The sequence below is a fragment of the Atractosteus spatula genome, chromosome 8 (assembly GCF_055471065.1).
Source record: "Atractosteus spatula isolate fAtrSpa1 chromosome 8, fAtrSpa1.hap1, whole genome shotgun sequence".
In the NCBI taxonomy this organism is placed as follows: Eukaryota; Metazoa; Chordata; class Actinopteri; order Semionotiformes; family Lepisosteidae; genus Atractosteus; species Atractosteus spatula.
The window spans coordinates 28,871,776-28,943,864 of NC_142713.1; the positions used below are offsets into that span (position 1 = coordinate 28,871,776).

The following is a 72,089-nucleotide window of genomic DNA, read 5'->3' on the forward strand; positions in this document are numbered from 1 at the left end:
ATAAAACCAAACAGCAGGGGATAGAATTTTTTTATTTTAACCCAAAAAAGGGGTTATCAGGCAATACAAATATGTGCTAAAGTGATTTCCAGTTATTTTTGTTCCTTTTATGTATCCTAAGTGCAACTTAAAGGATCGAAACTTTTTCTCAGCGATTATACACATCACTTTTCCATACTTTAAGACCAAAGTACTTGCTTGGGAACCTAATAAAACGAAAATATTTTTGCTAAGTGATAAAACACCCTTTCTAATAGCTCATCTAGGTTAAGTACCCATAACTGAAACTAATCTCACTAATGAGAATGGGGTACAGTTCCTGACAAATATTTATATCACCTGTAAGGCCAAGAAAAATGGTGGCCCTTGCCCCCCATTCCCCCAGGGGCCTTTATGGCCTGAAAAGGGACCTACCTAAGGTGATAGCTGAATATAGTTGGATATAGCTGAGACATAGCAGTGCACATTAATTAGTTCTCATTCATATTTTCTTCAAAAAGGCAGATGCAGGTGAATTGTAAATGCCTGGACCAGTATAAGTTCATTCCCTCCACATCTGCCTCTGTGCAGTAGCTGAAGCCAGTCCAATGTCCACAGTTCAGCAGGCAGTAATTCTAAAAGGAATGTCTGAAATGTTGCCACACAGGAGGGGGGAATTCTGAGAGTGTACAGGGTATCGGACTGCCAGTAATGACTAATGAACTTCTCAGAGAGTAAAAAACTGTGCTTGAAAGAAATCCTATCTGTAAACTCTTACTAAGTGCACAACAAACAACAGGCCATCAGTGCTGGATATACTCGGGCAATCATTTTAGATCACCGTGTTTCCGACTAGTGTTTACAGCCTCATGTTATTCTTTACTAACGGAAAAAAATCCGTAAGTGTGCAACACTATTTATCAAATATGTTTCTATTAGCACCCCTCGCATACAGTACATCTGTGGAACACAGTTTTTGAAAGGGAAAGGCAATTTTGACAGTTTACACCCATTTAGAAATGCACAGGACCCTACAGGATCGTCAGAGAGTTTTCACTATAAAAAGTTTTTTGTGTCTTCTTTTGCTGCCCAGGTGACCTTATCTGAATAGTACTTTCTGCCTTCCAATTCTGAGACAGCTACACTGTCCTGAACTCAACTTCACTAGTGAATATTGGGTGTTTTGTAGAGCGCAACAGAGGAGGTGTCTATTCTGTGTAAGCCCTGCCAGAGGAAGATTTACAAAAACTACGGGGAAGGAATAAATGTGGCTCCTGTGTTTTCTGGATTTAAAATACATTTATATGATAAATATGACTTTGCACTGCACAAAGATAAGATAAGTTAAGATTGCTGTCTAACATTTTTTTGAAAATGTTAAACAAGAAACATTTTCCAATCTGTAAATATATCTGTTATTTGATGTTTATTGTTTCTGTTTTGGCAGGGATAGGAATAAATCTAGATGATTCTGTATTTGTGTTCATATCCAGATGTCAGTTGAATACGGAAGATAATCTAAGGTGCTTGCCAAGCTTATGATATGTGTTAGAACAGAAATATGTGTAACTGATGGAATAAGAAATATGTTTATGTCTTGAATAAAGACCAAAATATAGTTGAATTAGCTACTTCTAAGTAACCTTGCCACATTCAACAAAATTGAAATTTTCTTTTCTATGTTAATATATCAATCTAGCATTCACCAAATCTGTGGTACTACATTGAAGCAATACATTAAATTGAAGAAATGGAAAAATTGCCCATGTCATTTCCATTAAGTTCAATAAACAGAAAAAAAATATTAAAGTAATGTTACCACGTACTCAGATAGAAACGTATATTAAAATAATAAGAATGTTACGCTTGACTGATAAGAAAAGGTATAAAATAAACATGGGGCTTAACTTCCAATTAATTTTCACATAAAAAATGACAGCAGCACTTTTGATATAAATTGCTTTTATTGAACTTTGCTTGAAATCACCAGCATTGAGGTCTTCAATAAACTGGAGAAATTCTGTACATTTTATGTGTGTTTGGGATGTTGCTGAAAGTCTAACAAACTATTCAGGTGCATTAATGTGGAGATGGCGAGACATCGCATGAAAAGGTGAGCATCCCCATTGAACACATGAACACTCTGTGTATTTGAAACTCAGGACTGCCACTTGATCGGTCAGTTGAGAGAAGGTGATGTTCTGGAAACTTAAATCTTCAGGATGACCACCTTGAACAAAGACTCCATACAAGGAGTTTTAGATTCGTCATGAGGCTGTAGCTAACCTCCCAAAAACACAGACATATATGAGTGCCTGACAATGTGTAACCATGCAGAACTAAGGTTGTTCTCGTCCACTGTGAGGCTGACACCTGATAGCACACTGTCTGGCTGACGCCTGGTTTGAAAGACATTATGCCACAACTGTGGGAAATGTCAGACACTACATCAAATCCCCTCGGGTGAACATGCATTCACAAATCCTATGTTTATTGCTGTTCAGTTTATGGATAGTGAGCACTGGTTAAGTTACTTGTTGAGTATATATTTTTACTTATACAAAAGAAGCTGGTTTCTACAACCTTTGTTAGAAATCAATCAGTAAACCTAGCACATAAAAAAAAGTATTTGGGATGTTAATCTGCAGCATTTCTTTGAATGCCTTAAGCCAATTGAATTATTTCAAATGCTGATTATTTATTCCATACTTTCATATTTAGGGAATGCAAAACATTTCTACCTTTAAAATGTTAATAAATAGTATTGATAGTAATAGATCATGGAATAGGAAATTGGAAAATCCATATACTTTAATGCTCCAAAATGGTGCATATGTCAAGTGAAAATAAACAAAGGTGTTACTTCATCGTCTGCATTTTTCAGACAGCCTCTTTATCTTACTGAATACATCATTTCTACTTTTTACTTTTTATAAGTATATGCATAACTGCAGGTAACATCCACATTACTTTAACAGAAATGTAGTTTTTTCACTGCCCTTACAAACAGTCAGTATATCAAAGGAATAGATTGAGGGAAATGCTTTGTCCAACACACTTTTATATGAGAAAAGTGACTTTGCCTTCATTCTGCACTAATGCAGTAAAGAAACAATATAGAGCAGTGTACTCAGAGAATAAGCTCCTTAACGTTCCGAAGTTAAGTTTTTTAGCAGAAGAAGCATTGTATATTATTACATGTGTTATGCTATGAAGCAGAAGCAGGAGTGATAAAGATTAATGCAGAATTGAAGTCGCATAGCGTGAAAGGCTGTGCTATAGAAAAACTAAATTTCACAGATGCTGTCAATCTACTCTTTATCTCCTTGTATACTGAGTTTAGAAGAGTATGGGTTTGGTTATCTGCTTCACCAGAACCGCTTCTAAAAAAACCTCAGTGAAGGAAAACTTAGACTAGTCAAAACTAGTGCTGCCCTTATTAGAAAAGCTGTTTTCAAAAACAGACCTCCATCTGAGGGAAGGTGTGACAGATTAAAATGTGTCAGCACATATAATAGACCCTTCTGATATTTGATATTTATAACCACCAAAGCTCTTTTGGTGGTTATAATTGACCCTTTCATTCAAATGTAACCTCTAGGCCCCGCCTATCCTTTGAAACTGCACCTTTTGTTGTCCTGGGGGATCAATCCTATTAGTGTGATTTGTGGATAAGGTACTCAGTCTGGCACTGAACTCTGATAACAACCCTTATATAAATTTCTCAATGTAACTCTGAATAGTATAATCATTTTCCTGTGATTTTTCCATGCTTCTATTATATATACATTCAATTTTCTTTCTAGTTTGTACGCTCCTTTACTGTACGTTTGGGCTTTTTTTACATCACCACGATTTGCATAATGTAATATTTTTTGTATACCACAGTAAATTCCTATAAAGTCACGCAGTCACCTTCCTTTGTAGCAAATGTGAAGGGAGAGGTAGGTTAACACTACATAAACTCACTGTAAGAACTGTTTCTTACCGTGCGGCTTCTGCAGTACATCTTTGCATATCCAGAAGGCGTAAACTCACAGTGATATATAATTACTCTTTGATCCCTTTCACATTCACTGCTGGGATACTAAGTTTGCATATGCTTTGTTTGTGCATTCACCCCAGTTCACCTTTGCTATAATAGAGAAAGCAAACTCTGTCTGAATCGACACAGCCAAAATAATATGGCAGCTGAGACAGACAAAAAATATCATTGCACTGACCTGAGTGACAAAGCTACCGCCAGCCAGAGAGATCAGGCACAGTTCTTGGATTTTGTTTTTGGGTTTTTTTTGGTGCGTTTAACCCCTCAGGGAGTGATTTTGCATGAGTTATCGAATTCCATAGTGAAAATAACAAAAGATACCGCTGTTATTCAATTCCATTCTTTTTCACTATGGTTGAACAAGAGAGGTCCAGACTATCTTTGTAAAGGGGGTTTGGGAGAGGGTGTGGGGCAGGTCATCGTGATTTTGGGCAGCATCCCTCCATGGGAACTGGAGAGCTCCACTGTGCGCTGTGACTGGGACAGAGGGCTCCGGGAAGTCAGCAGGTCTAGGGCAGGTGATGGCTGAAGCAGCTGTGTCTCAGCAGTGCTCAGATAGCTCTGGATGGGTACGTCACCAGGGCCAGTCAGGCCAGCCGCCATGTCCGCTCTCCCTGCTGGGGCCTGGCCAGTTCCATACACCTCTGGCGAACGGAGAAGCTGCCGCTGCAAGTATTGCCGAAATCCGGAGAATGGCTCCAGGAGGTTATTCGTCTGTGGTAACGGACAGCTTTTCTGGAAAAGCAGTCCGAGTCCTTGCTCTCTGCAGGAAGCAGTGCAGGTATTCTTTAAGCCACGGTCTCTGTGGAAATTGTCCGCTGATAAGGTCTCTGCTATACCGCCATCCTGCTCCCTGGCTTCACTGCACCTTATCTTCCGAGAATAGGCCTTCCAGTCAAACGATTTCTTCAGCGCAGACTTCATAGGGTGTTTCTGATTGCGGCATCTTAAATTGCTTTCTATTTTTGGAAAAGTAATTCCCAGCTCTATCATCAGGATTTCACTTTTCTCCAGAGCACTATCTGACAGCTTGTTTCCCTGGCTGGGCTGCAGCTTTGCACTGTTAACTGGATATGCAGGATTATTTTCTTTGGACGGCTTTGCACAGTACCTACCTGTTGAACTTCCCCCAGATTTGTTGGAGAACCAGCTGCTGGGAGAGCTGAGGTTGGAAGAGGTTATGGTGGACTTGGTGAATTTTGTGTGCCGAAGCATTTTCACTTCATCGGCCTTTCCTTCCTCTCGACTACCAGCAGGAGTGTCAGGGAAGACACCTTGTACCACCGGGCTTTGAAAGGTGATTCTAGCCTGGGGAACTGGGTGCAGAGTTTCTCCTCTCCCATTCCTGCTGCCTGATCCCTCACCACACTGTGCGTCTCGATTGACGGGTAGCTGGTCCTCTACCTTGTCAGTCGCAGCCCCTTCAGGGTGATGGATTTGCTCTATATCAGGCCTTTAAAAATGTTAAAAAGAATTGGACATAATACTTAGAACACATTTACAAAAGTAAAAAAAAAAGATAAATAACCTATAAAAAGGTGCGCCATTTTTGTTAAAACAAATTGGATTTCATTGTGGTATTTTATTCCACCCAAACCCACCCAGTTTGAAATTGCCAATTGTATGTTCATCACATTTTGATGCATGGATGCAAACTCTGTAGTCTCACATGGCGGGGGGGGGGCATCAAGGAAATGCACTTTGACCCACCCTCTCTGAGTCACAGGTGATGCATCCCAGCACAGGAAGAGGGGCACGTCCCTCAAAAACAGCGCCAAAAGTCGCCAGGAGAGGGAAGAGCCCTGGCTGACCAATCCCCATCCTTCCCTCAGCGGAAGTCAGCTAATCACATGTTGCCTCTTGGCAAATCCCAGTCACAGTCAGATAGTGACATCATCCAGGTTTGACCCGCACTGCCTGGAACATAGAGCTCAACCATCTCTCATGTAAGCAGTTTTTCTGGGTGAACCATTCAGGAGCTAAGGACTAAGTACTATTACATCAGATAGATGATGTCTAATAGCAATCACTGGATTTCTGCTGCACTCTTTGAAACAGTTATTATAACATTTAAAACAGGGTAGCAAACTATGACTCGTCAGATATAAAAGTCACTCAGGTGAGTCCCAGAAACCCAAAATTTAATATGCTTTTCACACCAGTGTCCTAGAAGACTGCTCCATTAACCTTGTAAATCAAATCTTGTCCAGTGCCACCCAATGGAAAAACCAGTAGAGATAAATATCAATCCTTTTAATTGCAACATCTGTTTTTAATTCATTCAGACATTAAAAATTGAGAGGTGTGTGTCAATATCCTTCTGTCAAAAGCTTCTATTACAGTTTTAATTTCATGCAATTAAGGTCTTTGATTACACGTCTGGTATGCATCCGACATCAAATTAACCTTGACTTTCACATCGTTCCCAATATTTCATTTAGCTGTTTATTCTATCTTTCTAGAGAAGGCATCCTTCCTGCTATACATTTCCAGCCTTATTATTAATACTGTTACCATTCATCTCACTTTAAGTATTATCGTTCCCAGATATGTACTGCACATGCTTCCAGCAACAGATAATAATTCCCTCCCCTTTCAAGCACTCACATAAAACTAGATAAATTACAGCTACTGAAAATGCATTCTGCTGTTCCAGAGTGAGAATGATAAGGCTTTTAATCATAAATAAGCAGAAAATTAGGCAGCACACATTGGAGGGAGATATTGACTACTTTTTTCTTAATTTAATGTGCAAGCCTCCTCACATATAGTTGTATTAAGTAAACAAAATAAAACTGCCATCATGAAGTTCTATGAATAATGTTTAAAATTGCCTTAAAGGGTTTAAAAGCTTAGCAAATGGATTTAAGTAAACTATCAATTTTTAAAGACATAAAAGAGCAAATCAGTAACTTAATAAAAGACATAAGTGAAACAAAAATGATTTCACTTACGCTACCACTAAAAGAACAATGCACATTATGGTTTGTTTTAAAATAAATTTGCCTGACCTGCAGAGGTTTTTTTTTAAATTAGAGGATTGTCACATTCTCTCTATCCTGTCTTGTTTGTTTTTTTTCATAAAAAAGTAATTAATGGGAGTAATTGCAGCATAACATTAAGGAGAGAATGCATTAAGTGAGGTGATGCAATAAGGGAAGTACTACAGGGATCTGTGCTATGATTACTACTCTTTCAAATTTCTATCAATAATATAGTTCCTGGGGTGGCATGGTCACACATTGGTTAGCATTGCAGTACCGCCACACTGGGCCTCTCACTCCTCTGTGTGGAGGTTGTCTGTTCTCCCTTTGTTTGCATGGGTTTTTGTCTGGTGTTCTGGTTTCCTACCACAGTTGAAAGACATACTGGTACGTTAATTAGCTACTGGGAAAACTAGCCCTGCTGCGAGTGTGTGTGTATGTCTGCGACAGTGTCTGCGTGTGCTCTGCAATGGAGTGGCATCCTGTCCAGGGTATACCCTGGCTTGCCAGGATAGGCTCCGGCACCCCTGAGACCCTGAATGAAAATTAGAAAATGGATGAATGGAATATAGATCCTAGTATAGTCAGTCAGCTACTGACTACTTTTGGCAGATTTTATCAAAATAGGAGGATCAGCAAACAGTGTACTCATTTTAAAGGAAATTCAAAAAGCTTAAGACTGGATTCAAGACTGGGCAAACACGTGGCAGGTGTTGTTTAAGACAAATGCAGAATATTATATGCGGGCTGTAAAGACAAACTAATGATACGAATGGGAAACACTGATCTTAAAGAAGCTAATCAAGAAAAAGTAGTTTATGTCGACACATCAGTTACATCTTCTAGTTCATGTGGGAATGATATCTAAAAGGGTAATATCTATTAGGATTTATACCTAAAAGTATATATTTTAAGTCAAGGAATTTTATGTTAAAATTGTTCAATTTACTATTAAGGCCTCATTTACAATATTGTGTGCAATTTTAGTTACCACATTACTAAATAGATATTGCTGCTCTAGAATCTGCAACACTTATACCAGGCTTAAAGAAATATCCTAAACTAACAGGCTAACAGAATTAAAACTTTTCAATCTGGAACAAAGAAGGCTACAGGGCGATCTATCTCCAGGAATCAAGATCCTTAAAGGCAATTGACTCCTTCCAAATCAGTAGTGAAACACACACCATACAACACAAATGAAAACTATGCTGAAGCACATTTAAAACTGGAGGCAGTCCTCCACGAAAAGGGCTGTGGGGGTCAGGAATAAGCTACTCAGCTATGCTGCCTCTGTTTCGATCAAGAAATGGTAGGGTAAGTTCCCATTATCCACTAACTACAAACTACCAAACAGGACAGATGAGCCCAATGGCCTCCTTCTGTTTGTAACTTTTCTTATCTTCTCATGAAATATGATGTCTGTGGCCTTAAGGTCATGGTTTTGCAATAGAGCTGGACTTATTTTTCTGTCTAATAACAATAATATGTTAGCCTATTGGATTCTAGTGTCCTGGTAGGAAGACTTTCTGGTACTATCATCCTCTGACCCCCACCTTGAAACCTGTGCTTTCAGGGCAGGCTTCGAGCTGCAGTGACCCTCACCAGTCCAAGCAACGTATTGATAATGGATCTAGAGATGGAAATTCTAGTTTCTAGCTGTTTTCTGAATGAATATGGAGAGACACAGTATGATAGGCACCCAGACAGTATATTGTAGTACCTGATGCCGCCTCTAGAGGGGGAATGTTCCTGTCCTTGCCTCTGGGCTAACGAGGTTTTGGAAATGGGTGGAAGTGTGCAGTATCTTGGGCAGCTAGCACCTGTAACCATTAAACAGCTCCTGAAAAAAATAGCAATAAAAGCTTGAAGATATTAAGAAACATTCCTGGTTTAAGATGCAAAAAGATGCAAAAGCACAACACAGCAAGTCAGTGTTCCAATACAAATGTGGTTAAAGATTTCTTCTTAATTTAGACATTTTTTGGTTTGGTCACTGCTGCCCAGTGCCTTCCCTCGGTTACTGAAATGCTTGGAAAATCTAGTGCCTTGATACATGTAATGTACTTTTCTGTACAATGAAACAAACTGTGATCTTTTATTAGGTTCATGGGTCTCCTCTGATTGCTCTCTGATTGCTGTGTGCAATCTTTCTGGTGGTCCCTTCAGATTTGAAGTTCCGGTTGTTGTATTGTAATATGTGGTAAATTGATCTCTGCCAATCATAGTCAAGAGGCTGTTAGCAGCACAGGTGCTGTCTAGTGATGGTCACATTACATTGTACTGCCAACAACATTCCCAGAATGCAGTTTCTTTCTCTTTCTCCGAGCCATGATGTAATTCGAACATGATTAAAACTGGCAAACCTGTGTGACATCTATGCTTGCACGTATCACCTTTGCAAAAGCACAAGCAAGCATTTCTAATTAGACAATTATTTACCCACTATTTGACATTTCATTCTCAAAATATAAAATGTTTAAAAAGTGGATGTAAGCTTGAGGACATTTTAGATGCACATTACAACCTCTTCTGATGTCACATAAATCAGATATCAGATTAATAAATTAATCTGAAAGACAAGGTTGCCATACCTTTGAAGGTCTTCTTCCACGGAGACAGAGGGGAGCCTGTGTTTAGCAGCCTGTCTTCTGGTTAAGCCTCTGTATCTCTTGACCATGGCTGTGAATCCCAAAGTGCTCCCCATACTCTGTACGCTCTTCAGGCTCATTACGTCATCATCATCCTCACCGTCTCGGACACCACAGAGCTGGGGTGTGGCCTTCATCGCGCCCTAGATGACAGGAAGGGAGAGGTGGTCTCAAAGCTATCTGTGTATGCATTCCCAGGCTATTTTGTGAAGAACTTCCACAGGACTGTTTTCTTTTTTAGAGACTTAAAGCGCTGGGGGCTTTTTCGTTTTATGTTCACGCAGACAGCAAGAACCATAACGATTTGGACTTTATAGACCACATCTCTGGGGCATACAGTACTTCGAAGGGCACTGTATACACTAATATATGTTCAAGCATGCCTTTATAATAGTCCAATGCAAACTCGACGTTTTGTTTAAAAGTGTACATCCTGGTTTATCCTGTTTTAAGAAAGATTAATCGGAACGAAACTTTGCTTTATTCAGAAAACATTCAAATGCTTAAGCAAAAGAGCACAGTTGATTTCTCTTCCGAGCTGAAAAAAGTTGCATGTTAGGTATACAAGTGCTTTTATCACCAGTTGCCATTGTTGTCTGCTTAATTTAAAAAACAGCTGTTCACTAATTTTGGCTGGCTTTCCTCTTAATATGGATAATTATGAAGTAACTACAACGTCAGAAAAAATGTGCTCGTTTTTCTTCCAGGTCGTTAATAATTTGGTTGGTTAATAAAAAAAAACAAGCACAATATAGTTAAACGCACATTATGTTACATAGTCTCCATGAACATACATCATCATTTGCTGTTTAATTATATATTCGTACATTTAACTGCACTCGTTTCTGACTAGAAGGCAAGCTCTATAGCCGCGCATCCTGAACGGATAAATACAAACATTATTGTGCAGCCGTACATACATTATTGAAATACTTAGACAAGCCGAATCTCAATGGAGAAAAGAACGAAGTCTAAATACGATTTCTAAAACCCGATTTGCGTCACCGAATTATGAATTTTCAGATCATTTCTACAAAATGCATTGATCATCGTTTTTAGAACATTTTAAAATATTGAAAAAAAGTGATTTTATTATTTTAATCATGTGTACAAAATCTCGCTCCTTTTGAAAACCAGGCTGTTCATATCTAAGTACATAGAACGTTAACAAAATCGTTTATATACCTAAATGTGGGATAAATTAACTCTAATATGATTTCTAATATACACACCACAGTACCAAATTATTTAATTATAATAACCCTTTTAAACCGAGACCATTACCAGGCTGTTAGTTACGGCACGTTTCCCATGTAAGCAATAGCGAAACGTTTTCGGAACTATGTCTTGTTAACAAAGAGGAAATATCGACTGTTACTGTGAAGTGCGCTCATTAAACAAATTATTACAGTTCAATCCCAATGGGCATTTGGGGTGAGAGAAATGGGCTGTGTTTGGGGAAAAAATGTGATCCATGCATGTAATTAAATCAACACTCTCAAGTATTCTAAAATGCGCTGTTGCGTTTACCTTGTAGGATCTCCGAAAAACAGGTTCTGAGTAATGAGAGGGCACAGGTGAGGTGTCTCTGAGGGGAGACTTCACTCTCTTCTTTCTGTAACAGTGCTCAAAGGAATTCGCCGTCCTGCCGTGCAGAAGCTCCATGGTTTTTTCCTTGATATAGAAGGGGCTTCTCCTGCGGATGAAAAAAAAAACATTTGTAAAAGAAAGGTCACAGCACCTTTTGCAGATATTGTAAAGTGTGAAGTTTAGCCTTTGCCTTTTGAACAGCGACAATCAAAAGCCACAGACTCTTACTCTGATATGGATCAAGATCGACCACCTACTGTAGCTTACGTACTGTAGATCTTGCAGTCTTTGAAAGATTGGTCTTCAGTGTCATTATTGTCAATATCATCACTGGTTTCCTTCTTTTGTCACAGTAAAAAAATCTATTTGAAGGGGCAGTTTGAGCCGCATAAACGTTATATACTGTATAATTTAAGATTCATTGGAAAACATGCAGATTAACACAATTTATGTGCTTTACAGAACTTTTATCCTTTTCAGAAGCACTGATTTGTGTGATTTTGTCTTTTTTTTAGTTTTGCACAAATACAAAGGGTAGATTTTGTCCTCTCAATATTTTTTCTCTTTTTACTATTTGTTGATTTTTTTCAGGAATGATAATTTGTTATATACATTTTAAAAAGATTCAAAAGGAAGAAAGGTATTTTTTTTTAATCAAAGATCTGCCCCTTGGGGTAGCATTGTAGTAAACCAACCTGTCTTCATTCTCATCCATAGTGGTTTCTGGTTCAGTTTTGATGAAAAACCAAGTACTCTGATATTCACAGCTCCTAAAATCATAAAAGAGTGTTCTAAGTATGCTGCGAAAGCAAAACACCTCTATACCATCAACCGTCAGAAAGATTTATCATCAATTAGTTATTCATCAATGTAGTGTCAGTCTTAGTAATGAGGTTCTCAAGCTAAAAAAAAAAAACACTGTCAGGGAAGAACATGAAATATTAAAAATTGCAAACGGCAATGTTCCTGAGAAACCAATGTACACTGTACATGGTGAGATCCACTATACAGGTCCACTAGACTACAGAAATCCTCCCTGCATATACAGTATGCACATTAAATGGATTTTATAACAAAAATGTTTGGGAGGAATGACAACTGCCGAGGTCTGACTCAGCTGTCAGTAATTCACAATCACTCCTGATGTCGTTACCTCACCCAGAACTTTATAAATACTATACGTTATCCCCTTCTCTCCCTTGCATATGTCTTTCAGTCTTGATCCACCCCATCTCCAGCTACCCCTTGGTTACTCCTTACTCTGCATGGGGGCCCTAGCCTCTTCGCCACATGGCCAAGAGGTTAGCCCTCAGCCGAGCGAACATTTGACTAAATTCAGTACACTGAATTCTTGGGGGTCCTTATTCCTAGTGAACATTCTGTTGAAAAAAATAAAAATACATAAAGAGGAAGAACAAAAAAGGACAATCTTACCTGAAAGTCAACAGGGATGTGAACTAACAACCCCTGGGTCACTGAAAACAAGTCTTAGAAAGGATCAGAAGTGAATCCTTTTTCCAAACAGTCCCTTTATTGCTATTCAAAACAGCAAACCAGGTCCTGGCCTGCAGTTTGATCACTGAATTTGTAGAAATGAGCATCAGTTAGCCTGAAGATTACAGATGATTTGCTGCAAGTATTCATGTAAAAACATTGGAAACAGCTGCTGTTTTCCTTCTTCTTATGTTGCTGAATAACCGTCCTTGTTTTTAGAACCTTACTGAGAAATATTTCCGCTTCTACCTCAGTCAAGTTCAAATAATACTGAAAAAGACAGATGTGTGCTGCCAGCCAACAGATTTCGTTTACTACTTTGCAGTCTGCTCTGAAATTTACATTCAGGGAAGAATCCTATTTTCTCAAGAATGCCATCTCATTACTATGGTGATTTATTTGTTAATGTATAAACAGTGGAGGATTGCAAAGCAATTAATAAATTACTACATCTTCGTAATATGTCTGCAGGTACTTCTCTGAGTTATTTATTAATTTTCTTAGGCTTTGTTGAGTCTCTTGTTGAGACTGATACACAATAAAATGATTGACAGAACAGCCTTTCTTCATTTTTCCATAAAAAATACCAAGTTCATGAAAAAACTATTTAATTCAAGGTGGTGAAAAAATGAAAAAAAAATAATGCTGAAGTAGGCAAGGGAATGTAAAATGATAGATATAAAACCTACCCACCTAAAGATGTATGGGGACGAAAGTAAAGTTTAAAAAAATGATTTCTTTTTGAAAATTATTATTCATATTTGTTTCTATTTAGACAGGAGAGCATATTACTGAAGCAAGCACCTCGTTCAAAGATATAACAGCAGTGACTTACCCAGGTTTTGAACTAGTACCCACTATTCCTAGCTTACAGTTTAGGGCAGAGTAGGTTATACTCTGTGAAGAGTACATTAAGTAGAAATAAAGTACAAGAAGCACTTTCTAAACAGCAGGTGCAACATTGGTGTTATTTATGAAGGACACTGAAATGGGTAAAGATACACAAATCATAGCCATAACAAATACTTAAATGTAGTAGTTGATTAATATGTACTCAATTGATTAATAAAATGTTTCTCACATGTGCTGAAACCTGTTTTCTTTCACAGAGCTGCAACCATTCCTCTGTTGTCAGGAAAGATTTTTTGTTGTTCTCAACAAAAGACTTCATAAAAACCACAGTTCTGGTGGCTGAAAATTAGGTTTTAACTTTGAGATGAAGCCGAGACTGTGGCAATGTTCAGCTAGCTGTGAATGTTCTTGTCAGCAGTAATGAGGTGCTGTTAATTTGAACTAGAGGGAGGGGGGGCAGGTTACCTCCTGCTGAGCCTGTCTTTTCAACCTCCCACTGGGAATTTCAGATTAACCCTCAAAAAAGGTCAGCTTTTCCCAAAATAAGTCATTTGGTGAGGTGAATTAATAATTCACTTTATTATGCACAGTTAGTCATCCCCTTCAATTATTAAATATTGTAGACGAGTTTGCCAGGAAATGCGATTTGAATTATGTATTCCCGAAACATTTTGCCACATGAGAAAATAACTAGTGACAACACCAGATATCCATATCTTTCATCACCTAGAAATAACAAAAATGACTGATGGCTTATAGCTAAATCCATTGGAGCTTTGCCTTTGGATTTAATTCCGAGACACCGATTTTAAGTATAGGATTGTACTCAATACAAGAACAAGGTTGCAAACGATAGGAGGCCTTTTGGCGAGTGTAGCCTCTTGAGCAATAGTTAATTGATCCAAGGATCTCATCCAGATGTTTGTCCGAAGAAGTCAGGGTATCGGCCTCAGCAACATTGCTTTGTTGCTTGTTCCATACTAATAGAAGATTGTGGGTAAAGACATGCCTCCTTTTCTGGTTTCTAAATACACCTCAACTTAGCTTACACTTGTGTCCTCTGGTTGGTGTTTCACTGTTAATTCAATAGCATAGTTCAATAGTAAAGGTTAAGTATGGCTTGTGATTATGAAGGTATACTACACTCATTAAGATTTTGGATGGTCCTCAAAGACCAGTGAATATACATCCTCAATGCTCTGTTACAGCACTGATACTGCAGAGTGACATGAAGCTAACAGAGCAAAGGGACACCTTACTGGCTCAGTCTGGAGAGGAAAGGGCACTAGAAGAATGTGCTTCAGGTAGTGATTACTACGACAGAGTCCTAAGGAGAGCATTACTTCATATAAATAGGAGTAGGTAAGTTGAATCCCCCAAGAGTTTAGTAGGACATGTCAGCACATGTGGGATGAACGAACAGCTAGAGGTATCGATGTAAATTGTTACTGGGACCTACTTCAGACTTTGGAGCAGGCAATTCCAAAACCACACCTGAGGGAGTTTCAAATAACTGGTCTCACCTGCCCTTTCATATTGTGGCACTGTCTGTTGTGGTCTGCCCTTTTATTATTTAGATCAAGTTAATCATTACAGAACGAAAGCAAAAGTGCATGCTGAGTTAGAGCTCTCTGTGTGGGATAAAAAAGATGTCCTTAAAGGCAGCAAGAGAATGAAAAGAACTCGGCTAACTGCATAACTAACCAGTTATTCAGAAATGGATGTCACAATGTACCTTGAAAGCTTAAAGATTGCTGTTGTTATCACCTTCATCTTGGGGAGACAGTATTTTATGTATGTTTTTTTTTTAATTACACAAGTGATACCTAATATAAACCTTTTCTTTTCACATACCTTTTACTGATGCATCATCTTTTGTTTCGGGCTCATACTTCTCAAATTTCACACAGGTTGAAAAATAAGATTGGTGGGGATCTCGAGCAGCTCAGACAGTGAAGACACTCAAGTGAAGTCCTATAAGTGAGGTATTATGGGTTGGAGCCTGGGCTTTGACCAGGATTTCCCCAGCAACAGGGCACACAGCAAGCAGAGTGCTGCCAGGGTAAGGTGGGCTGGAGTTAGGATTCTCTAGCAGTGACTCCTGGGATCTGGTAGGGGGCACCTGTGAGCAGACAGTGGAGCGAGAGATGTGCTGCTCCTCCTGGCAGCCACAGTTCTTCCTTACAGCTTGTCCAATGGCAGACAGAAGATGCAAATAGGGGTGAAAGTCAGAGGAGCGCCAGCACAGGTCCTCAATCTTCCCAAGCAATAGAGAGGTTATAGCCGAACTGGCAGTTCCAAAGCCAGGGGATACAAAAAAAATCCAGTCATGCAGTGACTGCAAGTATTTCGAACACATAAGAAAACCCCTTTTGAGCAGAAGCCAAGAGCTCGGTGCTGCACACTAATTAATGAATGATCCCATTCAACGTTATTCTTCACTCTTTGTATGAAATTATGAAGCGGCAAATTGGTGTTTAACACTATTAGTAAGAGTCATTAGTGTGGAAAATAGGATTGCATTTTTCATTAAACAGAAGAGGACTGAGCAATTAACCAGGTCTCAAATACATGCCTTTGCACTTATTAAACGGCATCGAAACTCCGTTCTTGTACATCTCAGGTATCTGTCTTTAACATAGACGTCAGTCGTGTCATCTGCATTTGAAAGTGCTTAAATGTGAAGTTTAGTACGTCCATGATACGTTTTTTAAATGATCCATTCATCTTATCTGGACAGTTGACCTTTAATTTATGGGCTGGCTTTTCCACAGCATTATTCAAATGTTTAAATGGTTATTTCTCTGAGGAACTGACAGGAACGTGACATGAGCACATCGATTTGCATTGTTAACAGGAGAAGAGCTGCCAATTCCCGTAAAATAATCCTGTCCTTTTAGGTAGAACACAGAGAAGAGGACCCCTATCACTGCCATGACCTACAGCAAACCGGACCTTGGACTTTAGTGGTAAAAGTGCGGCTCCCACCTGGAAAATGCACCATGGTGCACCAGTATGCTCACCACACACCAGCTATCTGTGGGGAAGAGAGCAGAGTGATGAGGCCAATTGTTAGATTATTAGGAGGACATGACTGGTAAATACCAGATGTAAATTTGGCCAGAGATGGATAATTTTTCAATTAATACATGTTTCTTTGTTGCATTTATAAGTGATGAGTTTCATTTGAAGGTTAGCATATAAAACATCTATACAGAGAAAAGAATGACTCTACTGTCAATGTTTTTATTGCCGAGGACAAAGCAAACTGATCTGATGCATCAGTCATCCTGTGGTTTTAAAATAACATTAATGGAGTTTCAAGTTTTTTGCAGATCGATGCAGACAGCATCCACCCCTAAGACACATTTATCTTCATTTGCAGTTCAATCATGATGCTGTGTCATAATTAATAGTGTACACTCCTGGCTGCAGTAAGAGTCACTAGAAAATAATTGTGTACATTCAGCCCTGTTCATTTACCCTTCTGTAAATATATTTGGTTTGCAAAATAAAAGCCCAATTCTAAGTGCTCCTAACCTCAAACTATATGATCGGTATTAGAAAAAACACTGGCAGATGTCACATGCACTTATAAGTACTCCGCCTAGAGATGTGACATTGAACTATATTTCCGAGTCTCATTTACTCACAATTGATGATAATTACTTAGCTGTAAGAACTGGGTATCAACACGGATCAGCTGAGGACATCCAAATTGTGTTAATTAGGGTTCAAAACAAGTAACGGACCACTCCGTTAGTCACAATACCTTAAATGGCTTTTCATCTGCACATTTCACGTTGGAGAGCTGGGGCATCTGTCATGTTTTTAAGTACTTCCCTGCTTTGGACAAATGACCATTTGACAAAAGTAGACATCCCTATGGCAAAAACATCAGTTCTCATATTTTTGGTTTGTAAAATTCCTATAACTTGGCATTTGGGCTCAGAAGACACCCACCTGCAGAAAAACTCCCAAGTCTCAGTGTGGCATTTGCTCAGATGCTGCTTGAGTTTTGGTAAGAGATACTGTCTCAATTTCAGCTCATAACTTATTTCTAAGTTAATTCTCCCCTCCTGTCTAAGTGCTTCAAGGAGGCATGCTTCGGCTGAACCTTTTTTTTCTGCAATGCTTCACTCAAAAACGTAGAAGATAAATCGGTGTTTATTGCATCATTTGGATTATCAAGTACACCAGTTATCTGTGGCCCTCTATACAGCACGAGAGTTTTAACAGACCCTTTTTAATCAAAGCATATGAAAAGGATTTTGAACAACTGGAATTAATGTCTCCACCAATATGCATGAAAACAATGGTGGTTTAGCATTTTGAGAGATGCAGGTATACTGTAGGATCTACAGGACAGGTTTCAAAGAAGTTTCTCCCACTGGAGAGAAAGCAAGTGCAGGTGCATTAACCAACAAAGCAAACTGTATTTCAGGAGAAAACGAACCAAGAGAAACCTACCTTTCAGACATTTTTAAAAAACTTTTTAGCCTTATCTTGATATCTTGAGGGCAAGAGCAAGAGACTTTCCCTCTTCACGAACAACGTATCTCATGACATAGCTGTGCAAAAGCGTCTGGCTTTTTAAACATTTGTTTGAACATGAAAAAATAATCCTAAGACTTTAATATCAAAAAAGAAATGCTGAGAGGACCAACGAAGGATTTAAAAGTAAAGAGGAGTATCCATTTTATTTTATTTTCTAGATTGCTGTCAGTGTCTATCACAGCTGTACTTAAAAAAAAACCTCAACAATACTCTGAAACTACTGAACTTTTCCAGTGACCTGATTTGTAACCAAAGTGTTAAGATGTTATGAACTTGGTTCACCTAACTGGTCCTGGACCTCAACTCAATTATCACACTGTCTTGACATGAATACTTCCACGAAGCCCAAGAGAAAGAATGTGATTTTCATCCAATTTCAATTCATCCTGCTGATTAACTTATTGAACAACAAGCTCTTAAAAAGATTGATTACAAGGTTCTAAAGATTTCCTATGACTATATTTGGCCCCAAAAAGGAAAGAGTTCCAAGCTACATTTGAAAGCCTACCTGCAGTAAATTGTGTCAAAGTGTATTTTTTCTCAAACTTAACTTTGGACATTGCTCTCGCTAAAACTGCCATTCACATTTTTGCTGATGTGCATTAGGTTACTCATATAGAGCAATTACTCCCCTGCCCCCCCCAAAAGTTCTGCAGCAAGGCCTATAATTAGGAATACCCTTGTATTTGACACCATTTCTCACCATTAACCACCAGCTGAAAAAGAAACGTAATGGTATATACTGAGAATGACAGGAAATGTATTGATTTTTAAACTTTTATATACTGTTAAAAGATGAACTGCACACTGGCTTGCTTCACTCATGCAAAAAAAAAGAAAGAATTCAAATTAGCATGACTCTCTACTTAACAGGAAGAAAAATCACAAAGATTTATCTTGTGTTTTTACCAACTGTGCCAAACCACTTTAATGTAGTAAACTTTTATAAAGCAGATTTTCCTTGCTGCCAACTGGAGACTGATACTCAACAGCTTAACTTAAAGATCAGGCAGAGATGATATTTCAAACAGTACAAAAACAATCTAGATATGAAAAGCATGGAAACTGAAGAAGGAAATAAAAAAAGGGATGGTCATGAAATTATATAAAGATTGAATCCTACCCCCCTCCCTTCCCAGGATATAACTCATGAGTTAATTGGATCCACATCCAAAAGACAATAACTATAAATCTCCCATCCTTAAAGCCAACAGCAGGTTTTATACAATTGGTTTTCAATTATTTCTTTTTTCTGCTACCAAATAATACTTGATAGCATATGAACGCTGCATGAGAAGTAACCTGTGCACTTTGCAGCTTTCTGGATTAAACACTAGACAAAAAAAGCAACAAGAACAAATAGCCAATCATACCGTTGTTTATGGTAAAAGAGGAACATAGTGATAAGCACTGGAGCTTAGACAATGTTTTCTTTATCATTTTTGCTGTTTTTCGGTTTTCTAAACTGTAGTTTCAGTGCAATGCATGGAACAATAAAAGGGTCCCCAAGTTTTCGGAAGCAGACATTTTAACTAGTGTCCATGGACTCCATGTTAGCAGATGACGAGTCCTTCTGGATGCTCTCAAAGATAGCGGCTAACTCGGGGTTGGAGCTGATCTGGGACTGGAATTCGCTCATGAGGGGGCTCTTCTCCGCTTCTGGAATGGTCAGAAGGGCTGCTACCGCCCTCATGGCTGATCGCTTAAGCTCATCCTGCTTCTCAAACTCCTGCTTGACCGAGTTGGCTTTGACCTGTGGAAACAAAGGAAAGTGGCCTCAACATGCATCCTCTCTGATTATTGACCACCTAGGAGATTCTAAATCTACTTGAGGCAAATTTTGGATACCGATTGAATTTTTGAAAATACGTTTTAGTTGCCTGCACTTTTAAGATGCCTGACATGAAATAATAATATAGAAAGCACAGCTAAAGCACCTAAAAATAAGCCAGTTAGCAGAGGGTCTTTTAAAATAAGGTGTTTGTATCATTTTGTAATTGTTAGTCCCAACACTGAATGTTGAGGTGATGTACAGAGTTTAAAGTCAAACAGCTAGCAGAACAAGTTTTGACTGTCCTATCTGCTCTTCTTTTGAGGGACATGTTTACCAAGAATTTGAAACAGTGCTTTGGCATTAAAAGGGACTCTCCAATCTCACTGTGTATCAACTCCAGAATGGTACATAAGCTACAATTCTTGAAAAGTTTCCAATTAAAAAAAAAAAACTGTAGCTTACAGCACCAACCAGAACAGATTTTTCCATTTACCTTTGTTGTGCATGTTGCACGCAGTGGCTCCACAAGTCTGTCCAACCTCTGCAGAACTGCACTCGGGCAAAGTGTGGATAGTCTCGCCAGCATCAAGAAAGTCAGCATCTACAAGAATAAAAGATTTCACACACTTGAGTTCTCTCCCTCTCTGCTAAATGAAAACTGTTTCAAAATACTCTTAAAAGTACAACTTAGTAAAAACCAAATAAAGCAATCTCACAGTGAACCAAAAACTGGGAAAGTACCTTGATATCGTAATGGTCCTTTAATCCATCTTCAACGTGATTGAGGAATTCAAAGATGTCTAGTCTGTCTAAGCAGCTGTCCAGCAGTGTGTACATGCACTCAAACGCTGCCTTTCGGATGTCCAAGCCATCATCCACTGTGTGCTTGAATGGTCCCATTTCCACCTGGCATATAAGGGAGAAGATGAGCAAAACTTATGAGGCAAATACTAAGGGTAAATCTGCCTTAACCGAGTCTTACGCCTGCAACGTGACTCTCATGCTTGCCCACTGAAAGAAAAGAAGGCTTGCTTTTATCATTTAGTTCTAGATGGCCATGGCTCAAGAAAATACCAAAGTCAAAAACAGATTTGTAGAGGAGAGTAAGGCTGATGAAGCCGAAGAAGCAATCTCGGACAATGGGTTCAGACTCTTCAGGAAGGTTTATTTTTATATCTTAAAATTGAATTTTCAGCCAATATTCAATAAGCCACAGGACACGTTGCTGAAACCAACACAGTTCAGCTCCTATCAATCACCCAGGAGGCTGTTTTACTTGGGAACGGCAGCAGAGGGGTGAACTGCTGACAAGAGCAGGCGTGGGGCTTTAAAACAAGCCCTGCTTTGCATGTTTCCATGATGAGCATGGCAGCCCATCACAGCAGAGCAACAGCTTTGCACAAATACGTTCCAATGTGGTTAAAACTAAGACATGAAATTTAAATATATATCCATGGCGATATATACAAAAAAAACTGAAGAAATGGCCACATCATTTTATACTCAAAGATTCACAAAGAAAAAAAAAACACGGGGAAACACATTTTAAAAAGAGCCAAATAATAGCTGTAGACCACACTTCTAATATGAGCCACACGCCTCCAGAGAATTACATGTAAATATAATAATAGCACATGATAATAGATATCATGATAATAGCACATTATATAGAGGTGATTTCTACTTATTATATACATTTACACATTAGCTGTGCTTTAATGCTCCTTCCATGTTCCAAACATATTAAATTTTGAATATAAAATAGATGAGTACGGTGTCATGTCATCGACAACAATACATATTTTACTATTTAAGAGTTCTAACTGTCTGTAGAAAAGATTCAATCGCACAGCATTTTGGTTTACAGCTGTTTAGGTACATCTTATTAGGCATAACGTGTGTAAATTTCACAAATCATAAGCACAAAACTCGCAATGGAGAAAAGCAGGTAAAAACTGCCTGGACCAAACAAGGCCGAGAAAGAGATGGGTCTCAGTTACCTCTCTGATGAGCTCCTTCCGCACTTTTGTCTCATTGTAAAGATGTGGAAGAACAGTGTCGAGGAGGTCCCTTATCAGGGAAGGTTTATTGTGCGCTGCCGAATTAAATGTCACCAGGGCCACCCTTCGCACATTCAGGTCTGGGTCTTCTAACGTTTTTAGGAAGTCACCTATTTAAAACATACAAAGTTCAGTTATCAGTTAAAGGATCCAATTTCAAGTTAAAAAAAGATGCGCCTACAGCTTATACAATAGAAAAACCTTGAAAGTAAAACCCTGTAGATCTATTAGCATCAGTAAATATTTGTGTCCATCTTTTTACTTCAGGAATTGCATGACCAACGAGATTAAAAGTATATTTATGGCATGATTTAAATTTAATATTCACTTCATAAATTCGAAATGAATGTTACGTCTTTAAATTGTATTATTAAAGAACCTTTTAATAAACTCAAACCTGAGATTTTGCTAAAAAAAAAAGCAGTAAACTTCCCCGAACACATAAAAAAAGTACCTATGCAGTTCTTCAGGAGTGGATCAATTGTTTGCGGGTGATCAGAAATTGTAAATTTCACTGCAGTGACTACAGAGCTACGTGCATAGGATGAGCCTGGAAAGACACAATAAAAAACACATCAGTCTAATGAAAGCCAAGGTCAATGTCACATTAAGAAATGGTTAATGTAAAGATCGGCAAAAACGTCAATTCAAAATCACATGAGCTGAACAATATAAAAATGAATTCAATGACTGCACTGATCCACTAAATAGACAATAAAAACTGATAGCATTGTGTAGCGATAACAGACCTGAATGGACAGATTTGTTCAGTACCAAATATACATTTCTAAATACATAAACTTACAGTGCAGATTATGATTTTACTTCAAAAAGATATTTTGTTCTGTTTCTCCAGTCTCTAAGTAACACTTGAGCACCATGTGTAAAACTTAATAAAGGCAGAAAACCCACCTGACACAAGATAGCCTTTAAGCCTTGGCAATAATGTTTCGGGGTCTATTAAGGTGAGTTTTCCAAGGCATTCAGCAACCACATTCCTGGTCCCTTCTTCCGTGCATTCGCAGTGCTTCAGCAGCAGCGCCCAGACACTCTCCACATAGGGCTTGAGCCCGGCTACCGAGGCGGAGCTGATGATCTCTTTCAAAGAATGAAGCAGCAGGTACTGCCGCTTGGGCTGACTGGAGATCTCCTGCAGCACGAAAGGCAGGTACTCGGGCAGATTGCCGACGCTGATGCTGCCCAGCGCGTAAGACGCTGCCGACTTCACTTCTTCGCTGGTGGAGGAGAAGGCATCCAAGATGACCGACTTCAGCTCCGGCTGTCCACTCAGGTCTATGTGGTGGCCCACCTCCCCCAGGGAAAGAAGGGCTAACAGGCGGATGGAGTCGGTGGACCTGGAGTTCTTCACGTCTTGGATGAACTGGCCCACCACAGCCGGGCCCTCCTTGGGACAGGCTCGAGTGAGTGCCGCCACGCATTTGGCAATGGAATAGTAAGACTGCTTGTGGGTAAGTGCTGTGCTCTGTGCATAGACTGGTCCCGTTAACATGCGCAACAAGTCCATGTACCCTAGGCTGGCTGTGCCAGTCCCCACCAGGGCCTGGAAAAAATCCAGCATGGCACTCAGGGCTCCTCCCTGCAACAAGGGAGAACGCACCAGAGCGATCAGTTCAGTAAGGATGGAGCCACTGATCTTGGAGAGAGACGCTGGGTGCACCTTGGCCAGGGTGGTGAGGAAGCTGATGGCCATCTGGGAGACGTGCATGTCGCTCTCGCTGATCAGAGGAGGGAGCTCAACGAGCACTGCATCAATCATGGCCGGCGTCACGCTGTCGCTGTAGTTCTTGATGAGGATGTCCATGCTGGCCAGCGTGCTCAGTTTCAAGGCCCGCTGGTTCTTCCTGAGGAAGGAGGCCAGGATGGGCACGCCTTCCCCCAGAATGGGCCTCAAGTCGATCTTCAACGGGGAGCCAGCAATCAGCGTCAGCGCCTTTACCGTGGTCAACCTCGTGATCTCGTTCTTCAGCCTCTCCAGGAAGATTTGCAAGGTGCTCGGCAAGTCGCTGCCCAGGCTATCTCCTAAATTACAGATGATCTGGCCCATGCAGGAAATGGCTCGCTCTTTCACTTCTTGATCAATATCTGCAGCCTTGAGCCGCTTTATGGTACAGCTGAAGAGGTCTTTAATGTAAGGGGAGGCATCAAAAGCTGCTGTCTGGTCCAGAGGTCGTATGACTTTGACCAGCTGCTGTGTGACCAGCAGGGCTTCGGAAGTGATCTTATAGAAGGGGTCCCCAACACAAGCCACGACTGGAGGCACAAGAGCCTGCACGTGAGGGTGGAAGACTTGAGGAGTATGATTACACAAAATAACGTACAGGCAGGACAATGCGTCGATCTTTAAGTTTGAGGAGCTGGATTTATCGTTGAGTGAAAATATGATGCCTGTGGAAAAACAAAAATAGATTGCACACAATTTTCCAAGAGTACTAGGTCGCCTGTTCAGTTTTGTTTACACACTACACATTATAGCTAAATGAGAAGGCTTGATTTTCATATTTATGTTCAGGGTTTATTTTCTCCCTACTAGCATAAAATAAAGGAGATTCTTAAATCTGAGAGGGTGAATAAAACCACTGACACCAATCAAACAGCAAACATACCTAAGAACAGCTAATACTGCTTAAAAACATTTCTGTCTAAATAGATTCCATTAAATTGAGCATTCTAGAAAGCAACAGATGTTTTCCCTGGTGCGACTGTCCATCAATGTACAAAACTGCAGCTTTGACATTCCCCCTCCTTTGTTTTCAGTCCACAGCAGCACTGAAATCAAATCTCCCTAGAACAAATGTCAATTTTCGTCAAATTGTAGTTGTTTAGCGCGTGTCATAACAATTCAGATTTCATTCTGTTCCTAGCACTAAACTCGTGTTCACAGAAGATGCTGGAAAGAGGGGCCATCAGCCATCTCGTGCCCATGCATAATTCTGCAAATTTGTTTACTGGTTTTTATCAGCAAGCAGAAAATAAGGAAGTCTGCATTTGTATTTGTTTGAGAAGAGGGCTTCTCAAGTGGCTCGATCAGTAGAGGCACTTGAGGTTTGAGCTGAGGTACTGGCTCTGGCCAACAGTGACTAGGTTTCCCTAAGCCAGAGGCTCCCAAACTAGGGACCTCAGTAACATTTAAAATAATATATTTTATAGCTTCATATTTTTAATTCAAAGTTTCAACTTTCACTTATTCTGGTACTTTGTTGTGTTTCAATTTTCTTTACCTTTGGATAAATACCAATTTTTGGAAATTTTGCTTCGACAACCCCCCCACCCAAACATACGTTAAATTATTCCAGTCTAATATGTAATACTGAATAAAAAGGTCTGGGTTGGAGCACTTTTACAATGTACAGGTGATGGTGAAAACACCAAAGTAAATGCAGTACTTCTCACTCAATTAAGTAAACTGAAAGCAAAGGCCTCCCACACAGGTGTGGCTCATGTGTTAATTAAGCAAATAACTAATACCCGTTCTCACCCGTTTAACTGTTTTCTGGAAACATCTAGAAATTACAACAGTACATCACATTCACAAGTGCAGCTTTAAATAAGCAGGCACCCATACTGAATTTCAAACCCTGTAAAACTATTTTTACTTTTACTACTATTAACATGCTCTTTATCTGGCTGCTTCATTTGTACCTATTTATACCACTGAGTGATTTACTGGAAGAACTGAGGTGAAGGACCGGCTCAATGGTATAACAGCGGCGTCTCACCTGGGACTCAAACCCACAGCCTTCCAGTTACGACTCCAGAACCCTGACCACTGCTTAACATTTCTGTCCATAGGCAGTGTCCAACTTTAAGTGACATCCCACCGAGTCTTAAGACTGAACTAGCATACTTCACAGGACATTTAAATAAACAATTTGGACAACTAAGTCTCTGACTAGAACATTAAACAAGAAGCTTAAATGTCGCCACTGAAAAGAAGATCCAAATCCAAGCACAGCAAATTGTAAGCTACCTCAAAAACAAAGCACCAACGTAACCATAAATAATTAATAACTACACATATACAGTAAACAGTTGCCATTATATGCATTGGTAATCATGGTATGAAGGTAATTCTTGGGAATTGATTTAAGTGTAGCACCCCCATCTCAGTACTGTAGCAACCTGACATGGTTTTTCAAGGCAACAGACATATTAAGATGACTAAAGAAGCTACACATCAGTTACGATCTGGAAATAAACTGTTCTGTGCAGCTCCTATATCCTATCAAATCATTTCAGACGCCCGAGACTTTCCTGCATTGCTCTCTGAAGTAATGGAAGGCAGAGAAAATGTGCTTGCAGTGCATACCTGGAACCAAAACGGGTATGTGTTGGGTCAGGGCTCCTGGTAATACGTTCACCAGCTCGGTCAGCATATTGAAGCAACACTGCCGGGTTTTAACACTCTTCTCCTTCATTTGCTTGTGAAGGGCTTTTACAATCATAGGAACCTATATAAAACAAGATATATATACATGCTGACAGAGAAAATTATTGTATTTGTCAATCCTCAGGGAGGTTTTCCACTGTTAACGTAGCCAAAAGCATATTTTCACCTGCAACTGTAGAAATAAAATCCATACAATTTAAACACCAAAAGCAATTGCAAGCAATTTTCATGTTGCAAGCTTTGGCAGTATATGATATTTGCTTGTAGACAAAACTTAAGACTGCCAGATTGACCTCTTGTGGTCCATGCCTCACAATTATGCACACTGTGATGTTTGTTGACTGATTGATCAGCAGCTGAATGCCAGGAATGTGAAAGCTGATTCAAGATTAGCTCAGTCAACTGGGAACAAAGAACAAACATCATTCAACAAAACCTTCAAATTTCAAGACTTCCAATTATACCACTCCAGATGGCACAGGCTCAATTTCATTTTGTTGCAAAAGTGGTTTATATTTATTTTTTTAGTTCCAATAGCATAGTCTTCTCTATTTCTGGTGAAAAATGTTTCGTATTGCAACAGTAATATTCCAATGTTTGGAGTTGCAGAAGAAACTGTGCTTTTGGAGCTTTAACACAGGAATCATGAAAGATTTAACATCTTTCATTAGTTGCTAAACATATTTAGAAATACATATTTAGAAATATTTTATTAAATATAATAGTCCTTCTTTAAACTTATATAGCACTTGTCTGGACACTCCACTCAAAAGCGCTTTACAGGTAATGGGCACTCCCCTCCACCACCACCAATGTGCAGCCCCACCTGGATGATGCGACGGCAGCCATAGTGCACTAGAACGCTCACCACACACCAGCTATCAGTGGGGAGGAGAGCAGAGTAATGAAGCCAATTCATAGATGGGGATTATTAGGAGGCCATGATTGGTAAGGGCCAATGGGAAATTTGGCCAGGACGCCGGGGTTACACCCCTACTCTTTTCGAGAAACACCCTGGTATGTTTAATGACTACAGAGAGTCAGGACCTCGGTTGTACACCTCATGTGAAGGATGGCACCTTTTTACAGTATAGTGTCCCCGTCACTATACTAGGGCATTAGGACCCAAACAAACCGCTGGGTGAGTAACCCCTGCTGGCCCCTCTAATACCTCTTCCAGCAGCAACCTTAGTTTTTCCCAGGAGGTCTCCAACCTAGGTACTGACCAGGCTCACACCTGCTGAGCTTCAGTGGGTTGCCAGCTGTGAGTTACAGGGTCATTTTTATAGCTCATGGCTACAAAATAACCTTATTTAGTCTGAAGCAGTTTTTGAGCAGCTTTAAGTAAATATTAATGTCCTAAAACTGTTCATTTTGAACCACTTGGTCAAAATAAAAACAAGAGGCCACCTTTTCAGAATCTTTGAATTGACCGAGGAATGAAAAATGGCTCATTTTTATTAATATGAAGCAGGAATGTTTTGTCCATTGACAATTGTCCAGTCCTGGTCCTGAGGGGCCTGGAGTTTTTCCACATCTGCTTAAGAGTAGCAACACATGAAGAGCTGGGAGAAGCTGTTATACCGGTCCAATTAAACCAGTCGCCAGCTGAGTGAGCTCGTTAAGAGCTGAGCTACAACAAAATCCTGCCGGACTCGCTGGGGCACTAGGACCCACACCGACGGACCCCTGGCCCACCAGGAGCCGGACTGGGCAGCCCTGCCCAGGAGGAGTACCTGACTCTGCAGCATGGTCAGAGGCGTCTCCCCTTGCTCCATGGCATCGGGGTCACACAGCCAGCTCTGCGCCGGCCGCGTCTGCTTCAGCAGAGAAAGGTAGGCGTGAAAGACGTCCGCTTTGACGTTCTCCTCCCGCTCCTTGAACCGGGCGATCAGGGCCGGGGAGACGGTCTTGTAGAACTCGGGCAGCATCTCGTGGCGTGTGCTGACCACGGCGTCCAGGCACTTGGCAGCAGCCCGGCGCACCTTCCAGCTCATGTCGTCGTCGTCGCTGTACTCGTCGTCGCTCCCTGGAGGTGGCGGCGACAGCGGGGGAAAAGACACGCAAACTCCGTCACAGTCTTGCCGGAACGCACTAGAATCAGAACAGCTGGTTTTTGCGGCGGGTTCTGCGAAACGCAGGAATGGAGCCAGGAGACAACAGAGACGGAGTCAAAGGCCTCCTTTCTTTGTTTACAAGGCAACAGTCAGATGAAGAATTGTCATGAACAAAGACTACACGGAGACCCAGTCATACCTCTGGGCATTTATCAGACCAATTTAAACAAAACTTTGCCCAAGTGCACAACAGTGAGATGCAAATAATTTTTTGTTGTTGGGCATTTTAGAAGAGATCAGTCTTTAAAACTATTTTATTTTTGCTTCAATGTACAGTAGCGCGTTGAATCTTTTGAACGATGAACTGTTGGACTTCGGAGCTCACAAAGGCATCCTCACAGCAGTCATGTGAAGGTCAGAATTTCTAAGCAAATGCCTGCACCCCTTCATAGGCCCCAGCTCTCCATTCACTTGCTCTTCCGACAATCCATCTCTGCCTGCACCCTGCAATCTGTCATCACCACTACGGTGTTACTTCAGGTGTGCTGTATTGTAATTCCTCACCTCGGCTGTTATAAATGGTGCTTCCTGAAGTTTTTTTTTGCCCCTACTGTGTGATTTATCACATTATGACAAATTTCAAGTGTTACACCACTCCAGAATATATACATTTTGCACAAAATATTATGTTCCAGTTCTATAATTGTTCTGAAAGTAAGTCACCTTGCATAAAGGTCACCTGAGTGCTACTTAAGGTGTGCTTCATCATCCCACTTGCTCTGTCAACTAAACGTATAACAGGAGGATTTTATTACAAAACCATGTACACAATGTTTTAAACATGGACTAACAGCTACAAGAAGTAAATTATCAAAGGTTAAACTGGTTGAAGTCAGTTCCAACACTTCTCAAAACAAGTACTGCACCAGAGCTCTACTGTACCGAGTCACAGTGGAAGCACTCCAGCATGAGGAGTCAGCAGGGCTCAGTGAAGGGTGCCCTGGAACATGGGAACTGCTCAAAGGGTATGAAGGCCAGACTCAAGTGCGAATGGGATGAAAAGTTATGAACAAAGAACCACAATTTTATCATCTCTTGCAGTATGTCATGCTAAAGCAGCCCAGAGATGTTTACAAGCTTGACTGCTGCATGAATTATTAAAGGAAAGGGAAGAATATGAATGTGGTATATATATAGAACAAGAGAGTGACAGGGTGTCTGCTACATGTTTATTACTTTGACCAAAAGAGTACATCATTCCAAAGCACTAGGGATGTAACCACAATGCCCGAGGACTGAGGTCACGGACATACTCTTAGCAAGTACTGTAAATGTAGAGGAAACTTAATTCTAACCATCTTAGAACAGGTAAGATGTTTAAGAACATAAGAATGGTTACAAGTTTGAGGAGACCACTCAGCCCATGTGACCCGTTTGATAATTAGTAAATTAGTAGATAACTGATGCAAGATCTCATAAAGCTGTTTCTTAAAGAAACTAGGATAGTGGTTTCAACAGCATGGATGGGCAACTTGTTCCATACTCTTTAAAAAAAGAAGGAACTGGTAGGACATTTATGTGCTACAGCAATATGGCAGAGTGCTTGCTCTTGAAACTTATTGTGATGGCAGAAATTGAGAAAACGAAGCCTCTTTATGGTCATTAAAAGGCTCAAACAGAAGTTACTTTTTAAATTAACAGTGCATTGTGGTTTTTGTTAAATAATGTTTACAGTCTGATTATTAAAGAATCAAGTGCGGTCTCTGTTAGCATGCAAACACCAATGGAACAAGCAGAGGTTAATTTCATACTGAAGAAGGCTCAACAGCTTAAGCATTTTTATTTCTATTTATTAAAGTATAACAAAACTAATATGTTTAAAATAATCAATACGCTTAATATAATTAATTATAAATAATTAGGCATAAATGTGTAAAGGGTTTTTCGAGAAAAAAAAATAAAATAGGAAACACCAAATAAGATATTACTCATTGAACATGTAGAGCAAAGTTGCTCAAATTACTTAAGAGTTAATCAACAGTAGAAACATCCTAGATGCCTTTTTCACACCTGTGTGACGTCTGTTATAGTTACTGCTGCAGTCTACTCTGTGTGCAGCACAGCACAATGCTGAGGTCGTGGACCAAGTAAACAATGAGATCTCAAACTGCATCTGGAATATTATTTTATCTACTATTTTATCTACTGTCAGCACACAGCGTGAGTAGTGTACTTAATAATTCTGCTTTACGTGTTTGAGTTACAGCCGTGGGTTCTTTTCTCAGTCCTGTGATTGAAGGGGAACTGCAACTGAAATGAACAGCAAATTTCAAACCACATTAAAAGTAAAATTTACACAGTAACTTATAAAACTCCAATTTACATTACAAAAGACTAAATTTCCAGGTATGAGGAGCACCACATTCTGCGATTCAGAAAGAGGCAACAAAACATCCTGTGAGGTGAAGCCGCAGGCTTGTGAATACATCTTTTAATCCAATAAAAACACTGTTCTCGATTTCTAGCCCGTTTTACTGACAAATGCTACTTACTTGGTAACTCTACATGCATCACGTTGGAACATTTCTGTGCTGAAATGTCTGCTGCACGACCTGTATTTTCTTCACTTGTACGTCGCTTTACATTATCCATTATAGTGACTAGAGAGCAGGAAGGGCTGCATCACGCCACAATTCATGGGAACTCTCAATCTCACCTATGGCGAGACCGGGGTTTTGCAACACCATGGAGATTTACTGCATCTTCACAAAAATTCTCAATTGTGTGCTTAATTCGAAATGTGTAAAATTCTTCTCTACCGTCAATAACTTTATTTTCTCACCAAGATTTAATAACCGGTGTGAGAAATTGGGACTGCAGGGGAAAAACAGTCCTAAAGCCCTGCCACACAAGGGCTCCGGTACATTGCGGGTGAGTGACTGCTCAGCTCAAGTGTGCCCCGTTTGAACAGATCCATACGGGTGTGTACTTAGAGGTGGGAAACATATTTTGTGTTTATTCATGTGCTAGTCACAGTCACTAGCAAAAGGGAGAGGTCAGGAATGGAGGCAGATGAACAGAGAATTGGCATCTGTACTGTGAATGAAGAAATAAGGGCAGCACAGTAGTGTGGCTGTTAGCACCGGACTACGGTGAGTATGCTCATTCTCTCCACGTCCGCATGCGTTTGCAGCTACGTTCTAGACATGCAGACTCGGCTGACTGGAAATATGGACTGGAATCCTACCCAGTGTTTGTGCCCTACACGTCAGGGATAGGTGCCAGGTTGACAAGTTGGGAATAAGAGGGTTTCTGACAATGATTGGACAGAGAGGGGGAAAAAAACAGACGCTTTTATAAAGGTAACTTTTAAATCACATTTTGGCAAGAAGAAGCAACCTCTTATTTGGCTTGCGTTTTGTTCTGTTGAGGTCTGATAAAGTGAAATCAAAGCCATTTGAAACACAGCAGACCTTGACAGGCAGTAGGAGTCCTTGACAGCTTGGCTCAGTGTTTCCTATTGTCCTGATCTACTTTTAGAGAAAATCTATTCCCGCTAACTGATGTTCAGAAAGATTGAATAAACTGTGGTTTGAATGTGGAAACTTGAAGTTGTCAGCATGGTTCACAGCACAATGTACAGAGCCACTATACAGAAAGTGGTAGCCAAGCCTTCTATCAATAGTCTCGATTGCCAGTGGTAAAATGGCAGAATATACTGATGGATTTATCTACATACTAGATAACCTGATCAAAGTTTGTCATGTGATAAAATGCTACCAGAATTTTAAAAAATTGGACAATCATGCAAATTTTGTTGCCACAGTAGGGAATGAAGATCAGAAGACCTTTTAAACAGGCAACACCTGCTGAATCACTCTGGCAATAGGGAATACAACAGATTACTGCCTCAGTTGAGAAAACTAATGTGCTAATTTGGAAATTGTAAAACCCACTTTAAAATCCTCAGTTATCAGGTCTTCTACTTCAGTTCACAATATAGTGCCGATCAGCCAAAAAAAAAAATCATTAAGCTTGTGCAAAGGGAAAAATAAAATCCAAAAAGGTACATTTCCATAATGAAAACTCAAATAAGCATTTCGGACATCCTTGTTAAATCAGACTATGAAGAGACAAACTAAATGGTTTCAGGAAGCAATTCAACCATAAAAGACAAACTGCACATCCTCCTAGGAACAGCAGGCAAATTACTATATCAGAATCCAAAGAAGCCTATTCCATATGTAAAGCATTTTAGGCAGCAAAGTAATCGTCAATCCACTTTTGCTCACTGCAACAGCTTAAGGTCATTTTCAAAGACTAACAGGAATATTAAGAGTAAAATCTATATTCAAAGTTTAAGACAGTGGTTGTAAATTAGATGTCACTGTGTTTTCACCATTGCTATGAGTCAAAATCAAGACTGAGCTATGGAGCACCTGAGTGTGCAGAGGAAAAGTTAAGGTTTGCCGAAAGACATTTGCACTGATAGTTCCTGCTAACGTGATGAAGTGGACTGCAAAAGCATATTAGATATTACTCCTCTGAAAAAAACACAAGTTGGTTGAGAGAACTATTTAAGGATCTTTTATGGATTTATGGAATTAATTCCGAAATAAGTAGCAGCTGCCATTCGGCAGTTTCTAAATGTTGTCATCAGATCCTAAGCAGAAACTGAAAAAGAGGGTCCACAACTAGGATAGGTGGCTTTTCACAGAAAGCATATCCGCAGCAGGACTAAGTCCCATTACATCCAACTGCAAACATACACCTCAGTTGCATTTGGAGTCATACTGTACGTAAATGCTCTGGAATACATATTCAAGAACATTTAATGAAAACGTTTCAAAATCTTTCAATTGATCAAGTGAATCAATTGATCATTTTGAAAAGAACACAAAATCAAAAGTAATCATGGTCCCTGGTAAGCACTTAATTGGTCAAACTAACTCTGTAATTGTTTTAACAAGCATCTCTCTAGCAGCAGTACCGGTAATTAATTGTCCTCACAGGTAGCTGAATGTTAACATTGCTAACTGCAGTCAATTGATTATTTGAAAATAGTCAAACAGTTCAACTGGATTCTTTAACAAGCAGTTGCCTTGCAACAGACCCCGATATTCACTGGAAATCGAGGCACACAAACGTGTTATACACATTAGCACAACGCAGCTCCAGCCTGTAAGAAATGTGCATCTGTGCATTGAGGGCAATAACACACTTAAGTTTTAGCTGAAGAAAAATGAAAGGAAGAGGCAACGTGCCTGAAAAGCAGTAAAAGCCTATTAAGACGTATTTGGCTTGGCCAGGATGTGACTCTTCAGTGCACTGTAAACAGAATGCTGCCATAACAGGCTCTGCACCTGTTTTTTTTTTCTCATATAGATTCACATGCAAATGAGCTGTATATTTCTCCATCTCATTTCAATGCATATGCGAGCGTGCCTTAATCGAACCCTGATACAGTAATCCTGTTCCCAAGCAAGTTGTACTTAAGGTTTTAGTATTAAGTACAAGTATTGGATCAAGAAGCTACTTTCAGCCGCTCATGAATAATGCCCGATAACCATCATTACAGTCTCACGAAGAAGCTGAAACCCTGACCGTTTCAGCGTCAAAACCTGAAGAATTCTAACAAGCCCTTTATGTACCTTGATAGTCTTCATCCGCACCATCTGCATCCATAGCATTCTCATCCTCGTCTTCATCATCATAATTGTAATTGGGGTCGTAGGTTAAATACTTCAGGCAGATGCTGATAATAGTGGGAACATGTGGGTAGACTTCTTTTGGGCACCTGCAATTCAAACGTTACAAGATAATTTACCATCATGGATATGACTGAATCGAAAAGAGAATGTTACCCCCATTGCAGAGACTTTGAAGGATGTACCCACTTTCACATTTTATTAAAATGTATGTTCTTGGACAACTGGAGGATTCCCAGACATCAGCTCAGCTCAATGAGTTCTGCTGCCGCCTAGACTTCAAATAATTGCTACATTGTTAACAGCATCAGAAAGTCTGTGCAAAGATATTTTTAAGTACAAACCTTCTGACAAAGGATTCAAAGGCTTGGATGCAGTATTCCCGCAACTCGTCGTCATCAATATTACAGAACTTCACCACCAGGGGAATGATTTTTTCTAAATATTCACCTGAAAGAAAAAAAAAAGATAATTTGACAGAATTCATAGAGTCCATTTCATCCCACAGGCTCCCAGAGGAGACATTTCAACTACCACTGAAGTGTACCACCCACATGGGTGATACACAGCAGCCATATTAAACGCATTATGTGACGTTTCGCTTTCAATCGAAGCTTTGGTTATGTTTGCACTCCTACTAGATTCTAACAAATAGAATAAATTATGAGTATGCAAGCAATGTCCATCTCAGGTTCTTGTATTCAAAAATTAGGTATCCAACAGGAGTAAGAAGATTCAAAAGCACTTTTTTTTCCCCCCCAAAGCTCCTTCAAAAAATAAAGCGGACTGCCGAGTCATGAAGAGGGGATTTTGAAAAGGCGATTCATTTTGCTGGTTTAAATAAATCCTAAATTTACTCATTTTATGATGACTGAAAATCCTGAAGAAGGTAACTCTGAAAGGGGTATAAATGTTTCCACTAAGCAATCTTATATCTTGATAGTTGCAGTCTTTGTTTTATCAAAGGAAACCTTAATTACTTTATCAAAAAACTGCAAGCCAGCAAAATAATCTTGATCAAGAACAATCTGACCAAGCACTCACTTGATTAAATTCCTAACAAAACCATTCAGCTCTCCTGCTAAAGCATGGAAGTACTAAATTAGGGAGCTGTGCAGACACTGCTTTCTCAGCCCCTGACAAACTATTTAAGGAAAGATAATTAAAACTATTTGCTCAATGTAATCACAATGCTAACAGGAAGCAAGTTTCTTAAGACACAATGTTTCCAACAGTCCCCAAAAAAAGTATTTGCAATGGTTTATTCAAAAGCATACTATTTATGCTCTGAATATTTATTATGTAGAAATGCTCTAAAATAAATCAGATGCTGCTCTCAGCACTAGTATAAAGAGCACTTATATTACAAGTATTTGTGACAAAGGTAGTACAGACTAAATGCGATTGTGAACACGTGTATGCTTCCCAAACCCTGGAGTCATGAATCAGGTGCTTCAGGAAAGTGTGATCTTGATCTAGTTTGGGACTGAAAGAACTTACTTCTGTCCCAGTTTGTTTTGCCATGGAAGCAGATCCTTAGCCCTGACAACATCCTCCATGCCAGTACAGACAGGGAAGCTGCAGTGAGAGTTCCTTACCAATCCTGTGGCCTGCTTGCCTGCTGATTGCAGCAATGCACTGGATGTACGTCCGGGTGGTTGACATCGTGTCGTTTTTGGACAGTTCTGCGAGCAGGTGCTCAATAAGGTCCACAAACACCAGGTTCCCACAGCTCATGACAAGGTGGCCCAGGGCAATGATGGTTCTCTTCCTCACAGCCAGCCGGGGGCTAGTCAGCTGTGGCAGGAGGCAGCTCAGAATGGATGGGTGGAAATTTACCAGAAGGCCCCCTTGCCTAGTTATAAAACAGAACAGCAGACAGGAGTTTTGTAACAGATGGATAAAAGGCTAAAGTAATGCCAATCACAAATAGCACAAACATTGTCCATAAAAACTTGCGAGTCATCAACTAGATCACTTAAAATTACTGTAAATCAACACTGAAGGACAGTCACTCTGCCATCACTTTACTCTAAACACTTATTCCAACCAGGCATTTTATTACTAATACAGAATGCACGGGTATATAAAAATCTAGTGGTTATGTTAACCCACTTCAAAAATGAGATTTACATCCCTGGCTCAGAAGAAAACCTTAAGCTCTATTATGTTTTTCATATAAGACATTTATCTGGCATCTGTGAACAGAATTCCTTACTATGAAAAGCTTGGAAAGTGTACAAATTGCATTTTGTGCTTCTCTATGTTGTAACATTGGTCTTAGATAATGTTTCCTAGTTAAAATTACAGTTCAATCATTCACAAAACTGTTTCATGTATGTCATTTTGAGACGATTTTGAGTGGCTGGCTGTTAAAACAACAAATAAAGAGTTATGATAGTAAGGTATTTAACCTTGTATGTTTTGGAACTTTTATTTTACCAAGGATGTAGATACCAAAGAGGCTGTAGTTCTTTTAAAAGCTGAAACTTTTATTGGAGTGTCTAAAATTAACATGAGACAGACAAGAAAGGACAAAAAGACATGCCTGAGTAACATGGCGACTCAAGCCAGCTGCAAATGGACAGGCACAGAGTAATGTGTTGTGACGTCTACATTAAAAATTTAAAACCGCTATCAAAAAAGGTTTATCAAATTGTTTTTTAAATAAATGTACTACCCTTAATTTAAGAGGTTTCTGCACTGAATGATGTAGTCTACAGTACAGCAATTAATCAGGATTAATGAAACACTTAATGTATTTTCCTGACCATTAAGCAGAACAGCTAAAAATGCCTCCTCACCTGCATAGCATATCTGCCATGATGTCTAAGGCCTCTAACTGAACAGAAACATCTTCTTGCTTGGCTATGGCACTTGTGAGACGTCCTGTAATTTTTTTACAAACACTAGCAGCTAAAGCAGAGCCTGAAAAAAAAGCAAATGAAAAGACAGTGACTTAAACGATGCACTATTTGCCTCTGGATCACATGTGGGGAAAGATCCCCACTGGCTCCCTGCTTCATTTCATTAAAATGGATCGATAAAATGGATTCTAATTGGAAAAAATGTCTCATTAAAAAATGCTTCACCTCGAAACACACAAGAGTGAACCGGCAATTTTCAAATTCACAATGCATTGGGGTTCTTAATTCGGGAACATCAGATAAACATTTAGAGACCATAATAAAGTGGCAGCCAGGGTAGAAGAGTATGCTAGCTAGCTAGCTAGCACCTGGTGCCAGTGTTGGTTTTTTGTATTTAAAGAGTCTGTGAGAACAGATTTGCACAAGAACATAAGAAAGGTTACAAATGAAATGAGGCCATTCTGCCTACCTAGCCCATTGGGCAGATTGTAGCTAAATAATCCAAAGACCTAATTCAATTGTTTCTTAAAAGAGTGGTATCAACTTCAGAATCTTGGCTGGGTAGATTGTTCCCCACTTCTACAACTCATTCGGTAAAGACATTCCACCTGTTCTTGGTCTTAAACACACTTCCACCGAGTTGCCAGTCATCAAAATCCTACAGCTCCAATTGCAGTCCCCAAAGCCATGGTGTACAAATTAAATGAAATGCCTGCCTCTTACGTCCCGTTCTGACACCTAATCAGTTAGAATCAACTTCTGTTCTTCTCCCAATCAGAAACTTGCCAGCTCAGTCTTACAAAAGCTCCTACTGGCATTACATTGACACGCCTACACTCTCTGAAGTAGGCGCTGTCAGGCCACCTGCTTCTTGTCCCCTCTTTGAGCCCACAGAGTCAGAAGCTGACCTAGGGGGCACAAGGCAAAAATCAGATCTAACTCTTGCCAAAAGCACTGTAAGCTCAAAGCATCTCAGAAAACACTGGCAGACACAAGCCTACCCAGTCCTGGAGAAACTCCACACAATCACAAGCTGCTCCATGGAGAATCTCGTCACCGCCACCTAATGACACAGCCCAGATGCCATGCGGCTATCTCTAGAACACAGGTACCAATCTTTGCCCCAAATGAGCATGGATATTGATTGAACCGCTTGGAAAATGTGTTCAACTTGAAGCAGGTTCAGAATGAGGCCTTTAGAAGTGAAGCATCCTAGGAGACACCTGTGGTACTTTTCTGTAAACCAGGACAGGACTCGATTCATATATAAGGAAAACATAAGATGCACACAGTGCTGATATAGTAGAAGCCATCAGTATTGCAAAACACGAAAAAAGGACAAGATAACTTACAACTAATTGTATATTAGATTACTGTAATGTGTGTAAGTCATCAGAATAGAAACAGGTTAGTAATACAAACTATTTAAATCAATCAATGCAAAGATCTATACTGGACTACAACAGATCTTCTGGCTAACGTCATTAATAAAACTGGTATTGACAAAAGCATGCAAATTTACTTCAAAGACAAAACTGGTTATAAATCACCCAGAAAATGTTCTTGTATAGGGTGGTCTGAAGTTGAATTACCATAGTGCTTCCGACCAAAACCCCAATAAACTACTTTATGCCTTACTAAAATAATAAAAACTCTTACCACTAGAAGCGGGAGGAAGTTCTCCAATCACGGTTTTCAATCCAATGCTGGAAATATCACGAAGCTGCTCTTTATCCGACAGCATATTTGTACACAGAGTGTCTACAATAGTTTCCACTTGGTACTCCTTCACTTTGCTGACAAGAGGTCCCAAACTGAAAAGGCAAAGGAACTTGTTATACACCATGTACTTCATAGACACACGTACATGTTGCAGGTCTTTTTCTGTGGTTTTAATTTTAGTGCTGGGAACATGGGCAGATGTAGCACTGGCACTTGAGTGCATATACCGAGAACCCTAATCCCCAAAACAAGGTTTCTGACTTCATCTATAGAAAATGAGACACAAATGCCCATTGCTAAATGACTTCCAGACCTGAAAAACTTTTTTCTGCTGTATGGATGGGAAGCTCAAATACAGCTTACATCTTCTGTGTACGTTGCTTTAGTTTCTTCATAATGGCTTTGTCCGTGAACATCCTAACATGCTGAATGAAATGAACTGAACAATAATATGCAACGAATTGCACAATAATAATGATCTTGAGCTCGAAAAATGAAATAATGGAAAAGGGGGGGAATGTTATCTTTTTAAATGCCTGCAGCTGCAAAACTGAACAGACAGGAAAAAAAGTGATAGAAAGCACTTACTGACCAAAAACAGTCACACCACAAAACAGCAAATAACTCATCAGTACCAGCCAGTTTACCTTGGTCTTGTAAAATGTAGGACATTAATGTGCAGGAAAAGTCACTTTAATACATTTATAGTAAGCAGTCGTACAGCCCATGCACCACATGAAATCTTTTCAATTTCATTTATTCTATTTAATTCTCTAGAGAGCAGCTGCTGGTGGCATTATTTAGAGCACTGTGCAGCACAAGCATTACTTTTACAGGAGCAGCCTCCTATGACACCTCCAGAGCAGACTGCAGAAAGGTAATTAAAACTTGCAAGAAACACTGTGATATTTCTTTGCTTTTGCTGCTTCAGAAAAATGACACAGAAAGCCCCCAGTTGAACTTCAGGCAAGGGGTTACAATGATAACCATACTAAACAGTAGGGCAACGTTAATTAAAGGTATGAAGTGCGATGTGTTTAGCATAACTATACAGATGCTTTTATGAAGTAGACACAAGTTGGATGAGCCAAAGAATGGGAACATTTTCATTTGACACATACTTGAGAACAATAGGGGGGGCAGGATGGCATGATAGTTAGCTCTGCTGCATCACAACGCCTGGGCCCTGGGTTCAATTATGGAATGGGGGACCATCTGTTTGGAGTTTGCAGGATTTTATGATAGAATAGCCAGAACTGGCATTGGAACTACAAAGAAATAGAACCAAATTAGATTAATAATTAGATCAATACCAAATTAGCTCCAAACCCATTGGTGAGTCTTCTGATCTAGTGACTAGAGCTGTTCCTGGGACGATCCAAAAATTAAACTGATAGATCCGGTTATAGTTCAGCAAATTCCTTGGTGGTTTCATTTTTATTTACACAATTCAAATATATCTATATCATACTTTGTTATTCTAGTTTCAGGTACAGAGTGCTGCCTTACATTAGGAGAAGTGGAACACTGGCTACGCCAACACAATGTTTGCCTAACCAAGTTAAGATCAGCATCCTGATACGTAAATGGATGCTTTTAAATGACAATCAAAAAATCATAATTGTGTATCTGAGTGTTCTATAAAGTTGAATTCCTCTATCTTTTCCAGCACCTTTTCTCAGATAATGTTCAATGCGTTCAACCAGTCATGCAGTGATGATGCCACATACAGTCCAGACAGTTTGTACTGGGCAAGTCATCCGGTTTTGCTGACAAAGCAAAAACCCTCTGTATGGCAGAAACTGCACTGCGATGAAAACGCACAAAGGCAAATACATATCTGTAACCCTGATTAAAGTTAGTATTTACGACCCAGAAACTTCATTTTGTTTTTCTGAAAATTGGCTTTTATATTCAATCGCAGGAAAAAACAGCTGACTGAAAAAGGCAAGGGCTTCAAATACTTATAGATGATGGAAGAAAAAGTAATAAAAGCTACGCGTTTATTTAATGAAAACAGATGTGACTGAATGAAACTGTCGATAATTGTCTGAGCAGTGAGTGCGGTTCCGCGTGTAAACCGTACCAGCACAGCAGAGATTTACTGAACCAAAACTTGATTATTCGTTTTTTCTTTAATTTGGTTCCAGTCTGCTAAAGCAATGCGTCTGCACTTTCAAGTATGTTCTCGGTGGGCAAGAAAAAAAAGATTCAAGCATGCCATTAGGTTCATAGCACAAGGTACTTAAATTCATCAAGGCAGTGCAGCTCATGGTTCTTTGATGACCGAATCCTTTGCAGTTTTATGCTGAACTCTCAAGTGTTGTTAAGTGGTTAGGCAAGATCAAGCATGAAGTCCCTTGAAGTTGACCGCTACAGATGTCCTGCTTATATCATAAGCAGCAAAAGCATAATAATTACAGCAGGTAGAGAAATTTGTAGCAGCAATTGCAGGCGGAATTGAGTTTCTACAATCATTCACAAGAAAACCAGGGCCCCCCGAAAGATAAGCACTCAATTTTGGTACAGATGAAAAGTAAAATAACAGGTCCTAGAAATCTTAACTAAAGGTGCAGTATTCTTAAGTTTCACACCTGCCAGGGACAAAACCGGGATTTCCCACTGGGAACTGGAGACCCAAGAACAGTCCATGCAGTGCAAGCCCAGGGTGTTCCGCACACGAGCACCAGTGGGCAAAGTCACTGCAATAAGTTCCCAGCGCTCTAAGGGAGTCCTGATTTCTGATAATGTCATGCACAACTAGCAGTACAGGGGAGCAACTCGGCCAATTCGACAACGAAGAGCTGATGCCTGTCATGGGGATGTGGCTGCTTCAGGACAGTGATCTGTGTAAAAGAACCATGTTGCTGAAGTGGCCAGCCTGTGCAGGGACATTGAACAGCTGAATCCCCCACCCTACCGCCCAGACAAAGCACCAAGTGGATGACAGCGGGTTTGAAATCTGAAGGCTCACCTTCAGGTTACAGTGTGAGGAAGAAGAGGGCCAAGTGCACTGAAATCAAGGGGAACTAAACTGAAAAACAAAAGATCAAGACCTGGAGGTTACAAGCATTTGGTGGACCCTGCTCTACAAAGAAAGAGCCACCTTCACATAAGGGGGGTTCTGGTTGAGCACTCCCTGTGCAGAAGTCATTCCATACCTCCCTGCTTCATAAAAAAAAGGTAAGGGTTTACCATTTGACGGCAAGGTTTTGCACCTCTCCGTTCTTATCTTCCAGGAGCTTGAGGATCATCTTCACCACCTTGCGCTCGCTGTCGTCATCCAGCTTGATGGAGTCCTTCTGCAACTCCGACATCAGGTCATTGGTGGCCATGAACCTAGAGTGAAAAGAGGGAGCAGAAGGAATCAAGGCTTTGCTTCTGCTCACCAATCATGTTTGCGCAAAACGTTCAGGGCTTTCCAGACCGACGCTTGTCACAGTCCGTAGCTCCAGCAGTCACCCAGCAAATAGGCAAGCTGATCATCAAGACATTAGGACAGTTTTACTTTTTTTTACTGAAAGACTAATGCTACATGACAGAACAGAAACAGATACTATAAAACAAAATAGTTTATCATAAAGGACATTACCCGTCTTCACAAACTATTTCTTTTGAAGCTCACACGGCATCTAGATTTCACAAAACGGCTTCAAGTAAAAGGGGGACCATATCCTAACACCATGTACTACAGTAATCACATGTGAATCTGCAAACCCTGGGAATTCTGCTCCAGCGCTACCATCAGATATAACTTCTGCTGGCAGGAGAGTATAATGAAAGGCTCTACATTAGTGCCATCTCCGTAGACTGCACTGCAGCTTAGACTAAGTGTTTTTCATCAAAATCTTCACAATATGAATGGGGAGGAAAAAGAACAAGATGCCCTAGCTGTGAAAATGGTTTGACAGAACTATGAGAAAGATGAGACCATTTATCCATTTTTAGGGACAACTCTCGAGTCTATATTTATATCCACCCATCTATTTTCTAACCACTTTACTTCCAATTAAGCGGGGGAGCTGGAGTCTATCCTAGCAACCAACGGGACACCAGTCCATCCCAGGGCAGACAAAGACAAACACACACAACTAGTGTCAATTTTCTCGGAAGCTAATTAACCTAGCAGTGTGTTTTTGGACTTTGTGAGGAAACTGGAGCAACCCATGATGAAAACCTCGAGAAGGCAGGGAAAACATACAAACTCCACATTGAGAGCACCGCAGGAATTGAACCCCGGATCCCAGCTCTGTGAGGCAGTGACGCTAACCACTGCACCACCTGGCCACCCCCTACATATAATCGTTAATATTTGTAAAAGGGCTCAAAAAAGAAGAGTGCACACTTAATGTAATTTTCACTCTTAATTATTTAATTTCTACCAAGAATGTGTCTGGCACTGTAATAAAATTGACAATATAGGGAAAAGATCAGATGCTAGAGAATACCGTTAAAAGTCATGGAAGAAATTAATTGTAAAAAGTATTTCAAAGACTATTTGGTATTAATTTCTGCTGTTACCCTGTGTAACTTGTGAACCTTATTAAAAGAAATTAGAATCCCTATGATTTTTGTTCATTGGAATTGCTCAGTGTGCATTCTTCATATCTCGACTCACAGCTACAGACCCTGCAACCGCACACAGGGCAGAATGGGGTAATGTAGACAGACCCCCCTCCTGCTCTTCCTCTTTTAAAACAAAGATAATTTACTAATAATTTTAAAGAGAATGTATATGAGAATGTATAGTATCCAGGTACACTTGAAAAATAAACAGCTTAGATTTTTTTTGCCATATACAAACAATTGCAATAAAACAAAGCTACTATAGATAGGAGGTATGAAGAGTTCTTGACTGTCACTTTCCTGGACTCGTTTGACAAAGGAAAAAATCTCTTAAATATCGTATTAAAAGACTCACTTGAACCACATTCAGAAATACTTATGAGACCAATTCTGAGAAAAACAGGTATAAACACTGTTGAGTAAAAACATCATGAATGTAGATACTTATACCTTTGCAAAAAACATTTTCCAAATTACAGTCTAATAATTTAATGTATTGAAAACATTTATGCAGAGATACAGTGGTGTGAAAAAGTGTTTGCCCCCTTCTTGATTTCTTATTTTTTTGCATGTTTGTCACACTGAAATGTTTCAGATCATCAAACAAATTGAAATATTAGACAAAGATAACACAAGTAAACACAAAATGCAGTTTTTAAATGAAGGTTTTTATTATTAAGGGAAAAAAAATCCAAACCTACATGGCCCTGTGTGAAAAAGTGATTGCCCCCTAAACCTAATAACTGGTTGGGCCACCCTTAGCAGCAACAACTGCAATCAAGCGTTTGCGATAACTGGCAATGAGTCTTTTACACCGCTGTGGAGGAATTTTGGCTCACTCATCTTTGCAGAATTGTTGTAATTCAGCCACATTGGAGGGTTTTCGAGCCTTAACCGCTTTTTTAAGGTTATGCCACAACATCTCAATCGGATTCAGGTCAGGACTTTGACTAGGCCACTCCAAAGTTTTCATTTTGTTTTTCTTAAGCCATTCAGAGGTGGACTTGCTGGTGTGTTCTGGATCATTGTCCTGCTGCAGAACCCAAGTGCGCTTCAGCTTGAGGTCACGAACAGATGGCCGGACATTCTCCTTCAGGAGTTTTTGGTAGACAGCAGAATTCATGGTTCCATTTACCACAGCAAGTCTTCCAGGTCCTGAAGCAGCAAAACAGCCCCAGACCATCACACTACCACCACCATATTTTACTGTTGGTATGATGTTCCTTTTCTGAAATGCTGCGTTACTTTTACGCCAGATGTAATGGGACACACACCTTCCACAAAGTTCAACTTTTGTCTCGTCAGCCACAGAGTATTTTCCCAAAAGTCTTGGGGATCATCAAGATGTTTTCTGGCAAAACTGAGACGAGCCTTTATGTTCTTTTTGCTCAGCAGTGGTTTTCGTCTTGGAACTCTGCCATGCAGGCCATTTTTGCCCAGTCTCTTTCTTATGGTGGAGTCATGAACACTGACCTTAACTGAGGCAAGTGAAGCCTGCAGTTCTTTGGATGTTGTTGTGGAGTTTTTTCTGACCTCTTGGATGAGTCGTCGCTGCGCTCTTGGGGTAATTTTGGTCGGCCGGCCACTCCTGGGAAGGTTCACCACTGTTCCATGTTTTCACCATTTGTGGATAATGGCTCTCACTGTGGTTCGCTGGTAAAGCTTTAGAAATGGCTTTATAACCTTTTCCAGACTGATAAATCTCAATTACTCTGTTTCTCATTTGTTCCTGAATTTCTTTGGATCGCAGCATGATGTCTAGCTTTTGAGGATCTTTTGGTCTACTTCACTTTGTCAGGCAGGTCCTATTTAAGTGATTTCTTGATTGAGAACAGGTGTGGCAGTAATCAGGCCTGGGTGTGGCTAGAGAAATTGAACTCAGCTTTCCAAAGATGTGATAAACCACAGTTGACTTATGTTTTAACAGGGGGGGCAATCACTTTTTCACACAGGGCCATGTAGGTTTGGATTTTTTTTTCCCTCAATAATAAAAACCTTCATTTAAAAACTGCATTTTGTGTTTACTTGTGTTATCTTTGTCTAATATTTCAATTTGTTTGATGATATGAAACATTTCAGTGTGACAAACATGCAAAAAAATAAGAAATCAGGAAGGGGACAAACACTTTTTCACACCACTGTAACTGGATTAAGGAATCATTTGGAACAACCATTAATAACTTTGGAAATTAGTCAGTAAAACAAATTACAAGGAAAGAGGATTCTTTGGTTCAATTTGTTGGTTCATTCTTTATTCTCACCATCACACTTCTGTTTATGAGGCCTAATAACTAAGGAAACTATCGAAAAGTTCCATAAAACAGCTGCAGACTCATAACCATATTCATCCAATGTCAGGGTTTAATCCACATGGCAGGTAATAAGATTAAATGCACAGAAAGGTGGATAAAATGGTGTTTTTACAGCCAATACAGCTCTGAAAAAAACAACTGCTAAAAAGGTCTATAGATAGTAGGAACTTCTGACGCTGCCGTAAGCAATATCCTACAGAGCTTAAGAATGGATATTATATATAAATTTTAAATTTAAATTTTATATTATTTCTACTGATCTAAGGGGAAGAAGAGTCTGTGTAGAAAAGATATTCCATGACAAAACAAAACACCTTCTGTAGCTAATCATGCCTATCAAACACAAGACTAGAAAAAATGGTGTGACGCCCCACCAGATGACTCTGGGGAAGGAAGAGTTACAATGAGAAAACAAGTCCTCGATCATGCCCATCTTGTCTATGGTAAGAGGGATTCTTAGAACGCTCTGTGTCGTACGTTACTTTTACAGATATCTGCATGAAACTTTTCTCTGAAGAGGATAGGCACCCTGCTCCAAAGAAAAACTGGTTCTGGAAGTACAGCACAGCTTATTAATATGTTTATCAGATACCTGCATTGGTTACAAAAGTACATTAAAAGTACCAAAAGCGGACTTCGAATGAATACAGCATTAAGCGCTGGCAGGAGGCCAAACTGGAACCTTCTGTGAAAGACCTCGGAAGAGTGCTCCTGATGCAGCTCAGATGGAAGAAGAAGACATGAGGAGCGCACAGATGGCAGCAGTCACTCCCTCTCCCCAGATGTGGTCTGTGCAAGTGATGCACATCCAACACACCTCACACACACTACAAAAACGGAATTTTCCCATCCCCAGAAATACTCAAACAAACTAGCAGGAAAATGTTTAACCTGCACATCAGTAGGAAAAAAAGACTCTAAAAACCTCTAAAGTGACGTTTTTTTGGAAATGACCCAACGAATGGGGTAGATGGGTCAAGTGGCTCCTCTCAGGTGTGACTGTTCCCATATTATCCTTTTAATACAACAGAAGACCACCACAGGAAAGCTTAAAACAACTGATAGTGAACATAATGTCAGATAAGCCCATGAAACATTGCTTTAGGATAATACTGCAAAACTGGCAGAATCCAACAACTTTCACACAACATACTACAGAGTACTACACTTCACAGAAGAAAGGGCAAAAGCATTATACTCCAAAAACGTGGCAGGTGTTGTTCATTGTGCCACAGCTTGGCAACCCCCTTGGCTAGCTCTCTCCAGGTGAGGGGAAGGGACAGTTGCCCCAAGTGCAGGTGTTCAGGGGATGAGTGAGGGTTGAGGGGATCGCCAGATTGACCAGTGGCTGCAGTAATGTGGACGCTGTACTGAACTGTAGTTTTCGGACAAAGCTCTAGGTTTCCTGGTTGCTCTTCGTCCCCTCCGCACCTGTAGTCACAAGCTTTAGGGAGTGACTGAAAGAATGAGATCATGTGTACTAGTGGTGGGAATGACGTTTCTCTGCAGGGATGCTGGTCTTACTCTCTGTGACAGGGCGAGGAGCTAGGTCATCCAGGAGGACTTTGGAGTAGATTCACTGCTCCTCCTGATAAGGTGGTTCAGGCATCTGCTGAAGATGCCCCCCAGGCACCTGCTGCTGGAGTTGGACTGGGCACTGCCACTGGAGGCAGACCCACAACATGCTGGAGGAATTATATCTCTCAGCTGGCCTGGGAGCACCTGGGAGTCCCTCAGGAGGAGCTGGAGACTGTTGCTGGGGAAAGGGAAGTCTGGTCTGTTCTGCTCAGCCTCACCATCCCACCATAAAGATTTTTAACATAACATTTTTACACTCATTGGTGCAAAACAAACCTTGATCCCTGTATTTTAGTGCAAGTCATTTTGCATGAGCACAAGCAAATACTTGCAATACTGCTGAAAGCATAAATTACGAGTTTTCGTCAGGCTAATCAGAGATGACAGCACTTTTTTTTAGCACAACAGGTTACGACCTAAATAATCTTAATTAAGACTATTTAAAAAGTGTCAAATGAAAAGACATGGATCACCATTTCTAAATTCCTACTGCAGTTATATGTACTAATGATAATGCATGCAGTCCTGTAAGGCACCTGTACACTCCTTTTCTCAGTCACTTACTGGACTGGACAGTGTCCACACGACACCATGAGAACCCAGAGCTGCTTCAAGTTCTCTTACTGCCAGAATCTGTTCACACCTTCTCCAGCCCTAACCCAAAGTCAGTCTTCAATAACTGGAGAGGTATAAATGCACATCCAAGTCGAAAAGAGGACCAGCTAAACATAACCTGCTTGCCCAATTCGAGAGTACCAGTGACTGCAAAACTGGATCATGACAAAGCTGCCTAATGGAACCTTAAATTGCAATGACATAACTTGCATTACTTAATACATTTCCCTTGTTAATTAGCTGGTTTTCCACACTGGACTTTAAGACAGGGGTTTAAAATTTATCTGGACAGCAGAGTAAATATAACCCAGGTGCTGCAAATTACTTTGGTAATTAAGCAATAATAAAGAATACAGGTGCCAAAGGCGATTACTTCTCCACTGAAGGCTAAAGCAAAGCTTTCTTATTTGACTTCTTCCATAGCAGTAGCATAATATATAAGAGAAAACGGATATAAAGAAGTCTTACTGTTTAAGTGCATGTGGCAAATTAGCTCTCTAATGTTCCTCCACAATACAAAAGTCGCAATACAAAACATCTCATAACTAATTAAAAACATTAACTGGAGTGTCATAAATTGACTCGCCTTTTCATCAACTCGTCCGTTACAGATGATTTTTGTTCGAAAAATCTTGAATGCCTTTAAATTAATACATGAATCAATTGCCTACACCGAGCACTGAGAGGTTTCTGAACACATGACGAGGACAAAATGATTTTCTGGTAGTTTTTTGGCACACTTTAAACGTAAATTGCAACACCGATCACCTACCCTGTTTGGCTTCAGAAAATTACAATAGTAATAATTCACTTTTTAAGTCGCAAATAACTACAAAAGGAGGCATATATTTACATTATGAATACCAGTCGATAGAAGTTGACAGACGTACCCCACGTCAAAGCATTTATGTTTAGTCTCCGTTGTTTACACTTCAACCGTGGTCATCATGTCTGTAATAAAGGGTTTTCATCCCGAAAAATAAAAATAACATGAATGCAAACGCATCCGTAGAAATAACATACAATAAATGCGCAAAATAATCAAAACTTTGCTTTATCGATGTCAGTGCAAGATTTTTTACGTCAAAACAGAGAAGCATAAGGGAATCGAGGCCTACTTATTCAGGCTTCTGATCTTTTATGTAAAGCTGCGAGCGCCAGTCGCTTTTTCAAAAGCGATTTAAAACTTATGAAGAAGTAAACAAAACAACCATGCCGCTAATCAACTTTAGGGTACTTATTAAGTAAAAAACAAGGTTTGTACCTGAAATCCTTGTCGCTAGATGTCATTTTTTCCAGCAGATTAGAGATATGGTAGGAGGCGCTCGCCATGTTTGCAGTCTGTAGTGGAGTGGCTGTTAGCACTTGACAGTGTTTTTTGCGGTCAGTACTATTATCTTTTTTTCTCTTTTTGGGTTGAAACTGTCTTTAATATTCGCAATCCCTCTTCATGGACGGGATCGTTGCACCAAGTTCAGCAGTTGTGTCGCCTGTATTTTGAGCGGAGTCTCATCCCTCGGCGTTTAGATGTGTTTGAATGGAGATCCGAGTCACTTGTCTCTGCAGAGGGAGGCGGAGGAGGCAGAAATGTGAAACTGCTGCTGCTGCTGCTTCAGGCGCTTTCGCTGAAAGGTCAGAGTTGAGCGCTTTTGAATGGAGGAGGGACCAAAACCCGAGCAGGGAGGCAATCGTCCCGGTGAGTGGTGGACTCGACTGCCACTTATCGAAAATCCAAGAGGCGCTTCCTGTGCTGTTTGCATTTGATGCAGGATGACTGGAGTAGGGAAGCTCTTTCAGGTTGGTGCATGTATATTCCGAACTCCCCCTCCTCCTCGCTTTCACCTTTTTATCTTTAAAAGTGAACCGAAAGACTTAGAGCTTTCAAAAAAATGGACGGGAACCTGTGAAAACGAATTCATAACAAACTCGACAGAAAACCTCAGCTGGGGAAAAAAATTAAATTAAGAGAATTTAACACTCAACGCGATTATGTTTTTAAATAATAATTAATAATGTGTGATTTTTAGTTGTTAAAAAATCAGTTCAGTTTATTTGTTATATGTTATAAGTGCAATTGAGTTATTTGGATGTATACAAAGACATTAAGGAAACACCAAAGTATAAACACAGATCAGCAGCAGCAACTATAAAGTTATATAACATACAACTTAAATACAAGTCAGCACTATTGTGTTGAGAGTAACAATACAATAATACTAATTGCTTACACTTATATAGCGCTTTTCTGGACACTCCACTCAAAGCGCTTTACAGGTAATGGGGACTCCCCTCCACCACCACCAATGTGCAGCACCCACCTGGATGATGCGACGGCAGCCATAGTGCACCAGAACGCTCACCACACCTCAGCTATCAGTGGGCAGGAGAGCAGAGTAATGAAGCCAATTCATAGATGGGGATTATTAGGAGGCCATGATTGGTAAGGGCCAATGGGAAATTTGGCCAGGACGTCGGGGTTACACCCCTAGTCTTTTTGAGAAACACCCTGGGATTTTTAATGACCACAGAGAGTCAGGACCTCGGTTTTACGTCTCATCCGAAAGACGGGACAATAACAATACAATACCACTCCTGTATTACTTTTTAACGAACATGCCAGTAGATCTGACTCTTTGCATGTTTATTTTCATGTCTATGTTGAGATGAGTGTCTTTTAAGAGCAAAGAATTATAGAGGGTGACTCAGAAGAAGTTCAAGACAATAATGCAGTGAATATACATTCAAGATGTGAAGCGATGGTTTGTGTCCCTAATATATAAACACGTGAAATTCAGTGCTGGCCTGATTGTGGCATTCTACATTTGGCCATAGTGTTGAGTCAGTGTTGACTGAAGAGCAAAATTACACTTGCCCAACAAACCAACTCATGTTGCCTTAACATTGGCCCAATGCTTGCTGATTGTCTGGGTTTGTGTATCATTACAAAGTTTTTCCTGTAACTGTTGTAAGTCCCACTGGAATGCACTGCAATAGACATCTTAAATGTTTACTTTGTATGCCACTCCATGTCATTGTGGATTTTGTTTTTAGGTATATGTTACCTAATTTTAGTTAAATGTATTTACCTAATGTGGTTTTCACTTAATATATTTAAATTCCTGGTTTCCTGGAAAGGTTATATTTATGTAGTCCAAGTGGAGATGTTTCTATGTGCCTGACAGCTAATCCAGAAGAATTGAGGCAGTCCAAAGAAAGAGAGAAAACGCCTCCCAGAGTCTCCTTTCTTGATGACTTTGTCCTTGATTTCTTGAGTGCAGGCGTGCTATGGAGGATTCTGCTACTGTGATTCATACAGATTACACTGCAAATGTCCATTTCTGGGCTATTTTGTGAGTCTCCAAGTGGAACCAAAAATATAAATTGTCCACTAATATATTATTAGATAATAGAATTGTTCAGAATGATCACATGATAGTGAACCCATACATTTGTTTCAAAAACACAATAAAATACTTTTAAATGATTTTCGGTTAGGCTATGCATTCTTGATACACCTATATTTACACCTATTTTCTAACCTCTTTATCCAATACAGGCTTATGAGGGAGCTTGAGCCGACGTCACAGAGTCTAAACAGGTGATTTTGTCGATAGTTGTGTCTGTCTTTCTCCTGTGTGTCTGTTAGCTCTCCCTAATCAAAAACGTCAAACACAGACAAATGGGGCAGGATGCAATTAACTAGGATGGAGGAACACAATGTTTGCTCAGTTTCCACAATTTAAGGATTGGCACGTGGAGGTGTGTGGTGATGCTGAACTAGTCTGGCCAAGACATTGGGCAGAGGGGAAGCAGAAAGGAAACAAAAGAGTGACAGAGCTTCACGACACCTGGAAATCTGCATTCTGTCAGTTCTCAAACAACCCATATTGTTTCACCAAGCTTCCCCCTGTAATCAATTTGACACACCTGCCCCTGACTGAGGCAATAGCAAACCCCCACTGAGTGGGACTGGCCAGCCGAAAAGGACTGCTGGTTGCTTTTTGTCAATATACTGTAGATATACTTGTTTTGTGCGGCATAATAAGGACTTTCAAGTTCCATTTTCTTTCTACCTTGATGGGCAATTAACCCTCTTGAGTCAAGCATGCCCCTTGGAGATATTTTTGGTAGCCCCGAAAGCTGCAATTACTAGAAGATAAAAAGGGCACTTAAGCAATACTAATGTCTATTGCTGGTCTGTGGGTGCTGTGGTGATTCTGAGAGATATAATGAACCTGTTGCAGGGTTCCTAGCACCCATAAAATTGCTAGGTGGCATAGTGGACTACAAAATCCCAAATCACTGCATTTAGAGGTCATCTATCCATGGCTCCTATCCTGGCAAGAGATAGGCACAAGGCAAGGCAAGACCTTCGCAGATTCTTGAGACAGTTTCAGAATAATCTGAATTTGATTTGAGTCGCTATTTCAATTTTATCATTTGTTTTCTACCTGGCACTCCAGGTTACCTTATGTTCCTTAGGACGGCAATATCTGCCTATATCCCAGGTGTCTTCAATAAATATTGGCTTCCCTGGACGTTTCCAGGTTTTTTCCTGGAAATGGTCATTCATTTGATTCAGCCATTTCTTCAGAAGCAAAATGGGCAAAATTAAGTAGTGAAACTATAAAGAGAAGCATTTATGTTATTTTTGTTTTAATAAGGAACACTTTATGATTTCAACACATTTGAATAAACAGATATTCTTTTTTCTAAACTTTTTATTTAGTGATGAAAATATTTACAAACAGGATGCATCCAGAACAGCAAAATAAACGTTTTACTTCATCTTTCATTTTCGTTACATTATCTTTATACATACAGTACATATGAAATAAACTATTTACATTATGCCAGAAGATATGGGGGGTTAAACAAGAGAATACAATTGTTTGATGAGAAACACAACAAACAACAAAATAGCCCACACAGAAATATTACTGTATATTCTCTCATACTGAAATCAAGTCTCATTGGGGTTAATCTGTTTCCCCGTATTTGCTAAACCTCTCTGCCTGTAACCTGAGAGAAAAATAAACAGAGATTCTTATACTTCTTTGCAAACAAAGAAAATGCTTCTCTGGGAATCAGTAGAGAAGAAATACTTTGCAAATTGTAGTCCAATGGAGAACCCATTCTTTAAAGCTTTAAAATATAGAAATATATTTAGAGAAAGCAATAGTCCAGAAAACTTTTTATTTGAGCCAATGAATTGAAGGGCAATGGTCAAGATCAACAACAACACAAAAACTCATGATACAAGTGGAATTCATGTTCAAGACCAAGACAGGAGTAATTTAAATGGGAGAATTCTGGGAGACTGAAATTTAATATCCAAGCTGACAGGGTTGGATCTGACTCCTTGAGATCCTTTAAGGCAGGGATCATGAACAGGTGACCTTGGCAACCATCAGCCCAAATGTCTTAAGCTGGTAGCACAAACCATTAGTGAGATAATATACATGTGTTGGAGGGGCAAGAGGACGCATATCTTTATTCCATTCTCTAAAGGTTGTGGGAGTATGGAACAAGCCACCCAGCCGTGTTGTTGAAGCCGGTCCTCTTGCTTCTTCCATGAAACAACTGGATGAGATTTTTGGATCAATGAACTACCAACTACCCAACAGGCCAAATGGCCTTCTTTTGTTTGTAATTTTTCTCATGTTCTTTCATGAATTAAAGAAATAGTAGGGCCTCTTAAAATGGAATTTATGTCTGAAAGGTACGGTGCCTTCTCCTTTACTATTTATCAGCATGGAATTAACCTTTACTTATTCCTTTTTCCATTATATGTGACAGATAGTTGGTCTAGGAAAGCAGTCTAAAAAATAACAGTTAAGGCTAAGTGACATTTGTATACAAGCCCAAGGCACTGTAATATATATGAAACATTTCAGATTCATCTTCCAGGTTCAAGATAAGAGATTTGAGCTCCTAAAAAAGGAGTGATCAATACATGTCTAAGGTTTTAATAGGAAATGAGCTTCTTTTTACATCAGTGGTCCACGTAATCCATTATTTTGATAGATATTCTGAGACAAAGTGCTAATGTATTTTCTGTGTGGTGCAACCTCACTGCTGACAAAAAAGAAAGGGCAGAGCTGCAAATAACAAGCCAAGATAACCCATTTCTAAAAGCGGAGTCACTTAAATTTATTTTGACCTATAATGCTAGTGCATGATTAAATTGTAGATGAGAGTGTAACGGGTATTCCAGTACTGATTTGGCTGATGTGATTCACAACATTGGGTTTTGTTGGCACACAGTGCTATATATAAGCTAAAACACAACAACAAATGTTACAGCACATTTATCCATTCTGTAGATGTTTTGTATCTGTAAAATTCAGAATAGAATACTAAAGCTATTTTATTTGAAAGATGCAGATTTATTGCTGCATGTGTTTTTTGCTGTGCATGGTGTTGTATATAGTTTTCTGTGGTAAGAAAGAAATGTTGGGCAGTGATTTCTTCTCAAGCTTTACTTAGGTTATACCCCTCACCACACTTTTCAAAGTGTGTGATCAAAAACACCACCCATTCAAACGTCTTTTTCACACAGAGTCTTTCAGGACCCTATGCAGACAGCACAATCCGGAAGGGATTGAACAGACACGGGGAGGAGACAAGGAACTGGGCTGGTAAACGAACAGGGGGCGTGACGAAGGTGCTCAGGGGGGCGTGGTCCAAGCAAACAAGTCCAAAGGGTGTTCGTAGGGAAATCCGTAGGGAGGCAAATGTCCAGAGCTGGGTGGTCCATCCTTGACAAAGACAAACGAAGTTAAAAGCCGGAGCGGGATTCGGCGAAGGGTCAGGGGAATAAAAGGGGGTAATGGGGCTGGGCACTCCCAGCCCCAGACCCAGATGGCCAGGACGCTGTTGTGAAGCCTATGCCATCGAGCCCCTTCTGGACTCGCTGGTAGGCAGGCTTCCGGACGTCCATCTTCCAAAGCTGAGCCCAGATTGGCAGGGACGTCGGGCTCTTAATGAACGGGGGGCAGGAACCAGAGGCAGGTGCAGGAGATCAGGTAAAACAAGGAAGGGCTGGAGCGTCCTTAAGAGGAGGGGTTTACAATCATGACAGTTATGTTTTTAAGATGTGGAAATGTTCCAAATTACTGGGCCACCCGATGATAAATCTGTATGCTGCTTTTGATCTTAACTTTTAAGGAAATACTAATGTAAAATACATGGTTTGCTGCCATTTTAATATCACAGATATCATGGATTTATGATACTCATAAATGTCTGCATTAGTGTTCAATAAATCAGAATTTGTCTGCACTTTCTATGCTTCTGAGCTCATGTGCATACAGTACTGTGTCAGAAATGATCTAAGCCTGCACATTAACCTGCAAGCCCATTACTTCTTTTATAAGATAGAAAGATCAAATACACTCCAATGCCTTTGTCACCACTTCACTGAGCCTGTTACTACTACTAAAATAAAGAAAAATTGAACATATGACAAATGATGCCTATCAACTGTTTTTTTTTTACTGTTTCTTACCTTTAAGTTTCTTAGCAGGTCGATCTAGTTATTAACTAGTCAGGATCTTAAGAAAACACACAAAAGTTCCTGAAATACTCCCAAACCATTACCAAGAGAAAACAAAAATGCAGTGTTGTTATAATCAAAGTAAGTAGTCAAACAACAACATCCAACAATGACTAAAACCATGAGTCTATCTTTTGTTGATGGTAAAGTCAACAGCATTCTTGAGTCTTATATAATGCAAAGGCAGTCTGTATGTCTATGCAGATATTTTTATTCTGGATAAACATTGTTTTAATTTAAAACTTTCATTTTAGACATGTTGAACGGTACCATGTAAGTAAGCAGAACTGATATTTATTTTTATATGAAATTCTTTTTTATAAGACAGATTTGTTATTTAATAGTTTTTGATATTGAAGTATGTTTGCATACTGTATGATCCTGATCCTAACCATAACCCCAATCCTAACTGTAACTGCAACCCAATTTCTTAAGCTCAAACTACCCATCCACTTATACTTACTTACCTTGTGCCAATAGCAATGCTAAAAGCCTTATCTCTGACAGTATAGATAAGATAAGATCACTTTATTAGCTACAGTATATACAATTTCTTGCATGAGACACATAGACAGGGAGAGAAGCTTGGAGTCAGAGCACAGGGTCAGCCATTTATACAGCTCCCCTGGAGCAATTGGGGTTAAGGGCCTTGCTCAGGGGCCCAACAAAATAGGATTCCTCTGCTGGCCGCAGGATTTGAACCAGCAACCTTCCAGCCACAGGCACAGATCCTTAGCCACAGAGCCACCCTTCCGCCCTGAGGCACCTTATCCAATGGTCAAACACTGGATCAAAGGCAGAGTACTGACATGGACATACAGTACATCTGCGCCGTCAAGCAAAGCAAGGAACATTAGGCCAGCCGACATGCAGAGCTCTGCAGCAACCACAGAACTCTGTACAAGGAAGTGAGGGAGGAATTGGTTGCCAGGGAGACACTGCACATTCCCTGAGAAATCCGGAAAACCCAATCCACAACCCAAGGACAAGGACAACCAGTTGACGGCCCTGAAGTAGTTGGAAGTCTACAGAGGACTCACGACAAGAGAGGTGCTTGTTAACCAGAAACCTGCACTGCCCCCAGGACTCATGCAGAGAGGAGGAGATACAGAAGCATGTTTTCTGGGGATGTGTTTGTGCCAAGGCAGTGTGGGGGAGGCTGGACCCCATAGTCCAGCTTCTGGGAGTGAACACTGCGCTGACCCTCCCAGAGCCTAATAATGGGGCTGGCACTGACCAGAGTGGGCAAAAGGACACAAAACCTGCTTTGGCTACTGGTGTCTGTTACAAAGAAGAGACTTTGGAACAAAAGGGATTCTCCTACACAACATGGAGTGGGGAGTCATGAATTAGAGGGGAAATCCATGTGGGCCTGAGGTTTGCAGATGGGGGTTCTCCAGTGTGAAGGAGAAATGGTAAGGATTGCAAATGAACAAGTAATAGGTTTATTCCATGCTGAAAAGAGAAGAAAGAAAACACAAAGTTTCAGCGGTGGAGCCTTCTTCAGGTGTAAGTCCAAAGACATACTGTCCAAAGACATACTGGTAGAATGGCTGGCTTCTTTAAATTATCCCTGCTGTGTGTGTGTTTGCTCTGTGACAGACTGGTGCCCTATTCATGGTGTATCCCATCTAGTTCCCAGTGCTTTCTGGAATAGGCTCCAGACCACCCTGACTGTGAATAATATAAGAATATTGAGAGTGATGAGTGAGAAAGATGAGGCAGACTCTGAGGTAAGACAGACATCACAGACACCCTCCATCAGTGTTATGTATTGCATGATTGAACGTGATAAATACTGTTTAAACTTTACTTACTGCCATTTATATCTCTTTTGAGTTTCTGAACTCTCATTCATACTATCAAGTCAATAGTTTATGAACCAAATTTCAAGACATGCTGTCAAAAGTTTATACAGACTTCTGTCAAGTTACAGAGGTGTCTGAAAAGCGGTTGTGTTGCTTTAATTTTTATAATTGCCAATGACTCAATATGTTGACCAGGTGAGTTGACTGGCAGTGACTGATCCCTGTATTATTACATTGGCAGAATAATTTTTAAATGAGCCAGTCTTTAAATATACTATACTGTATATGTCAAAGACATTCTGCATCTACAGTCACATCTATGTGTAGCAAGAGGACCCCAATTGTGTGTTAGAATAAGGTCTAGGCTCAAAGTGTTCATAAACTGAATTGTAATTAAAATCAGACCTTAGCATTTTCATTTTTTATAAAAAAAATGAATTAAAGTGAGCATCATAATAAAGGTTTTGTGATTAGCACTATGTGTCTTGCTGGCTCCTCATTTTAAAAAGGTAACAGCTTTTATGCAATGGTAACTGAGAAGGAAAATGTTTTCATATACAGTGAGAAATGATGACATTGAAGCATGCAAAACCCATTTTCTCAAACACACGTTTATTGCTTATACAAGATAGCCTTGTCCTGGGAAATATTTTAATTACCAAGTGAAATAATGGTAATCACCATTATAACTGTATCTGGAGAAACAGACTGGTACAGTAATTAGCAAGGAAGGTTTTTTAACCACAAATCTGCAGTGTTATTTTGGTCCACATGTTAACAGTGCCATTGTACTGATACCATATATCAGTGCAGGCAAGGTGTTTTTATATGAATTAATTTATTTTCATTTTATTTGCATTTACTGTACCTCATGTGCAGCAGTGAGGTAATGTACTGTAACTTAGAGAATACCAAAATTGTTTTCTCTTTGTTGTCTATTTCAAGAGTCTCCAACCCTGGTTCTGGCTCGCCCCTATCCAGGTTTTATGGGTATTAATTATTTTTCAAAACTGAATCATTTGATCAAGGAAGGAAACCAGAGCACCAAGAGGAAACCAACAGTGTGCGAATGCAGACAGGCTGTGAACAGAGGGCTCCAATGCTGTGAGTAGCAATGCTAACCACTGTACCACTGTGTTGCCCTCACCACATACTAGTCAATTGAAAATATCATTCATAATTCACAAAGAGATTTTGCCATCAAATGTGGATTTCTTCAATTACTTTAAAATCCATTCAAAAATGTATTGCCCGGGGGCTCCGGAGCAGCTGATCAGATAAAAGTTCCAGCTACAACGTGAGTGTAAGAGCCCGAAGGTAGCCAGTTCTTTTATAATCTTTCTATTCTTGAACAGAGATATAGAAGAGGGGACCTGATTCAAGAGTCCAACACCCTCATCATCCTGAGCAATCTACAAGGTAAACCCAGGGCATATCTTTAGAATCAACGATAATTCGAAATCGAGAACATGAGGCACTTCTTTACACACAGGGTTGTGGAAGTATGGAACACGCTACCCAGCCGTTCTGTTGATACCTTGGCTTCCTTCAAGGTCTGTATGGAGGAGTTCTAAAGATAAATTAGCCACAACCATTTGGACCTGTCTTATATTCTAGCTGTAAGGTAGCCAGTTCTTTTATAATCTTTCTATTCTTGAACAGAGATATAGAAGAGGGGACCTGATTCAAGAGTCCAACACCCTCATCATCCTGAGCAATCTACAAGGTAAACCCAGGGCATATCTTTAGAATCAACGATAATTCGAAATCGAGAACATGAGGCACTTCTTTACACACAGGGTTGTGGAAGTATGGAACACGCTACCCAGCCGTTCTGTTGATACCTTGGCTTCCTTCAAGGTCTGTATGGAGGAGTTCTAAAGATAAATTAGCCACAACCATTTGGACCTGTCTTATATTCTAGCTGTAAGGTAGCCAGTTCTTTTATAATCTTTCTATTCTTGAACAGAGATATAGAAGAGGGGACCTGATTCAAGAGTCCAACACCCTCATCATCCTGAGCAATCTATAAGGTAAACCCAGGGGATATCTTTAGAATCAACGATAATTCGAAATCGAGAACATGAGGCACTTCTTTACACACAGGGTTGTGGAAGTATGGAACACGCTACCCAGCCGTTCTGTTGATACCTTGGCTTCCTTCAAGGTCTGTATGGAGGAGTTCTAAAGATAAATTAGCCACAACCATTTGGACCTGTCTTATATTCTAGCTGTAAGCCAGACCCATGGCTGGCAGCTGTATGTGCTTTTTGTCTGGGCTAGCAAATGGGGCTTGTGCTCTTGTTTGTGGACACTGGATATTATGAAAATTTGGGGGTTTTAATAGGAGCAAAACTGATTAATTCTATATTTTAAACAAATCTGCTTGCAAACACTACATGAATGGAGAAAACAATTCATCCTTATTGTTTTTCTTAGCGTCCGAATAGTAAGACATGAAAACTGCGTTTGACATCAGAACAATGATGCTGTTATTTTCTTGGTTTGGTTTTCACAACAGTAATCTACTGAGGTTCTGTATTTCAAATATTTAAAGCACAGTACATGTAAATCAGTATGGATGTTTTTGTGCAATTCAGATTGTTACAATACACTTAGTAATGGAATGTACAGTACAGAAAACTGTGTAAAACAGTAAAAGTAGTTGTAGCACTCTAAGCTCCTTTTCTTTCTAACTTGTTTTGCACACTTTATGTTTTGAGAGCAGACAATTTGTATTGTTTAGCAGTTAATTTTGCAATAGGATGTCTATCCGGCAACGGAGTCTGCTTATTTCCTCTGGAAAAAAGTTAGAAAAAAATGATGAATGTATATACAGTACGTTATACAGAAATCTACAAAGAGCCTGGCCTGTAGACTTATATGTGAAATGGCAGAAATGCTCATTCATCAAGGAAAATAAGAACAATGTTTATCTGTTTATTTTAAAGTGGGTATTTAAGCTCTGGTACTTCAAAACCTATTATTAATTCAAAACAATGTAGTAGGACAGACAAAGGATTAAATGGTATAATCGGTCAGATTATATGCAAACGTGGTCTCCAGTTTCAGTGTTATGCAGATAATACCCAGATTTATGTTAAAACCGCTTCCCCCTCTGATCTCCCACCTCTGTCAGTTATCTCTTGTTTGTGTGACATCAAGCTCTGGTTGACATCTAATAACTTGAAGCTAAACGGTGACAAAACTGGAAAAGCTAGAGAGGTTCACAGTAATGGTGGATGGCTTCCCCATTCAGGCGTCAGCTGTAGTCAGGAATCTGGGAGGGCCATTTTATCGTCTCCTGTTCTTTGAGTCCTACATGAAAAATTTGATTTCACCTCAGAAATATTACCCACATTAGGCAATTTATATCAATGTCTGATGCTGAGTGTTTGATCCATGCATTTATAACATCAAGGCTTGATTTCTGTTACTCTTTGCTCAGTGGGCTCCCTAACACTCTTCTCAGTAAGTTGCAATATGTCCAGAACTCTTTAGTTAGACTTCTGACTCCCACCAGACCCTGGCAGCATATAACTCCTACACTTAAATCTCTATACAGGTTGCCTGTAGGTAGGGTCACGAATTCAATATAATCTTGTTACTGACTTTTCAAATTCTAAATAATCTGGCTCCATCATGTATCTCTGAATTCCTCCATGTTTATACTCCCTCCCGTTGGTCCCATTAATTTGTGGCTGGTCCTTAGCTCACTGTTCCTAGGACTAAATCTCGGACTTTTGGTGGCTGAACTTTTTCTGTCACTGCTCCATTGTTCTTATTATTGTTGTTTTTTTTAAAAAAAAGATATAAAAAGACAGTTTTGTTTGTCTTTTAAAGTAACAGTAATCAAAATGCTTTCAGGGAGATCTGCCTCTGGTATGAAAGTTCTTTTTTTAATAACAGCTGTCAATTTTGATGTGTGGGCGTGTTCTAGTTTTGTATTATTGTTGTAATAATAACCTTTTGCCAGTAGGTGCCAGAAGAAATGAGTCATCATTGCCAGTCTCCTGGCACAGCCAGGGCAGAACACAGCTCAACTATAAAATAAATTGCAGTTTTATTACATAGGGTTATCTTTGCCATTTTCAAGCGGTCATGCACATGATGTCCTAATTATGCTACCTACTGAAAGCAATCATGTGTGAACAGCTGAAAAATATGCCCATAGCAGTCAAATAATGTAATCTTTTATGGACTTTATGATGCACATGCTCGTGGTAAACATAAAAATCGGCCTAATTTGTTATTGAGAGGTTATACGAAAAAATTGCCTTTTAGCTTTTTAATTAAGAGAAACCATAATGTTAAGGTTAGAGGAGGGAGAGTTTTAAATGTGTTCATTCAGGGGGCACTGAGAGAATGAAGCTAATTTGAATAAAATGAGAAGCTGAAATGCTTTTGAATCATTTTCTTTCTGTTGAAAAAAAAGAAAAATACTGCTTAAGACAATAGGTTTGTGGAGACTGATCTGTGGAGCAAAATACAGACAAATTGGTCCTCTTCTCTTTTTAACTGTACAAACAAATCTCTTTTAACTGTACCTTGAGCTTTAACATGAAGTCTCTAAAGGATCCTCGTGGGTCATATAACTTTTAGCTGTCTGGGTGGCTGGTTTTGCTTAGAAAATAACTGTAATGTGTAATGTTGTTTCTTTATTAGCCCTATACAATTTCTTGCATTAGGAATTCATCTTTTCACATACCCCGGCTTTTCTCCATGAGACACAGACAAGGAGAGAAGCTTGGGGTCAGAGCGCAGGGTCAGCCATTGTACAGCACCCCTTGAGCAGTTGGGGTTAAGGGCCTTGCTCAGGGGCCCAACAGAGTAGGATTCCTCTGCCAGCTGCGGGATTTGAACCAGCAACCTTCCAGTCACAGAGCCACCACTCCACATACAGTTTATGCAGCACCATTCGAAAGTCAAGGAGCCCTTTGCACAGTTTGTTTACTCATATTCACTGTAATCTCTACATTTTCTAAAATCATTGCTTCCCTGAGCAACAACTGTCTCCTCTTTTATAATATATTACAAACACTAAGGTGGCAGATGTGTGTTATGACAGCCCAGTATGCTCTCCCTTTATTGGAAAATCTGTACAATTGAGTTTGGTGCAAGTAACTGAGGTTGCTCGCATGTTAAATATATTGGTTTCTCTGATCACAGTCAATTTAATTTGTTAATTATTCGAAGGGTTCCAAAACAATGTATGCAGAAAACAAAGGTGGGTAAAATTGGCGGTTGTTCTTAACTTAGAGCACTGTACTAATATCTTTACATCACTGAGCAGCTGTCTCACAAGCTTGTCTTATAAGGGTGATGGAAGCCCGGTACGTTAACCTTTGTTGAGAAACGCTGTACAACTGGGAAGAGTGTGTATGTGTGTTGCCTGATAAATATTATGGTACATGTTTCGACTCGCTAATAAAACCTTCCTGAAAATAAAGTAACATAATGAGAAAAGAAGAAATCTAATAAGCAAAAAAAAAAACGAACTGTGTGCTCATACTGTATATACAGTACCAATGTATTTAATGTATCCATAGCCATAATTGTACAGCTTACCTTGTAAAAAGAATATTGTCATCACACTTTGTGTTTATAGTATACTAAATAATAAAAGAGAAGGTCTGGTAATATAAGAAAAGTAAGAAAGCCAGAGGGAATTATTTGGCCAATCTAATGTATTTGGCTGCTGATAGCTAATGGTTCTGTGAATCTCGCCCAGACATTTCTTGAAAGAAGTGGTGCATTAGCTTCAAGCAAGTGTAGAAATGTCAAGACGAACTTGATTAATGCCAGTCTTGATTTTTTGGGTATCTTCATATCTTCATTGTTAGCAACAATTGAGGATACCAGGCAAAATGGGGGATGGAGTAGTTACCAGAGCATAATCAAGACTGCACTGAGGAGCCCCAGTCAGGAAGATAAACCAGTCTGTAGTGGCTGCTTGCTTATGGGCCTACCAAAAAGAATAATTCAATTCAACTTTAGTGTCATTACACTTACACAGGTGCATAGTATAGTGAAAAGTGTTTCTCATTAGTCACTCAGGTGTAGTATATGAATAGAACAGAAGATAAGACAATAGACAGTAACACAATAACAATAACAATAACAGTGTAATAACATAACATGTAATCAAAACTGTGCAAAATCCGCAAACAGAGAAAAGAATACAACAGGACAAAAACAGTGCAAGGTAATTCGGGGAACAGTGCAAAATTAGTACGGTGATTAATAAATATTACAACTAATACAGTTTTACTGAGCTATCGAAGGGACAGTACAATTTCGGCTTACATTCAGTTGTCGTGTATGTAGTGGTGTTGGAGTACAGACATTGTGGGTATAGGAAGAAGTTAGGAGAGATCATAGTATGATGGGAGGGAGTGGGGGCGTCACAAGCTTGAAGGCTCTGGGGAAGAAGCTATTTTGGAGTCTAGTTGTGTGCGACTGGAGTGTCCGGAACCTTCTGCCAGATGGTAGGGGGACAAACAAGTTATGACTGGGGTGAGTGGGGTCAGACATAATTTTGGTGGCTTTTTTCAGATGTCTGGTGTTGTAGATAATAATCACCCCATTGCTTTTGATTTTCTTATAATGCAGTCTCAACACCTAATTTTGGGGTTATTTTTGACAAGTATTTTTATTGCGTTTTACACAAAGGAAAATACATGATGCATAATATACATATTAAACTAATATAGACTTTTCAATCCCCTTCCCACATTCCTCTGAAATCTTGCCTCACAAAAAAAAGAGTACCACTAAAGGAAAGAGATAATCACAGGACACAAAAAAGAAACATTACAAAATCCAATCAGGTTTCTTCTGAGTAGCCAATTAGTAACAGATTGAGTTCCAAGGTGTAGAAATGGGGTCTTAAAGTAATTTGGAATTGGTTGCCAAGCTTTAAAAAATCAGGACAGTCTGGCAGCTTGCTTGCCAAGCTCAGTGACTCACTGGTCCAGGGCTGACAGGAAAGTGCTAGCAACTGGAGGAATGAGGCCCTTAGGACATTTAGGAATTTTAATATTGTGGAATAACATCTCGTTTGACACACAAAAAATCTTTAATAGCTCTTAACTGCAGAATAGCTATTAATGTAGTAAATAGCTGTACAATTTTTTCATGTTATTTCAAACGTCTTATGTTTAAAACAGTTAAATTTACTTAATAAAATGAAATGGTGCCTTATAGAAAGTAGTGCCATGTTTTAATGTTTATATTCTTTCTTAATGTACATGTACAAGTGGGAGAGTGATCACCAGGAAGAAGAGAGGCAGTATTTCTGTATTTGATTTGATTACAGTAAGATTATTGTTGCATTAACATGTAAGAGAAGATGACCAGTAGATGACCTCTACTGTGTTGTTAAATTGATTTAAACTAAAGCTGTAAAATGAAAATTTTACAAATGAAGAGTTAGTCTGTAAGATGAGGGACTGAATGTGTCAGTTAATGCTTCGGACTCCAGCATTTTAAAGGCAAACTGTAATAATGATATGGGAATCGTTCTATGTATTGTGGAAGACATATCGTATATATGTCACTCAGACATTTCTCTCCTCTGTGCTCACTATCATTGGAACTAAATATTTGAATGGAGTGGCCCTGATGATGCAATATTTTGTCCCTTTGGAAATATTGGGGCAACATAGTTTATAGGTATCTCTCACAGGTGTTGTGAGAGGGCAAGAGACTGCCATAGTTACAAAGTCAGATTGTAATTTCCCCAGTGTATTGGTAATTAGCAAAAAATATAAATCAAGCCAGATTTATGTTACAGACTTTACTGCTTTACTACTGTTACAGACTTAGGGAAAACTGTGTTTTCATTGACTTTCCTTGAGATAGAGGGATGGTGAACACCTGTAGACTTTGAGGTGTTTAGAGTAAAGACAAACATGACAATGGAGAAAAAACTCTACAAAGCTCGTTTTTTTTTTTAAAACGCCTTTTTGTGACTGTCCTGTCAGGTTGAATTCACAGAGTAATACTTTGTGCATCATCCGTACATAAGATAGACCTGCTCGTTCATCTCCAAGATAAGTGTAGCTATTTGCCCAAGGGGTATGTCATTCTGTAATTCCAGAAAAGCTTTTTAAAGTGCCGGATTCCTGCTTTTTGTGACTGCCATCAAGATACAAAAACGTCTGATTGGATTCAAATTGCTGTGGTTGCCTTAAGCTAGTATCACTGAGTTTATTTGTCTTCATCAACTGGGTGACTGAGTCTAATATCTGCCCAGAAGGAGACAAATACTACATTAAACTACAGTAGAAATAAAATAAGAACATAGACGTAGAAGCTACAGAAAAGGCTTTCAAGGTAAACTGTGGTAGCAATACAGTTTTTTTTGTAGTGACATTGTTTAGCTAAAAAGTTTACAAATGAGAAACAGATTAAAACTAAAGCAAGTTACTTTTGAAATGCAGTGGATGTTGAATTATAGAACACATTTTTCATGGGAAACCTGCCTTTTTACCACAAAAAGATCCACTCCCAGTTATAAAATGTACATGTTGTTTTATTTGCACATACAGTTTATGCCAAAATGACCCCTTTTCAGATTATTGTGAAATTTAGTCTGGTTTTGCCATCCATCCATTTTCTAACCACTTCTTCCAATGTGCAGATAGCTCCCCAGGTCTGCAACTGAACACAGGGCCTAGTTCTGACATAAAACCTGAATATCAATTAATAGTTCTTCGAAGCACAAACCACACAAACAGTAGATTAAAAATACATTTTCCTTATATTCACTAGTGGCATTTTTCAACTTGAATGCCAATTAAGTTTCCATTTCTATAGCTGTTTAGTCCAATACAGGGTTACAACCCTAACCCAGTAGACAACGGCCAGCAGCCATATCACTCTGCAACTCACACCTGGCAACCCACTGAAGCTCAGCAGGTGTGAGCCTGGTCAGTACCTGGATAGGAGACCTCCTGGGAAAAACTAAGGTTGCTGCTGCAAGAGGTGTTAGTGGGGCCAGCAGGGGGTGCTCACCCTGCAGTCCATATGGATCCTAATGCCCCAGTATAGTGATGGGGACACTATACTGTAAACAGGTGTTGTCCTTTGGATGAGACATAAAACTGAGGTCCTGACTCTCTGTAGTCATTAAACATACCAGGGTGTTTCTTGAAAAGAGTATGGGTGTAACCCCAGAGTCCTGCCCAACTTTCCCATTGGCCCTTACCAATCATGGCCTTCTAATAATCCCCATCTATGAATTCTTCATTACTTTGCTCTCCTCCCCACTGATAGCTGATGTGTGGTGAGCGTTCTGGTGCACTATGGCTGCCGTCGCATCATCCAGGCGGGTGCTGCACATTGGTGGTGGTGGAGGAGAGTCCCCATTACCTGTAAAGCTCTTTGAGTGGAGTGTCCAAAAAAGTGCTATATAAGTGTAAGCAATTAGTATTATTATTATAGGCTCCATCCTACAGGGTGCTCATACACAGTGTACAAGTTAAAGATGTCAATGAATTAGGCAGTGTTATGTTAATTAACACAGGTTAGCCTAGATTAGAATTGAGATTAGGATTGACTGGAGGTGGAAACTGGAATACTTGGACAACCACAGGGGAACATGCACCTTTATACAGAAGGTGTCCCAAGGTGGAATTGAATCCAAGAGTCAAGAACTGTAAGGCAGCAGCCCTAACCACTTCACCACTATACCACTCTGCTGTTGAATACTGCCAGAGTGAGATAAGTCAAAGCAATAAGTAACAATTAATTAGGTAATTAATGAAATTTGCCTTTGTTCCACAGAACATCTGTTGTCTGTGATATCTAAATAATAATATGCTGCTTTTGATGGATATAATGGTTATAAATCTGTGTTATAGTTTGTATAATGTGAGAGACTGAAGTTTCAATAAAGGCTATGAATCAGAAAAACATAAAACAATCTAGATACTTGAAATGAATGCAGACCACAATTTTGCAATTATTCAGATATCAGGCTAAATAGATGATCAAATCTAATAAATCTTTTGCCAATCATTATTTGAACTGTATGAACTAACTATAGTAGACACAGTAGTAATACTAATGCTACAACCTAGACAAAATTATGTAAAAATATGCAAAAAATACTATAAAGCTGCATTTATAAATGTTTTTGTGTACTTTGCAGTGAAAATGGAAGGTAATAACATAGTGAAAAAACATTATAAAGGTATTAAAGTTTTACTATAGTGTTTTTTTTTTTCATTTAGATGCACACCTTCTGCTGATTCAATGACCTGCTAGAGAAACACCAGGATATTAAAGCAGAAACTTTATTATTTTGCAAAGTCCCTGGGTGTAGTGGGCTACTGTGCTAGTTCCATCACAGAACAAACCAGTCAGTGGATTGAAGCAAAGAACGTCCCCTGTGCTTAGAAACAGATTTTTAATAAACATGGAGATTCTAACAAGACAGGCAGCCAGTCCAGTATTGAGTATGACTGGAAACTCTATCAAGTCAGCTGGGAAAGTTTGCTGTCTTTTTCCGCCTCATAAAATTCATCTGTTGTTCCATCATTCTGGGCTTTGTCTAGGGACTGTTCACCAGACTGCTTGTTTATCTTTGATTAAACATAATGCACACCAGGCAGCAATCAACAGTCTGAATGGAATTCCTGATAGAAAAGAGAGCACTTGAGAAATACAGGAACAACAATGTGTTTTCTGTAACTCAGCGGGGACTACTGTATGCCTGAGTATGTTGTCTCTGCAAACTCTGTCTCTTTTTCTCTAAGAATTTTTCCGTTTATAGTGACAGAACGTATGAGTAGAGAGGGAGAGAAGCAGTTTGGGTCAGAGGGGAACTGTTCAATGTTAATTTGTAAATTATAGGTTCCATAAATATGGTGCTCAGGCAACACTATAACAGAATGTAACACTCTTTTTGTCACTGTAAAGTGTCTGATTGACCTCCATTATCATTACAAGGCCACTTTACAATCAGATTTTATGAAGCCTAGCTGACACAGCAGATAAAATTCCTGGTCTTTGATCAGATCCAGCTAAGGTCAAAACAGCTGGCAGGTTCTCTGGTACGTTTTTACCGAGGCTCCTAAAGGAAAGATCCTGACGTGTCACTGTGTCTGCATTTTTCCTAAGTCACATCAAAGCAATACTGACCGACTAATTCTTATTATTATGGTGGACTCCCCTCCACCACCACCACTGTGCAGCATCCACCTGGATGATGCGACGGCAGCCATAATGTGCCACACACCACACACCAGCTATCAGTGGGGAGGAGAGCAGAGTAATGAAGCCAATTCACAGATGGGGATTATTAGGAGGCCATGATTGGTAAGGGCCAATGGGAAATTTGGCCGGGATGCCAGGGTTACACCCTTACTCTTTTTGAGAAACACCCTGGGATTGTTAATGACCCCAGAGGGTCAGGACCTCGGTTTTACATCTCATCCCAAGGGGGGTGCCTTTTTACACTATAGTGTCCCCATCATGGCATTAGGACCCACACAGACCCCAGGGTGAGCCCCTGCTACTGACCCTACTAACACTTCTTCCCGCAGTAACCTTAGTTTTTCCCAGGAGGTCTCTCATCCAGGTACTGGCCAGGCTCATACCTGCTTAGCCTCAGTGGGTTGCCAGTTGTAAGTTGCAGAGTGATATGGCTGCTGGCCATTTTATGAATTGATTTGATTCAATTAGATCTCTGTAGACATACCAGCACTACAGGACCTGGTCTGGACACCCCAGCCATAAGGGACTATATACTCAGATATAGAAATAAGCTTTGCAGAGGGCAAAGATTGATAGGTACAGAGACTGAATGTCTTCTGTATATACAGCAAAGTTCAGAATCTGTGTACTTAGTTAGTCTGGGTCACTAACCCTGATGCTGAAAAGACACAAGCTATTAGGCATTCATTCAAATCACACTCTCTTTTAAGTGAATCAGATTGTCTTATATATTTACTGTAATTAGTTTCTTCATTGGCCACTGAGTGACAAATTACTTAGATTCTCAAGGGCCGGGGCTAAAATCAACTGGAATAGGAAACATAAATTTGTTTGAACTCATCACATGTTCTCCAGAATATATGCTGTTAGGTCCCTTCATTTTATTCTGAGAGTTAATGGCAGCACTAGAAATTTCTATGGGTAGTAGGCCAGCAAGTTTGTTTCAGTGAAGGCAAGGATATCCCCAGTCGATTCTATAAACACATAACTACAGTAGATCTGATTTGTCTGCTCATCCACAGCCTGTGAATGGAAGAGTCTGGACTCCTATTGGTAATCTTCAGGCTGCAGGACTGACCCTGCACATCTAAGCAAAGGCTGCAAAGGCATCAGTATGGACAGGAGCTGCATTAATAAGGGTGAACTAAAAACCTCAGACCTAGAAACAAACAGTTATGCTCTCTACTGTGCTGCTGGGCAAATTTATCATGTGTCTAAGTAAGTTCTTGTTAGCCTTAGTGTTTTGCTGTTGACCAGCTGAGCTGTTCTTTTTTTCCCTGAGAGCATTTCATCTCTTATCACGCCTGAGAATTAATAATCTACTGATGTTGCCTCCTATATTGACAGCTTTGTCACACAAAAGACTTTGTTAACGATTTCAGTGATAGCAGGAAGAGCTGACTGACAGCCTGGGGTACTGAAAGTAATTTATATGTTAAGAATGTTCTTTTTCTTCCAGTTAGATGATGGTAAACTAATTCACAGTGGTTGGGTCGTGAATTGCATGGCAAGTGGGCAGGAAAGTTTCATTTTCAAATAATCTTTTTTGGGGGAAATGTCTGCAAATTTTTCTAATTTTTCTGGACACCTATGGTAATTTTAGCCAGTAACTCTTCATTTAAAGGCAAAAAAAAAACTAATTTGTACTACCGCTCAACTTATTTCTAGCACCTAACCCTGGCTATTTTCCATGACAAGCAGACAAGTCCACAAGTCCTGAGGAAAGTAACTGTTGAATGTTGGAGTTTGGGCAAATGAGGCAAAGAAATAGGTTGGGAAATAGTAGTATCGGGATATAGTCCCATAGTGTGTTTGGTATTTGCTGAAAAAATGAGATTACAAGACTCTCATACATATTAATAAACATGGATTCATACAAGAATGAATCCTCCTTTTAAAATGGACCTCTAATACATGCTGGTGAAATGATTAATGGAGATTTAAGTTGTGAAGCATGGTGAGATGATTTATTTGATCTTTGGTAACATACGTTTTTTAAGTACCACAATACCTTGCGTGCCTTTAAAAAGCATAATTAGTGGTTAATGCAGAATTAGCACTTTTAAGAGACACTAAAATTCTGCTATGTGTATTAACAGTGTCATAACTTCAAAAACCCAGGTCATAATCGCACTAGGTGCACTTGCCCCATTTGATTACCCTGTCAGAGGATTACAGCATAATTTGCAGTATTTAACATCTCTTGCATACACGCCTGGTTTGCTCATATCCCTCTTTTTTTAAATAAAAGATCAGTTGGATTTTACTGCATCTAAAAGAGCCCACTTTTCTGTTTTTAGCATGTAAAGGTTACAGTGGGATCAGAAAAATTGTTTAAAATGCTTGCATGTCATGAAAGAAGCATCAGATCTGTCTGAGCCATCTTCACCACTATTACACCAGCATTTTGTTGAATATTAATGATTAAATTGCACGGAACATCTTTCCTGAATGCTAGCGGCTATATCACCCTGCAGCTCTCAACTGGCTACCCATTGAAACTAAGCAGGATTGAGCCTGGTCAGTAGCTGCATGGGAGACCTCTGGAGAAGCTAAGGTTTCTGCTGGAAGTGGTGTTAGTGGGACCAGCGGGGAGTGCCCACACACCCACTGTGTAGGTCCTGATGCCCCAGAATAATGGAGGGGACACTGTACTGTAGTGGGTGCTGTCATTCGGATGAAGCGTAAAACCGAGGTCCTGACTCAGTGGTCATTAAAGATCCCAGGGCATTTTTCGATAAGAGCAGGGAGTTATCCCAGTGTCTGGGCCAAATTTCCTCCATCGGCCTTTACCATGGCCTCCAAATTGTCCCCATGTATGACTGGCTTGCATTTGCTGTGCGATGGACTGACGTCCCCTCCAGGATGAACCCTGCCTTGTGCTCGTTGCTTGCCGGGTAGGCTCCGGCTTCCCGCGGCACCGTGTGGTTTGGTACATGACATGACATCTTTCCTGAATAACTGGGTTTTTGAAAATCAAATACTTTCCAGTTTTATCAATTATAGGAAACTAAGACCATACACAGTAAAAGTATACTTATCACTTAAACGTTCTGGAAAATAAAAACGTTCATCTGTTCTCGTGGGTACAGTACTACTGTTGCAGCGAACGGCCGTACACTCCAGTTCGGCAGCTGGAAGGTGGCACAGACAAGGGTTCAGTTTCAACAAAATGGGGGTTTACTGCCCTTTTTTATTATAGAGGGCGTGCTACATCGCTAGGGGAGAGAGAGAGAGGTGGTTGACCGTAGTAGTCCCGGGACATGTGGCAAGGGTCCCCTTAGGCTGTACAGAGTGGTGCAGAGGCTAACGGAATTAAGAGCGAGGGTGCAGCGATGCAGTTTTACACTATGATTTCGATAAATACATTTTTAATTAAGGTGATTTTCCACGTAGCAAGTGCAGAATTCCGAGTTTTGTTTCTGAATTCCCTACTCATTACAAAGAAACCATTAGCGGTTTCTGGTTGATGACGTTTATTAGATTAAACTCTGTTAACACTGACGAATCACAGTCATATACAGTACTGTAGTTGTTCCGCTTAACTATAATTTCATTTATTCCTTTAATTGTTCGTTTCAGATTGAACACGTCCGATTTCATTTATCCCGCTGCTGTTTTTTTCACCAAGGTTATAAGTCTGGGGTCAGTTTCACATATTGTTCTTCACCAGACGCAAAT

General features: G+C 39.8%; 1 protein-coding gene across 1 annotated transcript; it reads right to left on the minus strand.

Annotated features, from left to right (window-relative positions):
* Positions 1-17,744: 17,744 nt before the first annotated feature.
* Positions 17,745-49,388, minus strand: cand1 (cullin associated and neddylation dissociated 1). The gene is made up of 15 exons (XM_088923681.1): positions 49,084-49,388; positions 41,944-42,087; positions 38,686-38,840; positions 36,964-37,087; positions 35,758-36,014; positions 34,504-34,609; positions 34,103-34,248; positions 28,131-28,423; positions 26,314-26,455; positions 22,899-24,392; positions 22,441-22,536; positions 21,927-22,096; positions 20,668-20,832; positions 20,420-20,527; positions 17,745-19,905 (listed from the first exon to the last, which is right to left on the minus strand). Exons 1-15 carry the CDS (start codon positions 49,149-49,151, stop codon positions 19,681-19,683), a joined length of 3,693 nt encoding a protein of 1,230 aa, XP_088779807.1. The 5' UTR covers positions 49,152-49,388; the 3' UTR covers positions 17,745-19,680.
* Positions 49,389-72,089: the final 22,701 nt, after the last annotated feature.

Bases quoted from the DNA above. Each gene is read 5' to 3' on its own strand.
- cand1 (XM_088923681.1), bottom strand. From the start codon at position 49,151: ATGGCGAGCGCCTCCTACCATATCTCTAATCTGCTGGAAAAAATGACA. The intron at 34,249-34,503 runs GTTTGTACTTAA...TTTGAATTGCAG, and splicing joins TTTGAATCCTTTGTCAGAAG to GTGCCCAAAAGAAGTCTACC. The intron at 20,528-20,667 runs GTACTTTCCCAG...TTATTCTTGTAG, and splicing joins AGGACCATTACGATATCAAG to ATGCTGACTTTCTTGATGCT.